The sequence below is a fragment of the Mustela lutreola genome, chromosome X (assembly GCF_030435805.1).
Source record: "Mustela lutreola isolate mMusLut2 chromosome X, mMusLut2.pri, whole genome shotgun sequence".
Classification (NCBI taxonomy): domain Eukaryota; kingdom Metazoa; phylum Chordata; class Mammalia; order Carnivora; family Mustelidae; genus Mustela; species Mustela lutreola.
The window spans coordinates 125,811,018-125,883,106 of NC_081308.1; the positions used below are offsets into that span (position 1 = coordinate 125,811,018).

Genomic DNA, 72,089 nt, shown 5'->3' on the forward strand with positions numbered 1-72,089 from the left:
AGTATAGTCCAAGGAAAGGATGTGGAGAAATTTGCTTTGATAGGGGTCACATCATTGTTCTGTGCTGATTCGACTAATGTCTCTATGTGCCACCTAAGCTTTCCTAAGGTACAAGAAGTCTACTTCCGGTCAAGGAAATGTGTGTAGGTTCTATGCTGTCTGGGCCCACTTTCCAGTTCCATTAGTAAACACAGTTACAATGGCTCCCAAAAAGGAAAGTTAGATAGTTCTGATACCAGAATTGAGGAATGGGCAGGATTTTGATAGACACAGACGCTGACCAAGGTAGAAGGAGATCAATCGGCAGTAATGATGAGCATTAAGAAATGGAGGGTGGCCAGAAATTGAAGAGTGAGAGGAGGGCTCTGGGAAGTGCAAGTGATCTAATTTGGCTGCAGTAGCAGTGAGATGAGCTTTTGTAGTTAGAGAGTTATGTCATCAGTGAAGCTTTAACATGAATTCTGGCAGCAGTATGGAAAGTAGATTAAGAGTGGGGAGAGCCTAGAGGCATGGAGAGCAGGTGAAATAATTGAGAAAACAAATGCGAGGCTGAGTTGTTGAAAGGGCCCTGGGAATGCAGCAAAGGGGCAGATGGTAAAGGGCATGGTGATGGATCCGTGACCATTGATTGAATCCAGGATGCCATTGAAAGAGAATGTAAGAGAATGGTCGAGTTTCATTCTTCTACATATAGCTGTCCAGTTTTCCCAGCACCATTTATTGAAGAGACTGTCTTTTTTCCACTGTATATTTTTTCCTGTTTTGTTGAAGATTATTTGCCCATAGAGTTGGGGGTCCATATCTGGGGTCTCTACTCTGTTCCACTGGTCTATGTTCTGTTTTTATGCCAGTACCATGCTGTCTTGGTGATCACAGCTTTGTAATAAAACTTGAAATTAGGTAACGTGATGCCCCCAGTTTTATTTTTGTTTTTCAACATTTCCTTAGCAATTTGGGGTCTCTTCTGATTCCATACAAATTTTAGGATTATTTGCTCCAGTTCTTTGAAAAATACTGGTGGAATTTTGATTGGAATGGCATTAAAAGTATAGATTGCTCTAGGCAGTATAGACATTTTAACAATGTTTATTCTTCCAATCCAAGAGTCTTACACCGTACACAAAGATAAACTCAAAATGGATAAAAGACCTCAACGTGAGACAGGAATCCATCAGAATCCTAGAGGAGAACATAGGCAGTAATCTCTTTGATATCAGCCACAGCAACTTCTTTCAAGATATGTCTTCAAAGGCAAAGGAAACAAAAGCGAAAATGAACTTTGGGGACTTCCTCAAGATCAAAAGCTTCTGCACAGCAAAGGAAACAGTCAACAAAACAAAGAAGCAACCCATCGAGTGGGAGAAGATATTTGCAAATGACAGTACAGACAAAGGGTTGATATCCAGGATCTATAAAGAACTCCTCAAACTCAACACACACAAAGCAGATAATCATATCAAAAAATGGGCAGAAGATATGAACAGACACTTCTCCAATGAAGACATACAAATGGCTATCAGACACATGAAAAAATGTTCATTATCACAAGCCATCAGGGAGATTCAAATTAAAACCACATTGAGATACCACCTTACACCAGTTAGAATGGCAACATTAGCAAGACAGGAAACAACATGTGTTGGAGGGGATGTGGAGAAAGGGGAACCCTCTTACACGGTTGGTGGGAATGCAAGCTGGTGCAGCCACTTAGGAAAACAGTGTGGAGATTCCTCAAGAAATTAAAAATAGAGCTTCCCTATGACCCTGCAATTGCACTCCTGGGTATTTACCCCAAAGGTACAGATGTTGTGAAAAGAAGGGTCATCTGTACCCCAATGTTTCTAGCAGCAATGGCCATGGCTGCCAAACTGCGGAAAGAACCAAGATGCCCTTCAACGGACGATTGGATAAGGAAGATGTGGTCCATATACACTATGGAGTATTCTGCCTCCATCAGAAAGGATCAATACCCAACTTTTGTAGCAACATGGACGGGACTGGAAGAGATTGTGCTGAGTGAAATAAGTCAAGCAGAGAGAGTCCATTATCATATGGTTTCACTTATTTGTGGAGCATAACAAATAGCATGGAGGATAAGCGGAGATGGAGAGGAGAAGGGAGTTGAGGGAAATTGGAAGGGGAGGTGAACCATGAGTGACTATGGACTCTGAAAAACAATCTGAGGGTTTTGAAGGGGCAGGGGGTGGGAGGTTGGGGGAACCAGGTGGTGGGTATTAGAGAGGGCACGGATTGCATGGAGCACTGGGTGTGGTGAAAAAACAATGAATACTGTTACGCTGAAAAGAAATAAAAAATTAAAAAAAAAAGAAAGAGAATGTAAAAGACAAAGCTGATTTATTTTGGTGAATTTTGTCATGGTCATGATTGTTTTACTTGTTTCCATCAGTTCTCTCACCAATGTATCTTTTCCCATTTTTAAAAATTTCCCATATATTTGGAGGCTATATAATGAATTTATGTATGCTTATTTTATATATATATATATATATATATATATATATATATATATATATATATATATCCCAGCTTTATCATAAAATCTTTAGGATGTATAAATGAAATACTGTTAGTAAAACATAGATTTAAGACGTTTTGGTTAATAAGTAATGGATCTCTTGTCCAACATTTCACTTGACAGCTAGAATCATAGAGGTTTTATAAGGTGGATTATTACAGAGAGCTAAAAACAGGTGGGAGGCTTTGTTCTCATCTTGGTAAATACCAAAATGACTCTCTGTTTTATATTTCCTGAAGATACATATGTAATAGTTAATTAACCGGATCCTATGCTTGTTTGAAAGTCTTTGAAGTTATCTGAGATGCAGTATAAGGGGTACTGTCTCACAACCATCTCTCAATTCAAGACCCAAGTAATGGATGGTTATCAGAGAGCACTTGGAAAATATTACTACAGAGTCTCTAAAACAGGCACTTAGAGAAGTTTCCCAACTGGTATTCTTCACATATTTTTTGTATCTATATTTCTCATTTAGAGTAAATTGTAGCACCATCTATCTAGTACACAAGTCAGAATCAATGAAGTAATTCCACTCCCCTCACAGCCAATGAGTCATCAATTTCTGTTTATTGAACTTTTTTAAAAAAAGATTTTATTTGTCTTATGTGGGGAGGAGGAGAGAGAAAGTACATGCTAACCCAGAGGGAGAGGGAGAAGCAAACTCCCCGATGAGAAAGGAGTCTGATGTGTGGCTCAACTCCGGGACCCTGAGATCATGACCTAAGCCCATGACAGACACTTAACCAACCAAGCCACCCAGGTGCTCCCGTTTGTCAAACTTGAAAACCTCTGGAATCCATCCATGCCTTTCTATAACCAGTGTTCTTCCTTTCTTCTGAATATCATTTTTGCACAACCTTTGTGTCAGTATTTCTCTCATCCTCTTCTTGTCCTCCTCCATATTATATTGATTTCATTTAAAAATGCATGATTTTAAAAGAAAATGCTGATTATTTAAGTAGCTGGTTGTTTTCTGAGAATTTAGAAAATATGGAAATCTTTCTTAATAACTTCAGTGAAGGGATTAAGCCCAACAGAAAATAACTGGAATAACTGTTTTCTTAATTCTCTGAGGAAAGTGCATAGTTACTACAACACTGGGTGAATAGGACAGATGCTTGTAGAATAGGGCTGGGAAGACTGCAGCCCACAGGCTAAACCTGACCTGCTGCCTGGTTTGTAAATAGTTTTATTGGAACAAGCCACACCCATTAATTTCATGGGTGTTTGCCATTGTCTATGGCTGTTTTCACACTACAATGGCATAGTTGAGCAGTTGCTGTGAAAGAGCCATATGGCCTGCAGTATCTAAAATAATTACTATCTGGCACTCCTTTATAGAAAAATGTGGCTAACTCCCACTTAAGAACATTAAGGCATAATGCTCCTTGGTGAGCTGGTTGAGAAGGGTTGCCACCCAGGAAAGTTTAAAGAGAATATGAAAATAACCCATAATCATTATAACCCAAATATAGCTACTAATGTCATTTTAATACATTTCTAGAAAAGTTTTGTGTTTACATACATGATAATGTAACAATATCATTGGGATCACAGTATTGACCACATTTTATGTATTTTGTTATCAGATATTTCTCAGTTATAATTCCTGGATGTTATTACAACATATAGAATTTAGCAATTCTGATAATGTTGGGCAATGTGATCTACATTTTTTGTTTCTGTAAATACACTGTTTAAAAAAAAAAAAAGACTTATCAGGAGGTGCCTGGGTGGCTAAGTTGGTTAAGTGTCCGTTGGTTTCAGCTCAGGTCTTGATCTCAGGGTCAGGAGATCGAGCGCTGCATTGGACTCTGTGCTGGGCATGGAGTCTGCTTGAGATTTTCTCTCTCTCTCTCTCCCTCTACCCCTGCCCTCTCTCCGTCTTTGAAAAAAAAAACAACAACTTATCAGATGTATTAAAGATTACTGAGCCAATGCAACATGATCTCTTAAATTGGATTCTGGAATGGTAAAAGGACATAGTGGAAAAAACTGGTGAACTATGAATAAAGTCTGTAGTTTAGTCTATAATGTTGTCCCAATGTTAATCTCTTAGTTTTGAAAAATGTAATATAGTTACATAAGATGTTAATTATAAGGAAACTGAGTGAAGAGGATACAAGAAGTCTGTACTATCTATGAAACTCACCTGTGAATCTAAAACGATTCCAATATGTAAAATTTAAAATAAAAAACTAAGTCAAAGCTGAAAACTTCTCTGGGATATTTTAATGAGATACAACTCACATACAGGAACGTGTACATGTCATAAATGTAAAGTTTGACTTTAAAAATTACACATTCTCGTAACCACCACCCAGATCAAGAAACAGAACATTAGTCATATCACAAATACAGCACATGCTTCTAGTAACTATCTCCTGCCAAGGCTAATGTTATCCTGATTTCTAACAAGAGTATTCATTTTTCCAGTTTTGCAGTTTATGAAATAGAATCACATAGTGTGTATGCTTTTATGTCTGTCATATTTTGCTGAACATCGAGATTCACCCATGTCATTACATATAGTTGTAGATTGTTCATTCTTATTGTTTAATGTTCCAATGGATAAATATATCACAGTTTATCCATTTGACTGTTAAAAGACATTTAGGTAAGTTGTAGATTTTGGCTATTAGGAAAAATACTGTTATGAACAGTTATGTACAGATATCTTCCACTTAGTATATGTACCTATTTTATAGGGCATATGTCTAGAACTGGTACTGTTAGGTCAGTATACATTTGTTTGGCTTTAGAAGTTCTCTTTAGTAGATAACGAAAAATCGCTTTTTAAAACACTTGTATCAACTATCTGTAATCACAGTGGCATTAGAAGTTTCTATGACAAGGGATGCCTTGGTGGCTCAGTTGGTTAAGCAGCTGCCTTCGGCTCAGGTCGTAATCCTGGGGTCCTGGGATTGAGCCCTGCGTCAGGCTTCTTGCTCAGCGGGGAGCCTGCTTCTCTCTCTGCTCTGTCTGTCTCTCTGCTGCTCCCCCTGCTTGTGCTCTCTCTCTCTCTAACAAATGAATAAATAAAAATTTTTAAAAAACTTTAAAAAGGAAGTTTCTATGATAAAACCATGAAAATCACCCTAATATTCTAAGGGAAAGTATTTATAACCTTGAATTGTATACTAGCCAAATTCTCATACAAGGTAAGGGTAGAATTAGTCCATTTCCATAGGCTCACCTCTCAAAAAATTCACTTTTATAGACTCTGTAAGGAAATATGTGGAAAGTGTGACTCTCTGAAAGAGATTAAGCCAAGAATGAAGACTATACCTGAGCTAGAATGAAAGAGAAGAGATCACACTGAAGGAGATTTCTATGATAAGAATTGTGCATCAGGCTTGGAGAAAACAGTAGCTGAGAGTAGAGCAGGTGGCTGGTACCCTCTGGGAAGGATGGCTCCCCTCCAGAAAAAGTTGAGTTAATGGATTACTTTATGTATGTCCCCTTACTGAGAATGACTTTTATAGCATAGTTAGGAGTAGGAGGGTGGGGGAGATAAGGCACAAAAATAAGGCAATTATAAACTCTAAACAAAAAATTTAAACAATCATTGTACCTAAAGTGAATATGCCATGAACAGTACTCATGTAGTTCTAATATAGATGCTGAACTGATTTAATAAAAACATTATCTATATTTATGTCACAGGAAAATTCTTAATGGATGATCATGGTGAAAGAAAGCAAAAATTTTAATTTTCCTTATAGGACAAAAAATAAAAAGTGTTTACAATGGGGGGAAGAATAGCAGGTATGTGCATATTTAGAAAAATGGAAGAAATAATATAAGAAAAAGTGAAGAGTTGATAAAATGCTGTTGGTGCTGGGTCAGGATGGCAGGTGACTGTTTATATTATAATTAAATACTTTATATAAAACCCTGGTTGTCTTGTAATTATGAATAGTGATATTTCTTGTTTAATAGTTTAGAAATTATATAAAGAATTTATAAGTAAAAATATAAAGAATATTAAAACAGTATTAAGACCAACCCCATTTAAAAAGAATGTAAAACTTGAACAGCTGCTTTTTTTTTTTTTTTAAAGATTTTATTTATTTATTTGACAGACAGAGATCACAAGTAGGCAGAGAGGCAGGCAGAGAGAGAGAGGAAGGTAAGCAGGCTCCTGGCTGAGCAGAGAGCCCGATGTGGGGCTCTATCCCAGCACCCTGGGATCATGACTTGAACTGAAGGAGAGGCTTTAACCCACTGAGCCACCCAGGTGCCCCTTGAACAGGTGCTTGACAAAAGATAGATGGATAACCAATGAGCACATGAAATGGTGTTGGACATTAGTCACCAATGAAGTAGAACTTTAAACCACTCTGAAATGCAATTTCACATGTACTCGAATGTCTAAAATTGGAAAGACTGAAAATACCAGTCTCAGAGAATGCTAAGCAACTGGAACTTTCACAAGTTAGTGATGATTGTATAAAATGGTCTAACTGTTTTAGGAAATGGTTTGATAAGTTTTTATAAAATTAACATACATTTACTTTTGACCCAGGAATTCCCCAGTATTTATGAAGAAGACATGAAAATATATGTCCACATAAAGACTTGGACACAAATATTCAAATGTTCATAATGTTATTGATAATAGTAAAAAAAAAAACCCCAAATGGTCATCAGCAAAATGGATAAACAAATTATGGTAAATTTACAGAAAGGAATGCTACTTGGCAATAAAAAAGAGTGAACTAGTGATACTTGAGATCGTGGTAACACACTTCAGAAATGTCAGTTTGAGCAAGAGAATTCGAACATACCAGTATATGTACTTGATGATTCCATTTATGTGAAGTACAAGAAACCAGAAAATGGTTGCCTGTAGACATGGGAATCAACCTGAAAGGGATACCAGAGAATTTGGGAGTAATTGAAATGTTATTTATCTTGTCTTGGTTGTTGGTAATTTGGGTAGATCTAATTGACAAGCTATTAAACTTAAGATCATGGAATGCTACATTAAAAATTTATCATGTACCGTCTAGTGACTAACATAACACAATAAAAAATAAACTTAAGATCTATGCATTTTTTATATAAATTACATAAAAATTTAAAGTTCATTGTATACCACTTTCCTTGTTTTTGTGCTAACACAAAGATTCTTGGATTTTATTATTGGATATTTAGGTTGTTTTCATTTTTTCTATTTGAAGCAGCACTTGAAGAAAAATCTTCATTTTTACTTGCCCAATAATGTTCTGAGGGCAGAATCCTGCCTAAGAGAAGAATTCCCTGCTTACTCATAGTGTGTATTTTTTTAATTTATTTTCAGCATAACAGTATTCGTTATTTTTTCACCACACCCAGTGTATATTTGAAAGGTTTTAAAAAATCTTATTAGAAACCTACCCTCCAGAAAAATTGAAACAATTTCCTCGAGCACATCTGAGAATATCATCAGTGATACTATTTATTTTTACATTAACTAACTTGAAGAGGGACAGTATTTTATTTTTATATCAAATAATTCTGATCTTAATGTCACTAGGATCTGAATTTGAATCCTAGCTCTGCCACTTATTAACTATGTGTCTGTGGGCAAATTAAACACTCTTAAGTTCGAATTTCCTCATTTATAAAATGGGGCAAATAGTAGTACCTTAATCTTAAGGCTTCTTATCAATATCCTAATGCAGCTAGGTAGATTCATGTATACTAAATTCCCTGACAATCAACTTACTAAATATGCAATTCCCTGCCAACCAGAAGACAAGAGATTGAAATCTGGTTTAGGATGGTTCACTATAGGCTTTATATTGTTAGGAAGGAAGAAGGTTTAAGTCTACAAAAGGACTTTTTTTAGGGAAGTGAGGATAGAGGCAGAAGTGAAGTCAGGCAGGGGAGTGACAGGGGTAGATGTGGTAGGAGAATGAAGAAGGAGCTGCATTTGGCTTGCTACTTTTTTTTTTTTTATTATGTTTTGTTAATCACCATCCAGTATATCATTAGTCTTTGATGTAGTGGCCTACTACTTGAGAGATACAACAGCAAGGGGCAGAGGCAGAAAAAATTAGAACTTAATTTGGAAAACTCATCTTCTGATAGATTGGATTTCAATGAATAGCTTTCTAGCAAATAGGCCGGCTCCCAACAATGAACTATTTTAGCTTAAATTTGTATTTAGTTATATGGACATTGAAACTTTATTTTAAGAGTTTATTTAAATTCCAGCATAGCTAACATACAGTGTTATAGTAGTTTCAGGTGTATGACACAGTGATTCAACACTTCCATAAATCACCCAGTGCTCATCACAAATGTGCTCCTTAACCCCCATTGCCTATTTCACCCATCTCCCCCACTCACCTCCCTTCTGGTAACCACCAGTTTGTTCTCTATAGTTAGGTGTGTTTCTTGGTTTGTCTCTTTTTCCTTTGCTTATTTGTTTTGTTTCTTAAATTCCACGTATGAATGAAATCATGTGGTATTTGTCTTTCTGACTCATTTCACATAGCATAATACTCCCTAATTCCATCCATATTGTTGCAAATGGCAAGATATCATTCTTTTTATGCCTGAGTAATATTCCATTCCATTTGGTACAATTGTAAATGAGATTGATTCCTAATTTCTCTTTTTGCTGCTTCACTATTGGTATATAAAGATGCAGATTTGTGTCATCGACTTTGTATCTTGTGACTTTACTGAATTCATTTATCAGTTCTAGTACTTTTTTTGTGGACTCTTTCGGGTTTAGTATATATAGTATCATATCATCCAGAAATAGTGAAAAGTTGACTTCTACCTTGCTGATTTGGATGCTTTTTATTTCTTTTTGTTGTCTGATTGCTGTGGCTAGGACTTCTAGAACTATGTCAAATGTAGCAGGAGTGGACATCATCATCATGTCTTGTTCCTAGAAAAGCTCTCACTTTTTCCTCATTGAAGATGATATTAGCTGTAGATTTTTCACATATGGGCTTTACTTGTTGAAGTATATTCCTTCTAAACCACCTTTATTGAGGGTTTGTATCTTGAGTGTTATACTTTGTCAAATGCTTTGACTGCATCTATTGAAATGATCATTTGGTTCTTATCCTCTTATTAATGCGGTGTGTCATGTTTCATGAATACAGAACCACTTTGCAACACAGGAATGAACCCCACTTGATTGTGGTGAATGATTTTTTTTAAGTATTGTTGTATTAAGTTTGGTAGTATCTTGTTGAGAATTTTTGCACCCACTTTCATCAGTGATATTGGCCGGTAGCTATCTTTTTTGGTAGCTTCTTTATCTGGTGTTGGTATCTGGGTAATGCTGACTTCATAGAATGAGTTTGGAAGTTTTCCTTTCTTTTCTATTTTTTGGAAGGGTTTGAAAAGAATATGTATTAACTCTTCTTTAAATGGTAGAATTCCCCTGGAAAGCCATCTGCCCTGGACTTTTGTTTGTTGGGAGATTTTTGACTACTATTTCAATTTTGACTATTTCAATTTCTTTGCTGGTTATCAGTTTGTTCAAGTTTTCTTTTCTTTCTTTTTTTTAAGATATTTATTTATTTATTTGAAAGACAGAGATCCAAGTAGGCAGAGAGGTAGGCAGAGAGAGAGCGGGAAGCAGGTTCCCTGCTGAGCAGAGAGCCCCATGAGGGGCTTGATCCCAGGACCCTGGGATCATGACCTGAGCCGAAGACAGAAGCTTTAACCCACCGAGCCACCCAGGCACCCCTTGTTCAAATTTTCTATTCCTGTTTCAGTTTATATGTTTCTGGGAATGTATCCATTTCTTTCAAGTTGTGCAATTTGGTGGTGTATAGTTTTCTGTAATACTCTCTTATAATTGTATTTCTGTGGTGTTGGTTGTTATTTGTCCTCTCTACTTTGTGATTTTTATTTATTTGGGTCCTTTCTCCTTTTGATAAGTCTGGCTAGAGCTTATTCAATTTTATTAATATTTTCAAAGAACCAGCTCCTTGTTTCATTGGTCTGTTTTTTCTTCTGGCTGGTATATCATTTATTTCTGCTTTAATCTTTACTATTTCCTTCCTGCTGGTGTTAGGCTTCATTTGTTCTTTTTCTAGCTCCCTTAGGTATAGGTATATGTTGTTTTGATGTTTTTCTTGCTGCTTGAGATAGGTTTGTATTGCTATATACTTCCCTCTGGGATTGCTTTTCCTGCATTCCAAAGATTTTGTGCACTTGTGTTTTCATTCTCATTTGTTTCCATGTATTTTTTTTTAATTTTTTATTTTTTATAAACATATATTTTTATCCCCAGGGGTACAGGTCTGTGAATCACCAGGTTTACACACTTCACAGCACTCACCAAATCACATACCCTCCCCAATGTCCATAATCCCACCCCCTTCTCCCAAACCCCCTCCCCCCAGCAACCCTCAGTTTGTTTTGTGAGATTAAGAGTCACTTATGGTTTGTCTCCCTCCCAATCCCATCTTGTTTCATTTATTCTTCTTCTACCCACTTAAGCCTCCATGTTGTATCACCACTTCCTCATATCAGGGAGATCATATGATAGTTGTCTTTCTCTGCTTGACTTATTTCGCTAAGCATGATACGCTCTAGTTCCATCCATGTTGTTGCAAATGGCAAGATTTCATTTCTTTTGATGGCTGCATAGTATTCCATTGTGTATATATACCACATCTTCTTGATCCATTCATCTGTTGATGGGCATCTAGGTTCTTTCCATAGTTTGGCTATTGTGGACATTGCTGCTATAAACATTCGGGTGCATGTGCCCCTTTGGATCACTACATTTGTATCTTTAGGGTAAATACCCAATAGTGCAATTGCTGGGTCATAGGGCAGTTCTATTTTCAACATTTTGAGGAACCTCCATGCTGTTTTCCAGAGTGGCTGCACCAGCTTGCATTCCCACCAACAGTGGAGGAGGGTTCCCCTTTCTCCGCATCCTCGCCAGCATCTGTCATTTCCTGACTTGTTGATTTTAGCCATTCTGACTGGTGTGAGGTGATATCTCATTGTGGTTTTGATTTGTATTTCCCTGATGCCGAGTGATATGGAGCACTTTTTCATGTGTCTGTTGGCCATCTGGATGTCTTCTTTGCAGAAATGTCTGTTCATGTCCTCTGCCCATTTCTTGATTGGATTATTTGTTTTTTGGGTGTTGAGTTTGCTAAGTTCTTTATAGATTCTGGACACTAGTCCTTTATCTGATATGTCGTTTGCAAATATCTTCTCCAATTCTGTCAGTTGTCTTTTGATTTTGTTAACTGTTTCCTTTGCTGTGCAAAAGCTTTTGATCTTGATGAAATCCCAGTAGTTCATTTTTGCCCTTGCTTCCCTTGCCTTTGGCGTTGTTCCTAGGAAGATGTTGCTGCGGCAGAGGTCGAAGAGGTTGCTGCCCGTGTTTCCATGTATTTTAAAAATTTCTTCTTTGATTTCCTTGTCGACCCTAAGCAATGCTTAGTAGCATGTTTAACCTCCATGAATTTGTGACCTTCCCAAACTTTTTCTTGAGTTTGACTTCTAGTTTCATAACATTGTGGTCAGAAAAGTTACATGGTATGATTTCAATCTTTTTGTATGAGTTGAGGCCTGGTTTGTGACCTAATGTGAGATCTATTGTGAAGGATGTTTAGTGTGTACTTGTAAAAAATGTGTACTCTGCTATTTTAAGATGGAATGTCCTGAATATGTCTGCTAAGTCCATCTGGTCCAGTATATCATTCAAAGCCATTGTTTCCTTGTTAATATTCTGTTTAGATGATCTGTCCATTGATATAAGTGGGGCATTAAAATCCCTTAATATTATTTTATTATTTATTAGTTCTTTTATGCTCTTGTTTTATATATCTGGGTGCTCACATGTTGGGTACATAAATATTTATAATTGTTATGTCATCTTGTTGGGTTGTCCCTTTTATTATTATATTATGTTCTTCTTCATCTCTTGTTACTATCTTAGTTTTAAAGTCTATTTTGTCTGACACAAGTATTACTACTCCAGCATTCTTTTCATACCCATTTGCATAATATATGTTTCTCTGTCCTCTCTTTTCAATTCAGGTGTCCTTGGGTCTAAAATGAGTCTTGCAGGATATAAATGGATCTTATTACTTTAATTCCTTCTGACACCCTGTGTCTTCTGATTGGAGTGTTTAGTCCATTTACATTCAGAATACTGATATGTATCTATTGCTATTTTATTACTTGTTTTTCATTGCTTCTGTAGATTTTCTCTGATCCTTTCTTGTCTTTGTCATTTTGGCTCTTTCCTTTACATTCAGAGTCTCCTTTAATATTTCTTGCAGGGCTGGGTTAGCAGCCACAGACTTCTTTAGTTTTTGTCTGGAAAACTGTATATCTCTTCTATTCTGAATGGTAGGCTTTCTGCATAGAGCATTCTTGGCTGCAGATTTTTCCCATTGACTACGTTGAATATATCTTGGCACTCCCTCTGGCTTGCCACGTTTCTGTTGAGAAATCTCCAGCTAGCCTTATGGGTCTTACCTTGTAAATTAAGGATTTCTTTTGTCTTGTTGTTTTTAAGATTTTTTCTTATCACTGTGTTTTGCAAATTTAACTATAATATGTCTTGGTATTGGCCTGCTTTTGTAGATTTCTTATGGGAGTTCTCTGTTCCTCTTGGATATAGATGTTTATTTCCTTCCCCAGATTAGGCATGTTTATCCTGTTATTATTTTTTGAAATAAATTTTCTGCCTCCTTTTCTCTCTTCTGGGAATCCTATAATATGAATGTCATTACATTTGATGGAACCACTGAATTCCCGGTCTATTCTCATGTAGCATAATTCTTTCTCTCTTTTGTTCAGCTTCATTATTTTCCATCACTTCATCTTCTAGGTCATTAATTCATTTCTCAGCTTCTTCCAGCCTGCAGTTCATTGCATCAAGCCTGTTTCTAATCTCATTTATTGCACTCTTTACCTCTGACTGCTTCTTTCTTGACTTTTATCTCTGTAGTAAGGGTCACATTGATGTTTTTTATTCTATTCTGAAGCCCAGTGAGTATCCATCCCTATGATTGTTGCCTTAAATTCTCCTTCAGGCATGTTACTTATACCTGTTTCACTTAGATCTCTGGCCTATGCCTTTGTGTTGTGATTTCATTTGGGATAAATTCCTCCATCTTTCCAAGTAGTCTAAGTCTCTGCTTTCTTCTTTGTGCTAGAAAATCCAATTATGTCTCCTGCTCCTGAAAGTAATGGCCTTATGAAGAAGGGGCCATGTAGTTCCCAGAGCCCAGTGCTTCAGGGAGTGTCTCTGGTGTGTGCAGCAGGCACTCTGCTGTTGTGTTCTGGCTGCTCTATCCTTCAGGCCAGTTGTCTGCAGAGGCTCTCCTTGCTTGCTATGCGCAGTTTTTGGTCCCTGGCCTGAATATGGTGAGTATTAGCTAGGTGCGTTCTCGTGTGCTTATGAAATCAGACCTGATACCACCTCCAGCAGAACTGAGGCCCTGCAGAACTGTCTGATTGGAAGACCATAGTGCGGGAAGGGGTTTGTGCTGGTCTTCTTGGGGAGACCTGCTATGCTGGAACTGAGGCAGGCATGACTGAGAAGGCCAGTTCTGCCAGAGTGAAGGGAGTTGGGGCTTTTTAGGTAGGCAGTGTTGGCACTGCACTGTTTCCTGCAGAGGCTCCGCATGTCTGTGAGTGGCAGGGAGGCAAATATTTGCCAGCCGGCTCCTTTGTTCCTGGAGAGGCATTTGAGGTGAACAATGCCTCTCGGGGATGTGTTCTAGGAGGAAATAATTCTCCCCTTGTGTGCCCCAGGCACTCTTCAGATGGCTATTTCCAAAGTCTTCCCCTGTGTTGTTTGCTTGCCTTCTCTCTAGAAGCAACACAGTGTCCTGTGAGCTCTATCTTAAAACTCCAGGCTTTAAGCTCCACTGGTTGCACGAGCTCACAAAATTCAGCCTTTCACGTTTTTTAAGCCAGTGACTTTCGGGAAACATTCTCCTTGTGAGTCCCCCTGTGTGCTCCTCTCTCTCCTTCCCGCTCTCTCACTGCTCCTTCTCTACAACCAAAAATCCCTCCCCCGATAGCACCCATGACCCATTTCTCCCCTAAACCTTGTCTCAAAACTTCCTACCTTCTTCAGTGTGGCCTCTTCTTTCCCTTTAGTTGTGGAGTCTGTTCTGACAGTTTTCAGGTCAATTTCTGGGGGTATTTAGGATGATCTGATTATTACATAGCTCTGTTTCTGGGACTAGACAAGCGTAGGGTCCTTCTATTCTGCTACCATCTTCCTCTCCTGAACTTAAACTTCAGTTTAATTGAAACTTTTCTTCATCAGCTAATTCTCAAATTGCAAATGGAATGTGCTTTTTTCAGTTTGTGAGACAACAAAACGTATCTATATATTCCCACCACAAAACCCACATTAATGCTCTACTTTTCTCTACATTCACAAAAGTATTCATATACATATACTTGTACACACCTTTAACACACACACCTTTGCATCTTTGTTTCTCTTACTCAGAGAAAACCTCAAAACATCCTACTAAGTCAACCAATATTGCTCCAATTCACTGTTTTTAAAAATACTCCATAATACTCTATGGTGTTAGTGCATTCTAAATCATTTAGTTAGCTCCTTTATTTGGAGAGTGGAAAGTCATTCCTAGCTTTGGGATATCAGGAGCAAAACTACAATAAATCATTTTTTTGTGTATTTATCTAGGTATTAAGACTCTTACTTCTGTGGCAGAGGGTGAGTGGCATTTTATATTTTTCAGCAGATGAGAGGATGTATTAATTTTGCATTTTGCAGAACATTTAGACTTGCTTTTCTTTAAAAATGTTATTCAGTAGCACTAATGTGTTATATTGGGTTTCTGAATAATAGATTCTTACAAAGAGGGAAATCTGGATTCAGGAGGTTGGCTGGGATTGTAGTGGGAAACAACACCTGCAAGGGTTAAGGGAAATGTGGGGGTCGGCCGAACAAAGGACGGAGGTGAATTGCAATAAAGTTGCAACAGATTCCTCATCTGATCCCACCAGAAGCTCTGGAGCTGGGATGGCCCTTCAGAATTTTCCAAAACTGAGGCTAGGGGCCTGGGCCTTTGTAATCTTGTACCAATCAGTGGCTGGATGCTGCTACCTTTGGGCAAGATACATAACCTTGAGGGAGGCAACTTTTTAGGCCAAGGGCAATTCTCAGAGAAGATTGCAGCTGTGAGCATTTCAGCAGCCAACAGTACTAGCAGCCGGGAAAATAAGTGCCGTGGTCCTAAAGGGGTATCTAGGCAGTACACCACAGCATTCACCACAACCAGCAATTAAAAATTCAAATGAAAACAATATCTAACATTACTGAATTCTGGAAAGAAGCCAATTAATCAAATCAATTTGCTGGAAGCCAAATTTTAAAATGACAAATTCACCAAATTATTGAGGATTATAGGCTTATAGAGTCTAGATATATTTTTATTTTAAAAATGCTGCTGGATTGGCTTCCCAAGCAGCTGTAAAACTTTCATTTCCATCCGCAGTATGAGAGACCCAGAACCAGTTAATCTTGCTTTGCTGCCAGCATTTCTGCTATTTTTTTTTTTAATAAAATAAATGTGTCAAGAAGTCCAGTATGAGGCGGTAGGGAGGGACCTAAACTCTGTGAGACTGGTGAGTGCTCGCTCAATCTTAAGACCTTGAAATTCAATCCTTTAAAAGACTACTATGTTGGCCAAACAAAATATATCTGCAGGATTTGGCAAAAGAACTGCTAGGTTGAGACTGCCCTAGTTTAAAAGGAATATATATTGAGGAACAGAAAATGGTGTTTTTTTTTTTTTCCTTTGAGTTTTTTAATAAAATAATCTCATGCGGCAGGAAAAGGAGAGGGTCAGGGGTTGGGGCCGCCGCCTCTTTGGTCTGTGGCTGGGGAGGATGGGTTTGGCTCAGACTGTGGGGGCAGAGGTTGGGCTCCAAGGCCAGATCCTAGGCTTGGAGATGAAGGTGCCTCAAGCTTTGGTCTCCGCTTGAGGACAGGGGAGCGCTGTAGCCGCAGGGGCCGTTCAACAGGGGCCTGGAGCTGGTCCTCATGCACAGACACTGCTCGTCGCCCTGCTGAGAGAGGCCGAGGCCTCAGCTGGCCATCTTCATTCCTGGGGCCCAAGCAAGGGTCCTCCAGGAGACCCAGGCTCTCTGGGGAGGGGCTGACTCTTTGCGGGCTGGGGCTGGGACAAGGAGAGGGGGGCCCAGGACCATCCTGTTGGCCCCAACCACGGCCCCTGAGCTCTGCATACAGCTGCTGCCCCAGTGTCTTCCAGCTAGTAGACTCAAGCCCTTGGCCTCCTGGACTAGGTCTGCACGAGGGGTCAGCGGACACAGAGTGGGTGCGGGACTTGATCGAGATGGGAGGGGCCTCGGCGGAGCTGTCCATAATATCACCATCCGAGCCAGCCTTCTAGATCTCTTGGTCCTTGCTTTGCTTCCTCTTGCCTTCGGCACTCCCGCTGCCTCTGCTCATGCCAATCCTCTGGAGCATCACTTGTACCCGCTGTTCAAAGGATGGGGCCAGCTCTGTCTCCCCCCTCTCCAGGGGCCGTCGCTTGTCAGGTCTAGTACCCAGGGTTTCCTCCTCCTCCTCCTCAGCAGGTAGGAGTATCATGGAATAGGCTTTGCTTTCCCGAGTGTAGTGAGGCCAGCTCCTACGGGCAGGGTCAGGGCTGCTGGTGCCCCCCTCAGCCCCACCAGACTCCTTAACATGGCGGGGACGGGCTGGTGGACGCAACAGGTCTCCGAGTGTAGCCTTCCGAGTGTGTGGAGCTGCCCCAGGGCTGGTCTCTCCCTTAGGAATGGAAACTTGACTTGCTTACTAACAAAGGGATAGGAAGACCAAGTAATGTAGTCACCCATGATAGTGGTTTTAATTTGGGGCAGGATTAGAGTTTGCAGAGTGTTGATCTTAGGAACAACCAAACTAAAAATCTGTGGAGCAGATATCTATTATAGAATACCTACTTTAAGTAAAATGTATTCAAATTATGGCTTTAGCACTCTTCAATTATAAAATTCTAGGCAAGAAGCACAACTTTTCTCCTGAACAATTTTTCTTTTCTCTTCTCTTCTCTTTTTTTCCATTCTTTTGATCATGAGCATGGGGGCAGAGGGAGAAGCAGATTTCCCACTGAACAGGAAGCCTGACAGAGGACTCCATCCTGGGACCCTGAGATCATGACCTGAGCCAAAGGCAGACACTTAACAACTGAGCCACCAGGTGCCTTGTTTTATTTTTTTTTAATTTTTTAAAATTTATTTTCAGCATAACAGTATTCATTGTTTTTGCACCACACCCTGCGCTCCATGCAATCCGTGCCCTCTCTAATACCCACCACCTGGTTCCCCCAACCTCCCACCCCCGCCCCTTCAACCCCCTCAGATTGTTTTTCAGAGTCCATAGTCTCTCGTGATTCACCTCCCCTTCCAACTTTCTTTTTAAAATAGAAATCCCTTTACTGTGTTGATTAAATACTTATATTAGGTGGGTGATGGGTATTAAAGAGGGCACTTGTTGTGATGAGCACTGGCTGTTATGTGTAAGTGATAGATCATTGAATTCTACTCCAGAAGCTAATATTACACTGTTTGTTAACAAGAGTTAAAACAGAACAAAACAAGAAAGAGTTTATATTAGGTAACATTGCTAAAACTTGGAGTTCAGTAGTGTACTCCGGACAAGGACCTTATTATATATTAGTGAAGGAGATCTACAGAGCCAACAAGAAAACAGAAAAATAATTGCTATAAAGGAAACTGGCAAAACATTGAGAGACAGACACCATGTAAGAATCATGCCATCTTGTGCTAGGGAGAACAGACAGAGTGAATAATAATACTAGATAGCAGGAGAGAGAATGCTGTGAAAATAAAAATATATTTCTAGAGCCCATCTCAACTCAGTCATTGAGTAGCTCCATGACCATTTAACAGCTTCCTGGCTTGGATTTCTTATTTGTAAAGTGTGTTACTAGTGTCTACCTCAAAAGTGTGAAAATTAAATGAGTTATCAAATGTAAAGTTCTTAGAATGTTGCCTGGCACATAGTAAATACTCAATAAGTTAGCTTTCCTTATTATAACTTAGAGTTGGTGGGTAAATTGATGTCATCAGCTGAGAATGAAATTGTAAAATGAAATGCAAAGTAAGGCAACATTTTAAAGAAATTGCATGTGTTTATTATAAAAGAATGGTGCGTTCTGCAGTCCTATCTACCTTAGCCCTTTCTATACCTTGTGCTATAGAAATAACAAGAATTTCTAGGACACACAATGCTGTTTCAAGCCCATATGGTATTTCCTGAACCTAAAATGCCTTCTTTTTTTTTTTTTAAAGAATATATTTATTTATTTGACAGACAGATCACAAGCAGACAGAGAGGCAAGCAGAGAGAGAGGAAGGGAAGCAGGCTCCCTGCTCAGCAGATGGGACTCGATCCCAGGACCCTGGGATCATGACCTGAGCTGAAGGCAGAGGCTTTAACCCACTGAGCCACCCAGGTGTCCTAGAATGCTTTCTTTATTCCACCTTTCTTACCCCCAACATTGTGGGTCATCTTTCACATTTGAAGTCAGTTATCAGTGTCTTCCAAGAAACCAAATCTGCTTTTTCTTCCTCTAAGATAGTGTACTACTCCTTCCCTATGAGATCTGCACATTGTAAATAATGGACTTTCGTATTCTGATACTCTATTCTGATTTGCTTCCAGTTATTCTCCCTTAGAAGTTGTGAATATTAAGAGTGGGGACTTTGTGTTCACACCCATCTCTATTTTCAAATTTAACACAGTGAGTCATGTATAGATTTTTCAACAAATATTGAATAAAGGAGTGAATAAATGAATATTTTCTTTGGGATCTTTCATAATTGTTGGTTAACTTTCAGCAATTACATAGATAAGTAGATGAATTAATACTGCACTAAAGAGAAAAACAGGCAATCAAATCACCTATGAGAAATAATAGTAGCTGAAAAAAGTAGTAAACATTGATTGCTAACTCTTTGTATGTACATACTTAATCCACTTAACAATTCTGTTAGATAATTCCAGTTATGATTCATGTTTTCAGAAGTAGAAAATGAGACTTGAGGTTAAGCTCCTTGCCCCAGATCATAAGCTAACGAAGTGGGTGGAGCCAAAAAAATCTCCAAAACCATTTCTTGCTTTGTTAGACTACTTGAGCTTTGCATGCTACAGTAACATTGTTTTCAATTCATATTTGACATTTTTAAAAATTTTTAAAATTTCTTTTCAGTGTAACAGTATTCATTGTTTTTGCACCACACCCAGTGCTCCATGCAATCCGTGACATTTTTATGATAATTACAATAGCAGTATTCTTAAAGGATTATGGTCAAATTTGAGAATAGTCCACTTTCCTCTTGACACACAACATATTTTAGCACATTAAAAACTCCAAAGTCCTATAATGAAGGGCTTAATTGCTTAACACAGTTAATTGATAGACTTTTTTTTTTTTTTTTTTTTTAATGAGAACATTAGAGGGTTCTAGTCCCCAGTTCCACCATGGGGAAGAGGATTCCTCACATATTCAACAAGCAATCTGAAACAACTGGTTATCTTACAGTTTAACTCAATTCTGACACTATCTGCCCTGAGATAGCATCCTATTCCACAGGTAAAGGGCTCAGTTCTGTAAGACTTCTCCAACTCTTCAGACACTAATCAAAAAGCCAGGTTATCATTTGTGCTTTTGACCAACCAGCTATAAATCAGAAGTTCCTATAACCCCTTCCTTTCTTGAGTTCAAATTAATTTGCTAGATCAGTTCACAAAACTAAGCTTTTATTTATTAGAACACTAGTTGATCATAAAAGGATAGAACTCAGGAATGGCCAGGTGGAAGAGATGCATGGGCAAGGCATGGGTGTGTAGTACCACTTCCCAGCACCTTTGTATGTCTACCAAACCAACCTAGAAGCATTCTTAATTCTGTCTTTTAGGGTTTGTATGGAGGCTTCATTACATAGGCATGATTGATTAAATAATTGGCCATTGGTGATTGGTTCAACCATCAGCCCCCCTTCCCTCCCTGGAAATTGGGGTGGGACAGTTCCAACTCTCTATTCATTGTTGGTTCTCCTGGCAACCAGCCCCAAACTTTGAAATTTTTTTAGAAGTTCCCTTGTTTAACATAAACCCAGTCATGGTGGAAAGGAGCTTGTTATGAATAACAGAACCTTCATGGCTTTGATGCAGTTTCAGGAACCGAGGACAAGAGACCATTATAACAAGATGCTACAATTGTCCTTACTGTTCAGGAAATTCTAAGGACTTGAGGAACTATGAGCTGGGAACCATGGACAAAGATCAAAATCTTAAAAGAAGTATGTGTTCAGTTATTCACCTGACCAAAACGTATTTCTCATAAATCCCAATATTGCAAATACCCGTTCATATTTTAAAAAGCTAGGATTCTGAGTAATACGCTTTGGGAAGTATTCATTAATCTATGCAAATCACAAAACTTAGTCTCAGATGATGCTGTATAAAATATGCTGAGTCTGTTTAGTTCCTAAACTTTTCCACAGTCAAGAATGTTCCTGCCAAGTGGAATCCTTTAGATAGGAATAAGGCAGGGATAAGTTCAGGCTGTATGCAAAGAGAAGATGACACTTTACATAAACACAATTTTGTATGCCTTGCTGTCAGCAAAATTTTAAGTATACATGAACCTTGAACAACACAGGGGTTAGGAGTGCTGATGCCTGCATAGTTAGAAATCCACTTGTAACTTTTGACCCCCTCAGAGCTTAACTGTTAATAGTTTACTGTTGATGGGAAGCCCTACCAAAAGCAGTCAATGAATACATATTTTGTACATTGTATGTATTATATGGTGTATTCTTATACATAAGCTAGAGAAAAATGTTAAGAAAATCACAAGGAAAATACATTAAGAGTACTGGATTGTATTTATAGAAAAACAGATAAGTAGACTTCCATAGTTCAAACCCATGGTGATAAAGGTCAACTGTGGAGATAAAGAATGCTTACCACATTATGTTTGCTGACACTGCCAATGCAATACTTAAGGTAGAATGTGCCCCTATCAGAAAGCATTCATTGAGGTTTTTAATATTCATTATTCTTTAAATTGAAAAATGTATATATCTCTGCAAGGAACCAATTTATATTTCAGGTTGCACAGACATGAGACAAATGACGGAGTTGACACATAGAAAAAAACTCTACTAATGAAGAGTGTGAATCTGTGAACATTTTGTAATTTACACACTTCTGAATTTCTTGACTAACCAACTTTTATTTTTTTAAAGATTTTATTTATTTATTTGACAGAGAGAGATCACAAGTAGGCAGAGCAGCAGGCAGAGAGAGAGAGAGGGAAGCAGGCTCCCTGCTGAGCAGAGAGCCCGATGCGGGACTTGATCCCAGGACCCTGAGATCATGACCTGAGCCAAAGGCAGCGGCTTAACCCACTGAGCAACCCAGGTGCCCCGACCAATCAACTTTGTTTGAATATTGCCACATAACATTAGTGTCTACATTTAGTTTTATAGTTGTGTTGGCACCAAGCACTACTATTTAGCCTTGAATGAATGAGGACAGACTAGGTGTGGGTTTTATATCTAGGTGATGCATTTGCACTAAAAAAGGCCAAATTTTGCCATGACATGTGGTACAAAGTAAGAGTTGAGAATGGCTTGACAATAGAAAAGTGGTGGGAAAAAAAATGGAGACCTCATACAGTCCTTGGTATCAAAGGTATTATAAAGCCCAGGGATGTGGGCCACAGCAGTCAGCATTGCATACATGTTTCATACAGTGGTCTTTTTTCTACAGGTCTTATGACTTTATTGTCATTTAACTACAAATTTTATTTTGTTTTATAGTACTGTAAGAGCTATCAGAACAAGTTTGTACCTGGCTTTGTTCATACACATTTAAGTAACATTATACATTCAAAGTCCCCAGTAAAAATCTGATGTAATCTAAAATAACTAATTATGGTTTTCTGAATAGAAGATGGTGAAAGATGTAAATCCTATAGTTCAGAGGTCCTCAAAGAGGACAATTTGGAAATGTGTGGAGGCGTTGTGGTTATCACAAAAACTGGAAGCTGCTGTAATCAACTACCGTGGTTTAGAAGACAGTGACTAAAGGTCCTGCAAATGCTCAGAACAAACTTGAAAAACAGAATCGTCTTGCCAAAAATGTCAGTAGTGCCTTGTTAGATGAATTCCTGCATCGTTTTGGTTACAGTATTGTTAAAGAAAAGTTTTAGCCCAGCTCTAGCCAATGCACTGGGCCATATAATCCATACATATCAATAAAGTTAATTTGTATATTGGGGCCCACAAAACAGGGGTTGCCCTAGTCGCCTGGCCTACATCGGAAGTCTAAACCTAAGTCAGCATGCACTTCCAAGAAACACCTGTCAAAGAATCCTAACATGCACCAATCATAATCCTCCAACTCTGCTTCAGCTAGGTGGCCCTAAACTAGAAAACAGGACCTATTAGCTTTTTTTTTTTTTAAATATTTTATTTATTTATTTGACAGAGAGAGATCACAAGGAGGCAGAGAGGCAGGCAGAGAGAGAGAGAGGAGGAAGCAGGCTCCCCGCTGAGCAGAGAGCCCGATGCAGGAATCGATCCCAGGACCCTGAGATCATGACCTGAGCCAAAGGCAGCAGCTTAACCCACTGAGCCACCCAGGTGCCCCAGGAACTATTAGCTTTTTAAGGAAATCCCTGACCTGTAACCCATCATGCCCTGTTTTCACAGGGCCTCTTCTAGCATTCTAAAAAACTTGTACCATATCCTTCTAGAGCAGTCTTTCACTGCATGAGGGCACTGTGTTCCCCCAGTCCATGGATAATTTTTCCTTGAATAAGTGGTATCAAACTCATCGCCAAACTGTATTTTTGTCATTTGACCATTTTTATGCCAATGTGCCTCCTTGCTTTAATATTCTCCCATTCTCTTATCCCCTTCATTTGCAGTTCTTTTCTTTCCAACCTTGTAACATAAAGGATCCAAGTGTGTTGGTGTGTGTGTACACGCACCTGATTAGCTAAGCAATATTTAAATTGGACTGGAATTACTTGGTTTAGATCTCTAGAACTACTTCATTTTTTTATAGCTTTGGTCTTCAGGTCTGTATTTTTTATAAATTCCATAATTAATTCTGTCTAAAAGATTATGACTTTTTTGGTCCTTCACAGTCACAGCATAGGGTTCATTTTTCCTCTGTTTTATTTGCATACAGCATAAAGTTCTTAATATTTGCCTCAATTATATGATCTAGAATGGAGAAAAGGCACAGGCCTTACAGTTTTGCTTTGAGAATTATGAGAAATAAGTGAGTACCTAGTTTAAGTCAATGACTACACATAGCAAGTGGTTAATAAGACTTAGCTATAGAAAGCTATATGTGTTTTTTTTGCAATGAATGCATTTGAATTTTGATAGTCCCATTAGAAAAATGACTGACATTTTAGAGCTGAACAGGAACACAGAGTTATTGTGAAACACAGAGAGTCACCAGCATCCAATATAGGCAGCTCTAGAGTGAATCTTGTCATTTTCACTTAAATGTTTTCCTACTTTACCACCCTTCTACCCTGGAGGTGGATTCAAAAAGGTTAAGGAAATTGATGACTGTGAGCTAATTATCTCTGAGACTATTATTTACATTTATTTAAAATTTAAATAAGAGTTGAGAAAACAGGATAAGGGACCATTTATTTCTAACATTTAGAAATCACACCATATTTTACAAATGTAGAAAGTATGGTATTTTTTCAAAACCAGGATAAAAATTTAGCATCTCTGATGTTTAAATATCCACTGTAAATTTGAAGAGTAGCATGTCAATTGTAAGAACACATTTTTGATAATCTATCTTACTCAGTGGCAGTTTGGACCAAGAAAACATGGTTTATTTAGATCTTGTAAAGACATGTTTCTCCCTCCCCCAGAAATGTTTTGAAGTGAGTTGCCATTAATCTCTAAAGAAACAGAATTATGTTATTCTTAATATACTGCTTAACTCATTAAGCCATAATTTAACTTACTAATTTTTAAAAGGCTTATAGTACTTACACATCAAAGTAGACAGAATCTTTCCTTTATGTTTTATAAATCACATATGGAAAACTATGTTCTTGAAATTGCACTTTTTTGATATACCAATCACCGTGGCCTGATAGCTGGCACATTTTCAGCTCTGTATCACTGAATTTCTTTTGCATCCGGAAAGTTTAAACTACCCCTGAACTTCCCTAGTCATGCTGCCCAACTTATTATCTTTGTTTCACCACTGTCATTAAGAAATATCATCTTGTTAGATTAACCAGAACCTTTCAAAAAGATTTACTGTCACTCCTCCTATGGTTTTTCTCCTTTGATGGGAAAGAAGGTAAGATAAAGGCAAAAGGGAAAAAAAGTAAGATCCCTATACAAAATAAATACCTTAGCTTTTTTCTCATTTCCATTTTTCTCTGAGATGTATTTACAGTTTGTATTTCTAGAAAGCCTTTTTCATTACATAATGCATAAACATGAAGGATGTGTAGTGATATCCATGCTGTTTGTGGTTGGTTTGCTCTTTATGCTTATACTTTCTTGCCCTTGGCAAGAAATAAAAAGTGATTTTGCAGTTTTCTTCACTGCCTTTTTATGAGTGTAAAAAACTACTTGCTCTTAATATTTTTCATAGATCTTCTAGTAAGGCAGTTGTCAAGTAAAACATTTCCTCTCTGGGTTATTGATTTTTATGGTCACAACCAGAAGGTAGGTAATTTCAGTCATTTGACACCATATTAGGATTAAAGCAAAAAGGATCTTTGCATGTTTTCCAATGTGCATTGTATTCCAAATCAGAATGGACACGAGCCTTGATCAATTTCTGGTGTTTCCTTGCACACCAAAGCTTCTCTTGGAGCTGCTTAAGAAGTTTAAAAAAACTTTAGACACAGAGGCTGTCATCTGCTATTGCCTACAGTACAGGCAGCCCAAAGCAAATGCCAAGAGTTTTATTGGGTTCTTTTTCTCAATTTGTTATTGCATCTGGTCTCATTCATTGCACTAGATGTCAGTTGATGCAGACAGATAGAGGAAAGTGATTGAAACAGAGATTCCAAATGGCAAAGTGGGAGGCTATCTGAAAGTATTTTATGTGTTTGTATTTGTTTCCTGAAGTTTAATGAACACACAAGGCAGCAAGGATTGACAGAAAACATGTTCCAACATGGGCTGCCAGGGAGTGCTTATTGGTCTGTTATATTAGGACCAAAAAGCAGGAACACCAGAGTAACAATACCCATCTTCCCAATGAGTTGAATATAATTATCCGAGCACCTTCTGATGCTGTCTATTTCCTTTGCACTATCTTGAATTCTGTTTGGGTCCTCATCTTTGTATATGTGATTAGAATTCACTGTCACCAACAGACACATGAAAAAGTGCTCAACATCACTCAGTATCAGGGAAATACAAATCAAAACCACAATGAGATACCACCTCACACCACTCAGAAGGGCTAAAATTAACCAGTCAGGAAATGACAGGTGTTGGTGAGGATGCAAAGAAAGGGGAGCCCTCCTATAGTGTTGGTGGGAATGCAAGCTGGTGCAGCCACTCTGGAAAACAGCATGGAGGTTCCTCAAAGAGTTGAAAATAGAGCTACCCTACAACCCAACAATTACACTACTGGGTATTTACCCTAAAGATACAAATGTAGTGATCTGAAGGGGCACGTGCACCCCAATATTTGTAGCAGCAATGTCCACGATAGCCAAACTATGCAAAGAGCCTAGATGTTCATCAACAGATGAATAGATAAAGAAAATGTGATATGGGTATGTATATATATATACACATACATATGTGTGAGTGTGTGTGTATGTGTGTGTGTGTATATATATATATATATATATATATATATATATATATATATATAATGTGATATATATATGAATATTATGCAGCCATCAAAACATGAAATCTTACCATTTGCAATGATGTGAATAGGGCTAGAGGGTATTACGCTAAGCAAAATAAGTAAATCAGAGAAAGATAAGCATCATGTGATCTCACTGATATGAGGAATTTGAGAAACAAGACAGAGGATCATAGGCGACGGGAGGGAAAAATGAAACAAGACAAAACCAGGGAGGGAGACAAACTGAAAGAGACTCTTAATCTTAGGAAACAAACTGAGGGCTGCTGGAGGGATGGGGTAGCTAGGTGATGGGCATTGGGGAGGGTATGTGCTATGGTGAGTGTTGTGAATTGTGTAAGACTGATGAATCATAGACCTGTATCCCTGAAACAAATAATATACATCAGTTTTTTAAAAAGTACGAACTGAGATTTTAAAAAAAAAGAATTCACTGTCTCTCATGGTTCTTTAAACCTCATAATTCAGTGGCCACCACCCACCTCAGACATGAGGATGCCCCACAGTATCCAAGAAAAGGATGAGGGGTAATCTTTATAACATAAAGAGCCAAGAATATATCAGAGTCATGCTCTAGATGATAACAATTGTTCATGCATACTGAGAGGGGGATTAGAAGTGATGTGGAAAATCTGAAGCCTAGAAGAAAATGGAAGTAAGGATCCTTTAGCCGCATGGATGAGGCAGACATTAGTGGTTACATTCTTAGTGATTCCAACTGTTGTGTTCTAGATTCTATGTAAAAATTCTACAGGGATATTTGGCATGTGTTTCCAATGTTTAATGCACATTTTACTTGGATACTTCTGTGGTAAGAGGGACTATACTGGGTATATTTCATATAATGTTGGAAACCACGGAGAGTAAAGAATAGGCTAACCACAGTCCTATTCTTGAGGGTTATTATAAAATACACTGAATAATCCAAATAAAGTTGTAGTATAAATAGCAATGGCATGGGACGCCTGGGTGGCTCAGCTGGTTAAGCAGCTGCCTTCGGCTCAGGTCATGACCCCACCGTCCTGGGATCGAGTCCCACATCGGGCTCCTTGCTCAGCAGCGAAGGGAGCCTGCTTCTCCCTCTGCCTCTGCCTGCCATTCTGTCTGCCTGTGCTCGCTCTCCCCCCGCCCTCTGATAAATAAATAAAATATTTAAAAAAAATTAGCAATGGCGGAACAAAGCCATCATGTTTTCTTAGCTCAGTGGGAGAAAGATTCAAATTTCTATTATGTTGTGTATTAATATGAAGTATAAGGCTACAGGCTCAATTCTTACTTTTTATCAACTATTTAGACTCACACAAGGTAAGAAAGATCTGTCTCTATTAAGGATTAAATCTCTAATTTATTTCAGAAATGTGTCCTAGGAGGGTGGGTTATACTGTTGGATGGCCTAGTGAAAAATCTTTCATTGTTGAAAACTACCTGTAATGAATCTGAGAAAAAAATTTGATTAACAAATGGAAGGTTTCACCATTCCATGTCATCAATCTCATAGAAACTATCACAGAGAAGGAGAGTGCAAGTGGTCAGGAAGTACAAAGTTCCCAGGGAAGCTTCAATCCTCTCCCCCCAAAATAGTGATGGACAAGTAAACCATGGTAATCATTTTTATAGTGTATACGTATATCAAATCACCATGTACACCTTTAACATATATAATTTCTGTTTTCTGATTATACCTCAATAAAGGTAGAAAATAATTTTTGCTTTATATTGAGTGATTATCCATCTTCCTTATCCATTCCTCTATTGATGGGCACTTGGGTTGCTTCCATATCTTGGTTATTGTAAATAATGCTGCAGTGAGCATAGAGGACAGTCTCTTCAATAAATGGTGTTGGAAAAACTGAACAGCTACATGCAAAAGAAAGAACCTGGCCCACTTTCTAACACCCTACACAAAAATAAATTCAAAATGGATTAAGGACCTAAATGTGAGACCTTGAAACCATAAAAAAAATCCTAGAAGAGAATACAGGCAGTAATTTCTCTGACATTGGCCATAGCAGTATTTTTCTAGATCTGTCTCCTAAGGCAAGGGAAACAAAAGCAAAAATAAACTATTGGGACTACATCAAAATAAGCTTCTTTTTTTTTTTTTTTTCAAAATAAGCTTCTTCACAGCAAAGGAAACAATCAACAAAACAAAAAGACAACTACTGAATGGGAGAAGATATTTGCAAATGATGTATCTGATAAAAGGTTAATATCCAAAGTATATAAAGAACTTCTAGGACTCAATACCAAAAAAAAAATCATCAATTTAAAAAATGGGCAGAGAACCTGGATAGACATTTTTCTAAAGAAGACATATAGATTGCCAATAGACACATGAAAAGATGCTCAACGTCACTAATCATCTGGGAAATGCAAATCAAAACCACAATGAACTCTCACCCAATACCTGTCAGAATGACTAAAATCAAAGAGGCAAGTAAGTCTTGACAAAGATGTGGAGAAAAAGGAAACTTGGTGCACGTTTGGTGGGAATGCCAACTGGTGCAGCCACTGAGGAAAACAGTATGAAGTTTCCTCAAAAAATTAAAAATAGAAATATCATATGAGATTCAAATCAAAACCACAATGAGATACCACCTTACACAAGTTAGAATGGCCAAAATCAATAAGATAGTAAACAAGTGTTTAGAGAGAATGTGGAGAAAGGAGAACCCTCTTACACTGTTGGTGGGAATGCAAGCTGGTACAGACACTTTGGAAAACAGTGTGGAGATTCCTCAAGAAATTAAAAATAGAGCTTCCCTATGACCCTGCAATTGCAGTACTGGGTAATTTACACCAAAGATACACATGTAGTGAAAAGAAGGGCCATCTGTACCCCATTGTTCATAGAAGCAATGGCCACAGTCGCCAAACGGTGGAAAGAACCAAGATGCCCTTCAACAGATGAATGGATAAAGAAGATATGGTCCATATACACTATGGAGTATTATGCCTCCATCAGAAAGGATGAATACCCAACTTTTGTAGCAACATGGACAGGACTGGAAGAGATTGTGCTGAGTGAAGTAAGTCAAGCAGAGAGAGCCAATTATCATATGGTTTCACTTACTTGTGGAGCATAAGAAATAAAACGGAGAATATGAGGAGATGGAGAGGAGAAGGGAGTTGGGGGAAATGGGAGTCGGAGACGAACCATGAGAGACTATGGAGTCTGAAAAACAATCTGAGGGTTTTGGAGTGGAGGGGTGGGAGGTTGGGTGAGCCTGGTGGTGGGTATTATGGAGGGCACATTTTGCATGGAGCACTGGGTGTGGTGCATAAACGATGAATTCTGGAACACTGAAAGAAATTTTAAAAATAAATAAAAATTATAAAAAAAGAAATATCATATGAGCCAATAATTCCATTACTGGTTATTTACCCAAATAAATGAAACACTAATTGGAAAAAAAAAGATGCACTCCTATATTTATTGTAGCATTATTTATATTAACCAAGATAGGGGTTAAGCTTTTATTGATCATCTTTTTTCTCAGAAATACCAAATACACCAAGAAGAATGAACCATAAGATTAAAGAGGGCCAAACTAGGGACCTGTAAGAGTCAGAACTCAGGGTCCCTTATCTGTGCTTTAATTCAGGCAGTTTTGCTTTTACCTGTTTTAGATATAGGGGTTCTATGTATTACTTTTAAAAAAGCAAAATTGAGCTATTAGTAATTGATTAAAATTCATAAACCAGAAACCTAGCAAGGTGGGATGGAAGGCTGAGCATAGTAGCAAGTATTCTAAGAGACCTAGATGGAATCTGCTTGAATTTTTTATGATCTAGTGTCAGAAGGTACATAGAGGGACATCCATGGTACCCTAATGGTTTAAGCCATCCAACCTAGCCCAGATTCAAATAGAGAGGAAATGGAGCTCACCTCTTGAATAAACAAGTTTCTAATAATTTGTGGTTATATTTATAAACTGCCTCAATTGCACCATGTTCAAAGAACATGTTTCTTTGTGATGGTAAATCTTGTCATTTAGATGTGTATTTTTATAAATATTAGTTTTCATTAGGTTCACATTTTAATCTGCAAAAGCCCCCATTCCCTACCTCTACCCCTCCACAAATAAACCGATGTGCAGACATAACTGTTATTATGACATAATATAAGCTTCCCTATGGTTTTGCACCCTTGTGGCTCACACAGGCACACACACTGCTATCCTTTGGAGGTTTAAATATATCTTTTAAAGGCAGGATGTTGTTGGGATTTTTTAATTTAGTATTAAACTCTCTTTTGATCGTCTCACATTATTATAACCAGTACAGATCCATGTGCCCAGCCTTGTATACTCTTTTAGTTGAGTTTTGCTTATGTACATCATTGCTTTTTCCACACGTATTCTGTTTTCCGAAGGCTCTGAGCGCTCTGAGACCTATGCAGGGACAGTGGGTAGACATATAGGTTTGTAAGTCCAATTCCATGCTTCAATTAGCCCACTTTGATCCACAATGTAGAAAAAATTAATGGGTACTAATAGAATAATCTACCCTAGCTTATTGCCCTGCCTTGGGTCCTTCAATTGATCTGGTTTCAATTAGTCATTTCCCCCATGCTGGGGCCTAAACAATTTTTATGTCTCTGGAAGTATTTATCACAAATTTATTTCAGGTATGGTGTATAAGAATGGGTTCTGTCAATATCTTGACTCTTCCCTTTTTTCCTTTTTTTTCATGGGCTGTCCAAACCCAACCAGTTTGACATCTTGTCTCAAAATCCGCAGTTTCATAAAAGTAAATCCATCTGATCTTTTAAGAACATTTATAAATGCAATGGTATATTTCCCATTTGCCCTTTAGCTTAGAAAATCTAGTTACTATAAATGAGGGCAAATCTCTCTTGTGCACAGCATTTCTTGGATTTTACAGCATCATATTCATTATTTCTCAATGCTCAGAACACTGACATAGTTATAAATGAGTAAACTGAGAATTTAAGTGACTTGTCTATAAGTGCAGCAAATAAGCATAGATGGAGCTCAAATTCAGATCCTCTGATTTCACAAATTCCTTTCTACTATACCATCTCAATGCTAAGTTTAAGAACATTTCTCAAAGCAGAAACAAAAACAAAACAAAACAAAACAAAAAAACCCAAACAAAACAAAACAAAACACCCAAAACAAAACTGAAGATAGGGTGCTTATTGAGTCAAGACATTTTAAAAATGAGTCTAGAAAATATTTAAGCATAGCTATTGTGATTGAATGAAGAGCAGCTTAAAGTAATGTATTGACTGTATAGATTTTGAAAACCAATGACAAAAATAAACATTTATCTGGTATACATGTTTATTTTTTGAATTTAGATTATTTATTTATTTGACAGAGAGATCACAAGTAGGCAGAGAGGCAAGCAGAGAGAGAGAGGGAAACAGGCTCCCTGCTGTGCAGACAGCCTGATGCAGGGCTCGATCCCAGGACCCTGAGACCATGACTCGAGCCGAAGGCAGAGACTTAACCCACTGAGCCACCCAGGCGCCCCTTGAATTTAGATTTTTGATAGCTTTGATGCAATTTCAAATTTATGGGAAGTTGCAAGTATAGTACTAGGAATTCCTTGATTTGCCAGATTCATCAATATTTTAACACATTTTCTCTTCCTCTTTATTCTCTGTATATAAACTATGTACATGTATATGTATATAGGTATGTATGTATATATAAAGTATTACTTACACTGCTCCCTCAATCATTTAAGAGTTAAGTCACACATATGATGAGTCTTTACCCTAAATACCTTAAGAGGTATATCCTAGAATAATAAACCACAGTCAAATTACCTAAACCAGGAGATTTAACAGTGATGCAGTACTCTTCTTTAATTTAAGGATCTGAAAACTATAGCCCTCAGGTCAAATATGGACCACTGCTGCTTGTTGTTGTGAATAAAGTAAAGTTTTACTGTAACACAACCACATATTGTCTGTTTTCGAGCTACAACGACACAGCTGAATAGCTGTACTAGACTATATGACCCCACAAGTTTAAAAATATTTGATCCTTTATGGAAAAAAAGTTTTCTGACCCTTCCTTTATTCAAAGTCTGTATTCAAATTTGACTTTTTCCAAGTAGGAACCCCTTATAGTTGTTTTTCTTCATTTAGAATTCACCTGAGATAACTCATGGCATATAGTTCTCATCTTTCTTTAATCACCTTCAATCTGCAACACTTCCTTAAACTTTCTTTGTATTAAGTGACATTGAAAGTTTTGAAGAATAAAGGCCAGTTATTTTATAGAATGTCTCTTGATATGGGTTTATCTGATATTTCCTTATGATAGATTCAGGTTATGCATTTCTTTTTGTAGAAATAACATTAAAAAGATGCAGTGTTCTTCTCGATGCATCCTCTCATCAGGTGTGTGATGTCCCTTTCTCCCCTCGTTGGTGATACTCATTTTAATCAATTAATTTGGTGTTTGGTTAAGTTCTTCTAATATGAAGTTATTATTTTGCCTTTGATATTAACATGAAACTTTTTGGCAGATAAGTAAGACTGAATAAATACCCTCTTCTAAATAAATTATCACTATGATGGTGAAAAGTATTTTTCTGAAGTATTGTATGCATATTTTAATATCTTGGAAGAATGCTGAAGGACAGGCCTATGTACACAGAGTACAGAAGAAATGTTTTAAGGCCAGCATTCACTAGAAGGTAGGATTCACACAGAATGCTGAGAGCCTTATCTTCAGTGCCGTTTTTGAGTGTGAATAATGGATGTTGTACTGAAAACAGGAAACCTTGTTTGGCTGACAGGGTATTTATGGTGTAAAGTACTACAGAAATACTGAGAATAAGTTCTTAATAATATTCTTTCAGAAAACACAGTATAAAAATTCAAATACAACCCTATAAGATGAATAAGAAACTTCCATCAATTCAAAACATTTCAATATAAGGCATGACTGTCTATATGCCAGAAAGAAACAGACAACACATACAGGTTTGGGGAACAGTGATTTGCAGCAGCTGTCCATGGCCAAATACATCACTTATCATGTGGGGCTCTGAGAAGTAAGTCCATTGTTCTGAGCTGAGACATAGTCTTCCTGCCCTTGGTTAGGGAAAGTCACTTAGACTACCACTTTCAAAATGACGTCTTTAAGTAGTGGGAGCTGACATACCAAATGATTTGACTCAAGATAGTCAAAATGAAGGTCACATCACTGTCCTCAAAGTCTGATTTTGTTCAGGAAGTAATTAGAAGAAGGATGATTAGGGAAGCAAGAAACAGAACATTTTCTTCCAGTGTTATTGACTTAGCATTGATTGATGTTTTAGTTCTGTCCACTCTCTGATATTAAAAAAAGAGGATGAGTTGAAGGACTAATTTTGAGTACACTCACTTTCAAGTTCTGCTCAGTATTGGCTTGGAATAAAGCAAATAGTGAAACGATAACAGTAAAGACAAGAAGGGTAGCAGATGTTTTTTCTAGATGATAGCAGAGGGATTTCCTGATACAGAACTAAGGAAGTAGTAGGAGAGAACTCTCACAATGTACTTTAGTGATTGCAGTGTTAGTCTCCAGTTCTCCCCATTCAGATCATTAGATAAAACATTGTCTTACAGTCTTGTAAATACTGGGTTTTAGGCAATACCATGTGTAGTTTTAATATTATTTATTTTGATAACAAGTGGATAAGGTTGAAGTTTTGGGTAGTAATGGTAGAACAAGTTGGTCTCAGCTGTAGTATCCTAAAAGGGTGCTGAGGAGCCAGATTCTCCATATAATGTATAAATACAAGCTCCCTGAAAGAATAGGGATGACGTGAAAGGAACAAATTATACAGTGTTGAACCTCACCATGTCTTGGCATACACATGTAAAGATTAGTGTTAATGTTTGCTGAGTTGTTATGAGTATTCAACTGAATTGCACGTGAACTGATTACAAATTTGTATATTCCACTGTAGTTTCTTTTCCACTTACAGGAGAAAAATGTTTTAGATGCCATTGGTCACAAAAATCTTCATTTAGCTTCTTTGGAAAGTGGTTAATTTTTGAAGGGTGTAGTATCAATTTAAATCTGGATCATGAGTTTCATAATTATCCAAGATGCAGATTTGATAGGAAATTAATTTGGACATTTTGCCATTTGTAATTATTTGTTTTAATTATTTATTTTCAGCATAACAGTATTCATTATTTTTTCACCACATCCAGTGCTCCATGCAGTCTGTGCCCTCTATAATACCCACCACCCGGTACCCCAACCTCCCACCCCCCCGCCACTTCAAACCCCTCAGATTGTTTTTCAGAGTCCATAGTCCATTTGTAATTATTTTAAGACTGAAAATATCTTCCCATTTCCAATTACTGACAGGCTGCTTTTAGAAATTCAATTATATATTCACTTAAAAGATTTATGAGAGCCCATGGAACAAAAATTTTTCTAGAAGCTGGTAAAGCCACCTAAAGACAGCGTAGGTATTGGGGGTATTCAGGAAAGGTTTCAGAGTTCCTAGTCTGAAGTAAGAAATGAAGAGAAATGAAAATTTTAAAACTGGTTCAACAATTCACTATTTTGCTTTCAATTTAAGATTTCCACAAAATAGTTACTTATGATACTTTAAAAGCAAGTCCTTTAAATAGTTTCCAAATGATTGATGTTAAGTTTGAGGACTTGAGGGTATTGCTATTTATCTTGATTTGTACCAGAATGATACTACTAAGCAACAAGGCCTCATCAGAATTCTCAATGAAACAAATGCAAACACAGGAAATGCTATAGATTACTTTTTTAAAAAATTAATTTATTAAAAAAAATTTTTTTTATAAACATGTATTTTTATCCCCAGGGGTACAGGTCTGTGAATCGCCAGGTTTACACACTTCACAGCACTCACTATAGCACATACCCTCCCCAATGACCATAACGTTCCCCCCACCCTGGCTATAGATTACTTTTAAAATTATGATGGTTTGGAAGACAGGATCTGCAGACAGATTGCCTGAATTCCAATCCTGGCTCTGTCATCTACTACTTGCATAGTTTTAGGTAAATATAAAAAAAAAAAAAAACCCTAATACCTCTGTAAAGTTTCTTACTCAATAATGTTATTAGGAGAATTAAACAAATATATGCAAAATATTTGTAAAAATGGCACAAAGAAAGCACTTAATAAGTATTAGTATTATTATCAAATGCAGAGAAACTATACATGTGAGAAAATCCATAGTCCAAAAAAGTTTCATCACTAAAGAAAAATGAATGAAAACAAATGAGCTGAAAATGCAATTCAAGAAGTTAAAAAACAAAAGGAACCATGAGAAATGAATTATTAAATTTAGCAACATGAATTATTGCATTGAAAATAGAGATTAAAATTAATCCAAGCATTGGCACATCAAAAAGAATGAAAATAGACAACTTGGTAAAATCTAATTATGAATCAGAGAAAACACCAGATAAGCTGTCAAAATTTGAAAGGAAATAAAATTATTTTTAATAATGGTGAATTTTTTGTTATCAATCATCACAGTCTTATAATTTGCCTCTGGAAAAAGTAGGTTCTTCATCTGGAGACTAAAACCAAGTCATGCAGTTGAGACATGGTTTCCTTGTATTTGACTGAATGACAGTGTGAATAGCTGGTTGGTGCTTGGAGAATGGTGAGTGAGATGGCAGGTAGGTGAGGGTAGGGAGCAAAGGTCAGGTGCTGGGAAGTTGTTGCCGTCCTTAGGAATGTGACAGTATTTGGAATAGAAACTTGGACTTTGCAGTCTCGGCAAGGTTTTTCTTTCCGATTTATTCTTATGTATTTCTGAGTCCTCCCTTAATTCTGAATAAATATTTCAGAATGCCAGCCTAACTTGGCTAGGTTATGGAAACAAAAGGAATAGGGTTAAGACAGAGACATAGAGGGGCGGTATTACACTTCTGAAACTGGATATGATGGAGGATTTTTTTTTAAGATTTTGTTTTTAACTAATATCTATACACAACATGGGGCTTGAACCCACAACCCCAAGATCAAGTGTTGCCCATTTAGACAGGTTCCCTTGTATATGATGGCAGTTTTAAAGAATTCTAAGGGTTTTGGTGAAATTCAGGGGGCTGTGAAAGACTTTTCCCTTTTAATTAGGCAATTACTTGGTAGTCATTTTTGTAGTTTCCAGCACCCAGAAGAGTGCATGCCACATGGTAAGTGCTGAATACATGATTGTTAAATGATTGAGGCCATTTTTATATAGGCAGATGAGGTGATTCTTCTATCTTACCCTGTTAATGGTCCTGTAGTGGAGAAACTTATGGGAGAAATGAGAGAAGGTGGTTTCCATGTTTCTGTTGCTTTTTAGCAAGGTTGCTCTACTCAGTCCACCAAATATGCCTGTTCCCTGCATGCACTGGTCTTTTGCCCTTGGTGATATTTTCCAGGCACGTGTGTGCAAACACTCATCTGTAATTGAATAGAACTTTATTTATCAAATACATTCTGTCAGAGAAGACTCTGGCTGTAGCAACTGGAGCCAAGCACCATCCTCCTGGAATGTTCTAGGTAGGAATAACTTTGGCACTAATAACTCAGTTACTAGTGTATCTACAGGATCCAAAACAGCAATTTGAATTTGTGTGTGACTTATAAAGACTTTGCAGGGTGTATTGCTATTTCCACTAGTAGCACACAATTACATGTGCATTCAGGCCTGTAACCTTGCCTACTTGAAAGATTAGTGGCCATTATTTCCTTCCCAAAATAAAAATGTGTATTTCTAGGTGATACAATTATGTGGGAAGCACCTACTGCTGGGAGATGAGGTGGAATCGATCTACCCATGATAGGTAGACCACAGATAGTCTACCTATCATGGGGAATATGGCTAGAAGCACCGAAGAACCCATCCCTGAAGGCCAGCCTCAAGGGGTCTACCTAAGACTGAGGTTGGATTAGAATAGAAACATTCTCTCCATACTGCTAACTTATCAAAGAATAACAACAGCATTTACCACTAGGTAACTGGCAAAATCATGGAAAGAGAGACTCTCTGTATGGAACCAATGTGCAGGGACAGCTGAAAGCTGAGACAGAGCACAATCATAGAGGAAAAACTCTTCAGCAACCTCAAGTACTCAATAATGTGGACTAAAGGGAATCTTTGTGCACTGTTCGTGGCAATGTAAATCGATACAGTCACTATAGGAAAGAATGTGGAGGTTCCTTAAAAAATTAAAAATATAACTGCTATATGATCCAGCAGTTCCACATCTGGGTATTTCTCCAAAACAGTGAAAACACTAATTTGAAAAGGTATATGCACCTCTATGTCCTTTGCAGCATTATTTACAGTAGCCAAGATATGGAAATAAACCAAGTGTCTACCGATAGATGAATGGATAGAGATGTGATGTATATACACAATGGAATATTACTCAGCCATGAAAAAGATAATATCCTGTCATTTGCAACAACATAAATGGATCTAGAGGGTATAATAGGTATAATGCTAAGTCAGAAAAAGATAAATGCCATAGCATTTAACCTATGTGGAATGTAAGAAACAAAACGAAGAAGAAGACAGTACTCTTTTTTTTTTTTTTAACACTCTTAAATATAGAGAACACACTGTGTTTACCAGAGGGGAGATTGGTGGAGGATGGGTGAAATAGAACAAGGGGATTAAGAGTACTATTATCTTGATGAGCACTGAGTAATGTATAGAATTTTTGAATCACTATTTTATACACCTGAAATTACGTAACACTGTAAGTTAACCATAATGGCATTAAAATTTCTAAAAATTAAAAATAGAATTATTGTGTTATCCAGCAATTCTGGATATACACACAAAAGAATTATAAGCAGGGTTGAAGACATATTTGTATACCCATGTATATCGCAGCATTATTCACAATAGGCAAATGGTGGGAGTAATCTAAGTGTCCACTGATGGATGAATGGATAAATAAAATGTGTTTGTGTACAATGGATGTCATTCAACCTTTTAAACAGAAAGGAATTCTGACAGATGCTACAGCATTGTGAATCTTGAGGTCATTATGCTATGTGAAATAAATCAGTTACAAAAAGAAAAATACTGTGTGATTCCATTTATATGAGGTACCTAGATTTGCTAAATTCATAGAGACAAAGTAGAATGGCATTTGTCAGGAGCTGTGGTAGGGAGGGGATGGGAAGTTGTTCTTCAGTGGGTATAGAGTTTGTTTTGCAGTATAGAAAGTTTTCAGATTACTGACATAAATGTGGGTTAATATTGCTTAAATGTATGCTCAGAAATGGCTAAGAAGGAAAATTTCATGTCAGGTATATTTTGCCACAAAAATAAAAAGCAGGAATGACTATATTATTATCAGATAAAGTATATGCCATAGCAAAAAAAAATTACTAAAGGCAAGGATAACCATTACATGATTATAAGAGTATCAAAGATATATCTACTCTGTGTGTCAAACAAGAGAGCTTCCAAATAATGCAAAAACTGGCAGTTGAAAGGAGACCTAGCCTAAGCCATAGTTAGCATTGGACTTCACATAACCAATACTCAGTAACTGATAGAACTACTAGACAAAATCAGCAAGAATAGAATAACTGAACAATACAATGACCAATAGAATCTTATTTATGTGAACATAGAACATTCTACTCAACAACACAATATACACTTGTTTCATGTGTCTACAGAACATATACCAAGAGAGACTATATGCAAGACTGGCAAAGATAAAATTAGAGGAGACAAGGACCAATATCACTACAAATCCTGTAATTACTAAATGGATAATAAGGGAATACTGGTAAGAACTGAATGCTCCTAAATTTGAAAATTTAGAAGAAGCAAATCTGTTCCTTGAGAAACCACCAATTACCGCAGCCCCCCCAACAAAGTTATATAGGCAATATAATAAATCTTTTTTTAAAATTTTTTCAATTTATTTATTTTCAGAAAAACAGTATTCATTATTTTTTCACCACACCCAGTATAATATAATCAATCTTATAACTAATAAAGGGACTGAATTTTAGTTCAAGAAAGTCCTGAAGAAAAGTATCCAGGCCCATGTGATTTCACTGGAAAATTCTACCAAACGTTTAAAGGGGAAATTATAATCTATACCATAATATCCACGAGAATGGGGCATTTTATATCTCATTTTATGAAGGCAGTATTGCCTGATAACAAAACCACAGATTACAAGAATAAAGTGGGTAGAATCATCCTACTTGGTATTAAGGTTTACATTGTAGCCACCATAATGAAGGCAGTTTGCTGAGATATGGACAAAGATCAATGCATAGAAACAGACTATGAAAATGCACTTGAGTGAAGGAAGAAAAACTATTGGCCTTTTTAACAAATGCTCCTGGAGTAATGAGATCTCCATAGTAAAACAACTAAATCTTGGCCTAAATTACATACCTTATACAAAAATTAATTTAAAATGGATCATAGGTTGAAATGTAAAGCTGTAACATTTTAGAGAAGATGTTTAGCACTGAAGGCCAGGTGAAAAGTTCTTAGACCTGACACCAAAACTTGATCCATAAAATTGTCCTCATCAAAATTAACAACTTCTGCTGAATGATCTTATAAGGATGATGAAAGGCAAGCTACAGACTGAGAGAAGATGTAAATCATATATCTGATGAAGGACTTGTGTCTAAGATATATAAAGAACTCTTAACATTCAACAGAATAAAAAAAACTCAGAAAAAGTAGCCATAGGTGTGGCTCTGATCAACAAGTAGGATGTACCTGTACGATTCCTTTATTTCTGGGGTTGTTCTATCATTGTTGAAAAAGACATAGAAACTAAACTGAGGAACTCCTAAAAAAAAAAAAAGTACAAGAACTAGAGAAGGAGATGCAATGACTTAAATAAGAGCAGGTCAACAATGATAAGAACTCAAACATTAGAGAAAATTCTTCAGAAACTGGAAAAACTAACTGTACATTTGATTTTAGTGCCAGTGGTCGAAGCCATGTAGCTCTAAGGATAGTCTATCTGGACTAGAGATACTAGGGCTTTGCCAGTCGGGAAAATGCAAACAATATTACTGAAAAAGAAGCTGTTTGAGGCTCTAAGACTTGACCATGAGAAAGCAGACATTCAGCTCTCTCCAATGAGGGTCAGCGGACAAGGGTGTTAAGTGCCTTTGGACAATTAATTTCTCTTGACCTTTGTTCTCACTTTCCAAGGGGAAAGAAGTCAGACGATTTTAAAAGAAGTCCACAGTGCAGCTAAAAAAAAAAATCCATCATAGCTGCATTTTCCATCTGGTGTTCTCTCCAGACATCCATATATTGGTCTGGGCTTTTGTCAAATCCAGTTTCAGTACTAGGTTCAGCTGTCTTGAGAAGACTTACTGCTATTTTTCCCTTTATGCTGATTTAGATGTTGTAACCATGAATTATGTGGCTCAGAGGTATGTTGGCACATATAATTTCAAAAACTTGTGTAAAATGGATGTAGCCAATGGAATGATTAATTTTCAGTAGACTTTTCCATCTGCCCAAATACAACTAATAGTCCAGAACCTGGGTGAGGAGAGACAGAACTAAATTGCAAGAACTTTTCTAGTTATTTCAGTTTGGAGTGATTGATCAGAGATTCCTTTATCATAAATCCTGTTGTATGACGGTTATCTTCTTTCTGATTGGCCAAGGAATGGAGAAACCAGAGATTATTGATGAACTGAATGAACATGGATGAAAAATCCCTAGAAACCTCAATACAGTGGGGATGTAGAATTTTCTCTAGTCTTATATGACTTGAAGTTTGAAAATATTAAGTGGCTTTATTACTGGGAGGGTCAGGAGTTCAATGTCACCCACCTCTAACAACATAAGCTAAAAGTAGTGTGAAGATTCACATGTCGTATTGTATTCTGCAAGTACTGGACTGTGATGCAGTGCCCTAACGGATATTTTCAAGACCAAAGATGGAAATTAAAAGCATTATTTAACTATAGACAACTTGCCAGGATCTAGGAGACAACAGTAGTAGAAAGGAAATATAAACAAAATATTTACTGTAAGAAGTCCTAGAAATTCAAATGATCAGTTCTTAAAGGAAGTCATAAAGTCCTATTAAGGAAGTTCTTTTTGCTTAAATAAGATTTAAGGATTTTCTTATCCATTTCCAAAAAGATAGAAGAAACAAAAAAAATTGTAAAATGGAGATATATTTATGTACACCTGGAAACTGTGCCTTGTGTTCAAATTCCTGAAAGCTTGATTATGCAGATGTCAAGAAAGAAAGAAAATGGGCTACAGACATGAATAGAAATTTCAATGAGGAATATATACAGATGGCAAATGAACACATAAAAAGATGCTCAACATTAACCATCAGTGAAATGCAAATGAAAACTTCAATGAGGTATCACTATACAGGCACTAGAATGACTTAAAATTTTTTTGTTTAATGATAACACCAAATGCTGGTTAAAATGCAGAGAAACCATCTTCAGAGATTGCTGGTGAATATAAAACGATATAGCCACTCTGGGCCGGGGGGAGAATAGTAGTTTCTTATAAAACTAAGCGTGCCATTGCCACGTGACCTAGCAGTTGCTCTTGGATGTTTATCCCTGAGAAATGAAAACTTTAAGTTCACAGAAAACCCTATCCAGGAATGATTATGTCAGCTTTATTTGTAATTTTGGAAATCAAAACCAAAATGTCCTTCAGTAAATAAGTGGTTTAACAAACTGTGGTACATTAACACTATGCAATATTACTCAGCAATAAAGAAAAAAAAAACATTGGTACAACAATTTGAATGGCTCTCAAGGGATTTATGCTGAATGTAAAAGCCGATCACAAAACGTTACATACTGAATGATTCTATTTATGTAACATTCTTGTAATGACAAAATTATGGAGATGAGCAAATTACTGGCTTCCAGGGGTGAGGGAGGATGTGGCTGTGGTTGTAAATGAGTAGCGAGAGGAATCCTTATGATGGGACTTTTCTGTATCTTGACTACAGTGGTAGACACAGGAAACTACAAAGTTGATAAAATTGCACAGAAATAAACATATACAAACTAGTTCATGTGTAACTAGTGAAATATGAATAATGTAAATAAATCATAGCAATCTTACCTTTCTGATTTTGATATTGTGCTATAGACATGCAAGATGTTACCATGGGGGGGCAAGGTTAAGGGTAAAAGGCATCTTCTTTTTTTTAATTTCAGTGTTCCAAGATTTATTGTTTATGCACCACACCCAGTGCTCCATGCAGTATGTGCCCTCCTTAATACTCACCACCAGGCTCACCCAACCCCTTACCCCACTCCCCTCCAAAACCCTCGGTTTGCTTCTCAGAGTCCACAGTCTCTCATGGTTATGATTGTTTAGTTGAGAATTTAGTAGCATTTAAAGGTGCTCCAAAGGTGCTTTAGTTTCATTTTATTTTTTAATTTTGAGATTATAAATTTACATGCAATTATAAGACATCTTTCTGTTTCTTACAACTACATATAAATTTATAATCTCAAAATTAAAAAATAAAATGAAACTAAAGCAACTTTGGAGGACCTTTAAATGTTACTAAACTCTCAACTAGACAATCGTAACCTAAAAAGACAATATTGATGTACACAAGAACATTGCTGGTTCTCACAATAAGTATATTGAGTGAAAGAAGCTGGATAAAAATGAGTATAGTTTATATTTAGTAGCATTTTATACTACTGGAATCAGCACAATCTGTAGAGTTAGCAAGGATATCAGTAGTTATCTGAGGGTGGGGGTACTATGGCCAAGGGCCAGGAGTAAACTTGGGGGTGATGGATATGTTCCCTCTCAAAGTTGTGATGATGGTTTAACAGTGTATACATAGGACCAACCTCCTCAAACTGTCACTTTAAGCATGTGCAATTATTATATGTCCATTACACTTTAATAAACTAATTTACAGTGATAGTCTCTTCAGAAAAAAAAGAACTTTGAGAGAACAAAAATAAAAGATATTCTCCCCTCCAAATACGTTTAGAATTCTCTGTAGACAATGCTTTCCTCTATTGCCTGCACTGAAGGCAGACTCTTCCCATTCCCTGCCCTTGGAAGGTCACTGCTCCACTCTGTTTCTTAAGAAAGTGGGCTAATCAGGGGCGCCTGTGTGGCTCAGTTGGTTGAGCAACTGCCTTCGGCTCAGGTCATGATCCTGGACTTCCAGGATCAAGTCCCGCATCGGGCTCCCGGCTCCTTGGGCAGTCGGCTTCTCCCTCTGACTTTCTCCTCTCTCATGCTCTCTCTCACTCATTCTCCCTCAAATAAATATATAAAATCTTAAAAAAAAAAAAAAAAAAAGAAAGTGGGCTAATCAGTGTTGGGTTTGTGGCTTCCAATCACCATTATTTTCATCTTTAGGGTGCTTTTAGTAGCTTTTATTAAAGCTACTAAAGGTTTCTGGCCCTTCTGAGGACTTTTAGGTGTTGACCATTATAGGGTAAAATATAGCAAACACCACTGTGAGGTCAGTGGCCTGGAAGTTATTTCCTTGTTCATAACGCAGAGTACTAACCACTATACGATCACGGCCTATTTCCTTGTTCAGCTTTGGGGATGGTACTGCCACCCAAACACCTCACCCCATATAGGCTCTGGTAATTTATACTTTGACGTCATTCCCCCTTCCTGCGCCCCCCACCTCCCATAGACAGAAACACCAAGCCCCTTTTCTTCTTGCCCACTAGGTCAAGTGTTCAGGAGGAAATTTGTCTTCAGTGCTCAGTACTGACCCAGTCTTTATCCCCACAATCTGGTTAACTGTAATTCTGCCAGTCTTGCCCCCAACCCTTCAGTACCCTGTGTTTCTTCCTTTTTGGACTACTGCCTCTTCCTTTCCCTCCCTGATCCCACCATGAGAGAACTCATAGAAACACACATGAACTTCCACAACAGGTTGGCTTTATTTCAGGTATCATCAGAATACCCTGATGCTGTAAAATTCAATGTCTACACTATGGGCCATTTCTCAGCCACCAGACCACTGAAGACTTAGCAGGTATTACTGAAGTCTCTGGCCTCACTCTGGAGTTACTGGCTGTGCGGGTCATCATTTGATGTGGCAGACACCTCCACCTTCTCTTGGGCTTGCTCTGGCTCATTTTGGTTCAGTCTCTCATTCAGGCTGTGATAGTGACCGAAGACTGGTGTTCCAGCTTTTTTAGGCTTTCTTGTAGGGTTGGTAGTTTTTACTGAGACTTTTTTACTCAAACTCCTTTGAACAGGTCTTTTTACCTTCAGAGTTGTCTTCAGCACCTGGAACAACAAGAGGCCAAAAGGGCATTGGCTTAGGGGAAGAAGATAGGATATTGATAGAAAAGGGGGCATCATGAGCAGATGTCAGGGCTGAGGAAGGAGTTTGTGCCAGGTGAGCAAATGGTAAGATTCTTAGGGAGGGGAATCAGTGAAGAAAAGAGTATCTTGGGTAGGGTCATCTTACCTTGCCACCACCTTTGGACCTGGGTTGATAGGGACTCTTTGTCTTTTTCCTCTGTTCAGAACTTGAGGTTGGTTGCTCCATATCCTTGTTAGGCTGTGGTAGTTTCCTGGGTACCTTAGACATATTGAAGCTTCCCAGTAGTCTACCCCAGGCCTCCTAACTGTTCTACTGCGTATAACTCTTCCCAGGACAACAAAAGACCATACCCTTCAGCTGTGATTGGTCAGCTAGACTCTTGCCAGCCTATAGTGGTTAAGGTGGGGCTCAGGCATCACAAAGCCCTCCTTATGACACTACTCTGTTTTGGGGAAGGTTGCTGGAGAGGCCAAAATATGGCTTTGGGAAGGTTGCTAGGGAGTTCAAAATGTGGCTCTGACATTTCAAAGTGCCATTCCTGACCCTTCTAGATGGGAGGAGAAATGATTAGAAGGTGAAAATGGTTTGGTTAGAGAAAGGGGGCTTTTCTTTAACATTCCCCCCAAAGTTTTCCCAAACTGAACTACCACTGTTCCTCATATCCCCACGTTCAACCGTGGTAGTACACATGGTAAAGAAAGCACCTTTCCTGCCATCTGTTCCCTAAGGCCACCCCTATTCAGTGGTTTATTTTGCTGTATCCCACCTTTAGTTGTTAGCTAGTGTTTGGGACATTTTACCTAAAATCTCTCCAAGAGCAATATGACTGAATTTAAATATCAGTGGAACTATGGCTCATCTTATAAACTAACAAAAAACTCCCATGAATAAGCTCTCTACCTATAGCATTTGGTGTTGAAGGCTACTGATTTGATTAGATTGTTTTCTGCCAGCTCTGTGTCTTACAGGCAGGGATTAGAATTAACTGACCACTCATGAAGGTTGCTTTTATCTTTTATTATATTTTTGGACTCTGACCATGTTAGTGTCATTGAGTTTTGCAAGGTTCTCTCTCTTATATTTTATTAATATTTTATCTTTATATTTTATCTGTTTTTCTTCTTCCTAGATCCCAACACTCATTTCTTTCCCACCATTAGGCATCTACTCTGATGTGTTTCAATTATGTCCTTGCATATGTTTGTACTCTTGTGAAACATGTGACCTTCTTAAATAAGCAGTGTTTGAATGCATATTATCATGCTGTAGATCTTGTTTCTTAACTTATGCACTCAAACCTATGCTTTTAAGTTTAATTTATATGGCTCTATGCATCTAGTTCACTGTGTCTAATGCTTCATCATAGTCCATTAGCATCATGCACCAAGTTTTGCTTGTCCATTATTTCCCCTTTTGAGGAACACCTGTGTTGGCTCTCCATTCCATTCCTACGAACAATGCTGTGATGAACATCCTCAATCATGTTCCCTTACAGACTTCTGCATATATTTCTCTGGGATATACACTCAAGGATAGAATTTCTAAGTCCCACATACACATAATTCTTAGTCGATTTGAGCTACTATAACAGAATACCATAGACTGGCTGGCTTAAACAACAAACATTTATTTCTCATAGTTTTGGAGGCTGGAAGTCCAAGATTAAGATGCCAGCATGGTCGGGTTCTTGATAAAGACCATCTTCTTATTTCCTTACATGGCCTTCCTTGATGGGTGAGAAAGAGAGTTCTATCTCCTCTTTTTTTTAAAATAGGGCATTAGTGCTATGAGTTGTATAAGACTGATGGAATCACAGATCTGTACCCCTGAAACAAGTAATATATTATATGTTATTAAAAATAAATAGGACATTAATTGCATTATTAGGCCCCATTCTCATGACCCATTCTAACCCTAATAACCTCCCAAAAGCCACACCTCCAAATACTGTCACATTGGGGATTAGAGCTTCAACATAAGAATTTTAGAGGGACACAGACATTCAGTATATAAGGAATAATTTTGCTAATTATTGCCAGATTGCTTTCCAAAATCTACCAATAGAATTATATTGTTACCTGTTTCCCTACACACTAACTAATACTTGGTATTATGGAAGGCAACTTCTGATATGGCTCCCAGTTCACACTTTTGTGAAATCCACTACCCTTGAGTGTAAGATATATACAGTGACTTGCTTCTAATGAATGGAATCCATAGAAACTGGCAAAAGTAGTGGGGTGTTATTGATCATTAATTAACATAATGAGGTTTCCTCTTACAATAACTCTTTTGCTGACAGTCTCTCTTGCCTTCTTATTTTCTCATTCTGATGAAAACATATTGTGAGATAATCAGTGAAAAGTCTCTTAAGGAACATCCCATGAGGAACTGAGCCCTCTGCGCAACAAACCACAAGGAACTGAATCCTATCAACAAGCACACTAGCGGACTGGGAAGTTGGTGCTTTCTAAATGAGACTTGAGATGATGTAGCCTTGCAAGAGACCCAGGGCCAGAGGACCCAGCTAAGCTACTCCCAGGTTCTTGATCCACAGAAACCCTGAGATAATAGATTTTGGCGTTTTAAGCCACTAAATTTTGGGGTAATATTTTTACATAGCAAATGATAACTTAAGATTTTTATTTATTAATTTGACAGACAGAGGGAGAGAGGGAAGCAGGCTCCCTGCTGAGCAGAGAACCCGATGGTGGGCTTGATCCCAGGACCCTGAGATCATGACTTGAGCAAAGGCTTTAACCCACTGAGCCACCCAGGTGCCCCCAACTTTTAATTTTTAAAGAAATTTGATAACACAATCTCTTTTTTACTTCTGTGATTACCAGTGATGAAGCTATTCAGATTTTCTATCTTTAAAATTTTTTTGGTTATTAATATTTTTCATTATTGGATTTCTTATCTTATTCATGTTGATTCCATCATTACTTTGTAATTTTTGGATATTAATTCCTTGTTAGTGAGCTTTATCTTTGATTTATACTTTAAATATAATTCTTTGATATTTATCTGATTTTGTTATTCTCAACATACTTTTCCTGCACCATCTGATATGTGGTGATATCTTTATCATATACCTTTTATTTTTAGGGAGTATTCATCGATCATGGCCTCCAGTGCTAGGCTGAATGTAGAGGCAACATCAGATATTTATATCCTGAAGGTCATGTGCCTAAGGTGTTAATAGTAAGTAGGAGAGGTTTTATTTGTTTTTGCTATGAAGACTTAATCATGTTAAAGAAGTTTCTAACTGTTCTCATTTTTTGGTAAAAGCTTTTTAAAAAAACAAACAAGAGATTCTTAACTCTAGGAAACAAACTAAGGGTTGCTGGAGGGGAGGTCGGTGAGGGGATGGGTAATTGGGTGATGGGATTTAAGGAGGGCCCTTGATGGAACAGCACTGGGTATTATATGCAACTGATGAATTACTAAATTCTACCCCTGAAACTACTAATATGGTATATGTTAACTAAACTGAATTTATTTATTTATTTTTAAAGATTTTTATTTACTTGACAGAGAGAAAGCGAACACAAGCAGGGGGAGCAGCAGAGGGAGAGGGAGAAGCAGGCTTTCCACTGAGCAGGGAGCTTGATGCAGGACTTGATGCCAGGACCCTGGGATCATGACCTGAGCTGAAGGCAGACACTTAACTGACTGAGCCACCCAAGTACCCCAGATAAATTGAATTTAAAATAATTATAATTATTTTATATATAATGTATATAATACATATAATAATTATATATATAAAATAAATATAATATATAAAAATAAAATAAAATAACTATATATTATAATAACTATAATATATATAATAATAATTTAAAATAATCATGTGTCTGAAAAGATGTTCATCATCACTAACCATAAGGGAAATGCAAATCAAGAATACAATGAAATAACCACTCATACCTGTAGGAATCAACAAGAAACAACATGTTTGGGTGAAGATGTTGAGAAAAAGAAACCCTCATGCACTGTTGGTGGGAATGCAAACTGATGCAGTCACTGTGGAAAACCACAGGAGATTCCTCAAAAAGTTAAAAATAGAACTATCATATGATCCAGCAATCACACTACTGTGTATATCCAAAGAATCTTCAAAAACAGTAATTCAAAGGGATACGTGCATCCCTGTGTTTTTAGCAACTTTATTTACAATAGCCAAATAATGGAAGCAACTCAAGTGCCTATCTATTGATAAGTGGATAAAAAAGATGTGGTATATGTATGCAATGGAATATTATTTAGTCATAAAAGGAATGATATTTTGCTATTTGCAGTGACATGGATGGAGCTAGAGGGTATTATGCTAAGCAAAAGAAATCAGAGAAAGACAAATACCATATGATTTCACTCATGTGGGATTTAAGAAACAAAACAAAGGAGCAAAAGGGAAAAAAGAAAGAGGGACAACCCAAGAAACAGACTTTTAAGTATAGAGAACAAACCAATGGTTACTATAGGGGAGGTGGGTGGGGGATGGGTGAAATAGGTGATAGGGAGAAGGAACATACTTGTCCTGATGAGCATAAGGTGATGTATGGAAATGTTGTACACTTGAAATATACAAGTTGTACACTGTATTACACTGTACACCTGAAACTAATGAATACTTAAAAAATAACTCTTTATAAAGTGGTTTTGCTATACCTATCGAGATAATTATTAAATGAAATATTTTCCTTATTTTATTAGGGTAGAGAATCATGAAGACATTTTCCTACCTTAAAACAGTCTCACATTCCTAAGGCAACTATTCAATTATGATGCATTATTATTGTCACCTTATTTTATAATTTAATATCTGTTTATAAGGGAAATTGTCCTTTTTAAATTATTGTATTGATTTCTTCATTATATTCAGTTAGCCAACATATCATAAATTTTTATTGTAATGTTCAGCAATTCATTAGTTGCATATACCCCAGTGCTCACACCAACACGTGCTCTCCTTGATACCCACCACCTGGCAACTCCGTCCTTCTACCCTCCACCCTTCTGTAACCCTCAGTTTGTTTCCTGGCGTCCAGAGTCTTATGGTTCATCTGCCTCTCGGATTTCTTCCCATTCAGTTTTCCCTCCCTTCCCCTATGATCCCAATTATCCTTTAAATTTCATTTCATGATTTTTTTTTTCTCAGTTTCGAAATTGAAATTATGCTAGTCTTTAAAATGGCTTGGTAAACTTTCTCTCATTTTCAGTTTTCTGATACACATATATGAGAGAGAATTGTCTGTTCCTTGAACATTTTGTAAAATTTATAAAGCCATCTAGATCTAGGGCTTCACTGTATGTGGGGCAGTGGATGAAGAGAGTCTGATTACCATTTTTATTTAATAGCTGTCTGCATTTGAATTTGTGACAGGGACTACTTAATAATACCAATTCATTCCCTTTCAGAATTTAGAACCTATTGATGCATACATTTGTGTCCGAGAGAGATCCAGAAAAGGTGACTGCAAGTTGTGACTTTAGATCTCTAGCCAAGTGGACTTAACTAATAGTTCACCCTTGAATTCACCAAATCCCTTACCACATGGAATATCAGAATTCACCTTTCAGCTGGTAGGGCTGATCCTGTGAAAAGAAAGTGGATGAGAAGGGGCTGAGTGAAGCATGCCCCACTGCTTCTTAGAAATTTACCAATGAATTTCTCCCCATTCCTGGGGAGAAATGACTGAGGTGGTGCAGAGAGGCTAAATGTATAAAAAAGGACACCAGAACAAATAAGTCTCCCAAACAGCTGGCCTTATGGGTTTCCTCTGCAAAATTTAGCCATTTGTACTGTTTACCCCAATAATATGTTCGTTTCTTCTTAAGCTTCCAGTATATTGGCAAGTACTTACTCATGCTATTTCATTCCTTTTTAAGATGCTACATTATTTTTCCTTGTTCATATTTTGAGTCTTATTTTTTTTTCTTCATGTCTCACTTATGGTTTATCTTATTAATCTTTTTAAGTAATCATTTCTTTTTTTAAAAAAAATATTTTATTTATTTATTTGTCAGACAGAGATCACAAGTAGGCAGAGGCAGGCAGAGAGAGAGAGGAGAAAGCAGGCTCCCCACTGAGCAGAGAGCCCGATGCGGGGCTCCATCCCAGGACCCTGGGATCATGACCTGAGCCGAAGGCAGAGGCTTTAACCCACTGAGCCACCCAGGTGGCCCTTAAGTAATCATTTCTTGATGTTGTAATTGTTCTTTTTGTCGATATTTCTATTTCCTCCTTTCTGGTTTCTTTTGCATTTACTCTGTTGCCCCTTCTTCCAGCTTGTTGAGCTGTACTCATAGTTTGTCTGTCCTCAGTATTTTTTGATTTCTGATAAACGTATTTAAGCAGTAAATTTCTCCTAACACACTATGATACTTATATATCACAAATCTTTTAGTGTTAAGTAGTGTTAGGAATATCTCACAGGTTTTTAAAATTATTACCTCTTTAATCTAATCATGTAGTATGATTTTAATTTCTAAGCATATTGGATATTAAGCTATCCTTTAAAAATTTATTTTTAATTTTATTATAATTAAAGGACATAGTCTGTAGGATAATGATTCATTAAAGTTTGTTAAGACCTTTTTTTAAAAAAAGCTTTTATTTATTTATTTGACAAACAGAGATCTCAAGTAGGTGGAGAGGCAGAAAGAGAGAGAGAGAGGAGGAATCAGGGTCCACACTGAGCAAGAGCCTGATGCAGGGTTCGATCCCAGGATCCTGGGATCATGACCCGAGCCAAAGGCAGAGGCTTTAGTCCACTGAGCCACCCAGGTGCCCCTTGTTAAGGCTTTTTTTGTGAACTTGTATTGTCAATTTTGAGACTATTCCTTGATTATTTGAAAATAATGTGTATTTCTATTTGTTGAAAGTAAATTTTCTATATACTATATAGAGTATATATAGTATATATACTCTATATACTATATGTACTATATATATACTATATATACTCTATATAGTATATATATCTATACCAGTTTGTGCTTATTGATTCTTTTTTGTTTAAATTCAATTAACCAACATATAGTACATCATTAGTTTCAGATGTAGTGTTCAGTAATTCATCAGCTGTGTATAACACATACTGTTCATTGCATTGTGTACCCTCCTTAATGCTCATCACCCAATTACCCCATCCCCCCAACCTCCCCTCCAGCAACCCTCAGTTTGTTTCCTGAGATTAAGAGTCTCTTATGCTTTGTCCCCCTCTCTGGTTTCATCTTGTTTCATTTTTCCCTCCCTTCCCCTATGTTCTTCTGTCTTGTTTCTCAAATTCCTCGTATCAGTGAGATCATAGGATAATTGTCTTTCCCTGATTGACTTATTTCACTCAGCATAATACCCTCTAGTTCCATCCATGTCATTGCAAAAGGCAAGATTTCAGGTTTTTCGATGGCTGCATAATATTCCATTGTAGATATATACCATCTCTTCTTATCCATTCATCTGTCGATAGACATCTGTGCTCTTTCCATAATTTGGCTCTTGTGCACATTGCTGCTATAAACGTTGTGGGTGAGCCAGGTGGTGGGTATTAAGGAGGGCATGCATTGCATGGAGCACTGGGTGTTATATGCCAACATGAATCATGGAACACTACATCAAAAACTAATGACATATGGTGACTAACATAACACAATTTAAAAAATAACCAAAAAACCCCATTGTGCTTATTCATTGTATTATTCAGATCCTCTTTCTCTGCTTCACCCCCTCCCCGACCTTGGCCCTTCTTCTTTTGATTTCTAGTTGCCTAACATAACTATTTCCATACTTTCATTTTCATCCACTATACTTCCGATGGGGGCCTCCTTTGTTAGCATTCAGCACCTTACCGACTGATTATTTAGTGGGACACATGTCTGAGCCTAAAGACTTTGCCATATCTCCATCTGAACCTTCTATGCAAAGACCTGGAATGTCTATAACCATTACGAAAGGATGTAGGTCCCTGGAGACTTATTAGGTGCAAAAGTCTCCCTACATTTTTATTTTTGGGGAATGGAAATGAAACGCCCGAGACTTCCTCTAGCTGGGAGATTTTTAACCACAGTTCCTTTAAATCTTTCAGATCTTTATTATTATTATGGGCGTTTTTAATGAACAGAAAGTACAGGGCTTCGCTCTTTAGTCAAGCAGTGGACATATAACAGGAGCTCAGTAAATGCTTGAATGAATAAATGAATGACTACATAGATGCATGAATTAATGTATAGGCAGCTTATAGTCAGTGACAGTACCTTTATTCTGAAGCACTTTCACTTAGTCATCTGTAATTATTGAGAATTATCTTCTCATTTTCTTTAAACATTTATTTAATTAACAGTAATACTCACATATTTATGCATGTCAGTAAGCCATTGGAGTTTCTTTAAAGTGCTAATCATGTCCTTTGGCATTTTGCTCTTAATTGCTTTATTTGTATAAAGATATTATCTCTAACTGCATAAAGTTCATACTATATTACACAAAACTGCCTTTTATCTAGTCAACTATATTTGTTTTTTTCTTTATGACTTATGACATGGTTTTTAAATTATTATATTGTTGGGAGTAAGTATTGATGATTTAGAAACACTGAGACTTATTGTTCCTTCTTATGAAACTTTTAGCAATCTCGTCTGGTATTTCCAATCTTTTAAGCACGTTTTGACTTATGTACATATGTCTCTTATGCTTTTTTCACAAATTTTAATGTTTTATTGTTACTGTTTTTCACATTAAAAATAGGTAGGTAGGTGACATTTCTACAATCACCCCAATGCATAGCTAATTGGTCATGCCATACTTTCCTGCTGCAGCCCAGAATCCAGTTAAATGCAACATTCAGGCAGTCCTGACAAATGCACAAGCATTGACTAATGTGTGTATGTGTGTCTCTCTCTGTGTGTGTATATACCTGTCCTTTTTTTCCTGATGTATAATGTATTATTTGTTTCAGGGGTATAGGTCTGGGAACCGTCAGTCTTATGCAATTCACAGCACTCACCATAGCACATATGCTCCCCAATGTCCATCATCTAGCCATCCTATCCCTATCCTCCAGCAACCTTCAGTTTATTTCCTGAGATAAAGAGTCTCTTATGGTTTATCTCCGTCCCCAGTTCCATCTTATTTCATTTTTCCTTCCCTTCCCCCCATAACCTCACACCCTGCCTCTCGAATTCCTCATATCAGAGAGATCATATAATTGTCTTTCTCTGATTGACTTATCTTACTTAGCACAATACTCTCTAGTTCCATTTACGCTATTGCAAAAGTGAAGATATCATCTTTTTGATGGCTGTATAATATTCCATTATCTATCTATCTATCTATCTATCTATCTATCATCTATCTACCTATCTATCTATCTCTCTACATATATATCTCACATATTCTTTATCCATTCATCTGTTGATGGACATCTAGGCTCTTTCCATAGTTTGGGTATTATGAACATTGCTGCTATAAACATTTGGGTACATGTGCCCCTTCAAATCACTACATTTGTATCTTTAGGGTACATACCCAGTAGTGCCATTGCTGGGTCTTAAGGTAGCTCTATTTTCAACTTATTGAGGAACTTCCATACTATCTTCCAGAGTGGCTGCACCAGCCTGCATTCCCACCAACAATGTAGGAAGGTGCCCCTTTCTCCACATACTCACCAACACCTGTCATTTCCTGACTGGTTAATTTTAGCCATTATGACTGGTGTGAGGTGGTATCTAACTGTGGTTTTGATTTATATTTCCCTGATGGTGAGTGATGTTGAGCACTCTGTGTCTGGTGGCCATTTGAATGTCTTCTTTGCCGAAATGTCTCTTCATGTCTTCTGCCTATTTCTTGATGGGGTTATTTGTTGTTTGGATGTTGAGTTTCAGAAGTTCTTTATAGATTTTGGATACTAGCCCTTTATCTGATTTGTCATTTGCAAATAAGTTCTCCCATTCTGTCAGTTGTCTTTTGGTTTTGTTGACTGTTTCCTTTGCTGTGCAAAAGATTTTGATCTTGATGAAGTCCCAATAGTTCATTTTGCCCTTATTTCCCTTACCTTCGGTGGTGTTTCTAGGAAGAAGTTGATGTGACTGAGGTCGAAGAAGTTGCTGCCCATGTTCTCCTCAATGATTTTGATGGATTCCTGTCTCACATTGAGGTCTTTCATCCATTTTGAGTCCATTTTTGTAAGTGGTATAAGGAAATGGTCCATTTTCATTCTTCTGCATGTGGCTGTCCAATTTTTGTAACACCATTTGTTGAAGAGACGGTCTTTTTTCCACTGGACATTCTTTCCTGCTTTGTCGAAGATTAGTTGGTCATAGAGTTGAGGGTCCATTTCTGGGCTCTCTCTTCTGTTCCATTGATCTATGTGTCTGTTTTTGTGTCAGTACCATACTGTCTTGATGATGACAGCTTTGTAATAGAGTCTGGAATTGTGACGACGCCAACTTTGGTTTTTGTTTTCAACATTCCTCTGGCTATTCAGGGTCTTTACTGGTTCCATATAAATTTTAAGATTATTTGTTCCATTTCTTTGAAAAGAGTTGATATTTTGATAAGGAATTGCATTAAATGTGTATATTGTTCTAGGTAGTGTAGACATTTTCACAATATATTTTCTTCCAATCCATGAGCAGAGAACGTTTTTCCATTTCTTTGTGTCTTCCTCAGTCACTTTCATGTGTACTCTGTAGTTTTCTGAGTACAGATTCTTTGCCTCTTTGGTTAGGTTTATTCCTAGGTATCTTATGATTGTGGGTGCAGTTGTAAATGGGATTGAGTCCTTAATTTCTCTTTCTTCTGTCTTGCTGTTGGTGTATAGAAATGCAACTGATTTCTGTGCATTGATTTTATATCCTGACACTTGACTGAATTCCTTTATGAGTTCTAGCAGTTTTGAAGTGGAGTCTTTTGGGTTTTCCACATAACGTATCATATCATCTGCCAAAAGTGAGAATTTGACTTCTTCTTTGCTGATTCAGATGCCTTTTCTTTTTGTTGTTTGATTGCTGAGGCTAGGACTTCTAGTACTTTGTTGAATAGCAGTGGTGATGGTGGACATCCCTGTTGTGTTCCTGACCTTTGTGGAAAAGCTGTCAGTTTTTCCCCTTTGAGAATGATATTCACTGTGGGTTTTTCATAGATGGCTTTTGTGATATTGAGGTATGTACACTCTATCCCTACACTGTGGAGAGTTTTGATCAGGAAGAGATGCTGTACTTTGTCAAACGCTTTTCCTGCATCTTTTGAGAGTACCATATGGTTCTTGTTCTTTCTTTCATTAATGTATTGTGTCACAATTATTTTTGGATGTTGAAGCAGCCTTGCAGCCCCGGAATAAATCCCGCTTGGTCATGGTGAATAATCCTTGTAATGTACTGATGGATCCTATTGGCTAGTATTTTGGTGAGAATTTTTGCATCCATTTTCCTCAGGGATATTGGTCTGTAATTCTCCTTTTTGATGGGGTCTTTGTCTGGTTTGGGGATCAAGGTAATGTTGGCCTCATCAAAGGAGTTTGGAAGTTTTCCTTCCATTTCTATTTTTTGGAACAGCTTCATGAGTTTAGGTATTAATTCTTCATTAAATGTTTGGTAGAATTTCCTTGGGAAGCCATCTGGCCCTGGGCGGCTGTTTGTTGAAAGATTTTAAAGGACTGCTTCAATCTCATTACTGGTTTTGGGTCTGTTTAGGTTTTCTATTTCTTCCTGGTTCAGTTTTGGTAGTTTATATGTCTCTAGGAATGCATTCATTTCTTCCAGATTGTTACCTGTCTGTTCTGATGCTAGATCAGTAGTCAGTAAATTATGGCCTGTGGACCAAATTCAGCTTGGCTGTCTGATTAGGCAAAAACAAACAAAAGAAAAACCATATACACATTCTGGATCTATTTTCTATGGCTAATTTCATGCTTCATAGGCAGAGTTGAGTAGTTGTGATAAAGACCATCTGGCACACAAAACCAAAATTACTTACTATCTAGTTCTTTAATAGAGATAATATTGCCCAGCCATGAGCTTTTTGAGGGCAGAGTTTGGGTTTCATTTATCTGTGTATTCCTACCTGTTACAGCATACAGTTAAACGTCATTATAATTAGAGGCAATAAGTAAGTTAAAAATTAAGAAAATAAAGTCACTTCCAATGAATGCATCACTGTTGAGCACTATATAATAACTATACCATTCTCTGAAATGACATCTTTAGTCAAACATTTCCAGTATTTTTAACGTAGAATTCCATCACTCTTGACTTCCTGTCCCAGCTGTCACTTTGGGTCATGAAATTGAAGTTCATTTAAGTCATCTTTGTGTTTTATTTTTAGGAGGGTCAGTTACTTATTTTCACAGTGCATAAGACTTATTTATGAGTGTAAATTCCATCTATATTATAAAGCATTAACATGGATTTTAAATGTTAATTCATAGGAAGTAAAATAAAGCATAGAAAAGTTTTATAGAAGAATTAACATCATTATTTTACATATAAACTACAAAGATCTTGCTATATTTCTGTGTGTTCTGCTTAAAATATTTTCCTAATATTTCCTACCAAAAACTTGTGTCAAATTATGCTGTTTTATAATTTTTCATTCCTCATTCAAAACTAAGCACAGAGTAGGTACTCAATAAATATTTGCATACAGAAATCTGTGACATGAGTTACTCCCCAGAGATTTTAAGATAAAGTAGCCTAGTGAATAATGTGTTCTGGAAACCAGTATGAAATGGGATTGCTACAAAGAAGGAGTATTTAGAAATGTTGATGTTATCTAACCCAATATTTGCAATTAGGTCTTTTTGGAACCTGAACTAACTTTTCAGATCTCATAAGAGTTTCTTTTTTTTTTTAATATAATTTTTTATTTTTTATAAACATATATTTTTATCGCCAGGGGTACAGGTCTGTGAATCACCAGGTTTACACACTTCACAGCACTCACCAAAACACATACCCTCCCCAATGTCCATAATACCACCCCCTTCCCCCAACCCCCCTCCCCCCAGCAACCCTCAGTTTGTTTTGTGAGATTAAGAGTCACTTATGGTTTGTCTCCCTCCCAATCCCATCTTCTTTCATTTATTCTTCTCGTACCCACTTAAGCCCCCATGTTGCAACACCACCTCCTCATATCAGGGAGATCATATGATAGTTGTCTTTCTCCGCTTGACTTATTTCGCTAAGCATGATACGCTCTAGTTCCATCCATGTTGTCGCAAATGGCAAGATTTCATTTCTTTTGATGGCTGCATAGTATTCCATTGTGTATATATACCACATCTTCTTGATCCATTCATCTGTTGATGGACATCTAGGTTCTTTCCATAGTTTGGCTATTGTGGACATTGCTGCTATAAACATTCGAGTACACGTGCCCCTTTGGATCACTACGTTTGTATCTTTAGGGTAAATACCCAATAGTGCAATTGCTGGGTCATAGGGCAGTTCTATTTTCAACATTTTGAGGAACCTCCATGCTGTTTTCCAGAGAGGTTGCACCAGCTTGCATTCCCACCAACAGTGTAGGAGGGTTCCCCTTTCTCCGCATCCTCGCCAGCATCTGTCATTTCCTGACTTGTTGATTTTAGCCATTCTGACTGGTGTGAGGTGATATCTCATTGTGGTTTTGATTTGTATTTCCCTGATGCCGAGTGATATGGAGCACTTTTTCATGTGTCTGTTGGCCATCTGGATGTCTTCTTTGCAGAAATGTCTGTTTATGTCCTCTGCCCATTTCTTGATTGGATTATTTGTTCTTTGGGTGTTGAGTTTGCTAAGTTCTTTATAGATTCTGGACACTAGTCCTTTATCTGATATGTCGTTTGCAAATATCTTCTCCCATTCTGTCAGTTGTCTTTTGATTTTGTTAACTGTTTCCTTCGCTGTGCAAAAGCTTTTGATCTTGAGGAAATCCCAATAGTTCATTTTTGCCCTTGCTTCCCTTGCCTTTTGCGTTGTTCCTAGGAAGATGTTCCTGCGGCTGAGGTCGAAGAGGTTGCTGCCTGTGTTCTCCTCAAGGATTTTGATGGATTCCTTTCGCACATTGAGGTCCTTCATCCATTTTGAGTCTATTTTCGTGTGTAGTGTAAGGAAATGGTCCAATTTCATTTTTCTGCATGTGGCTGTCCAATTTTCCCAGCACCATTTATTGAAGAGGCTGTCTTTTTTCCATTGGACATTCTTTCCTGCTTTGTCGAAGATTAGTTGACCATAGAGTTGAGAGTCTATTTCTGGGCTCTCTATTCTGTTCCATTGATCTATGTGTCTGTTTTTGTGCCAGTACCATGCTGTCTTGATGATGACAGCTTTGTAATAGAGCTTGAAGGCCGGGATTGTGATGCCACCAACGTTGGCTTTCTTTTTCAATATCCCTTTAGCTATTCGAGGTCTTTTCTGGTTCCATATAAATTTTAGAATTATTTGTTCCATTTCTTTGAAAAAGATGGATGGTACTTTGATAGGAATTGCATTAAATGTGTAGATTGCTTTAGGTAGCATAGACATTTTCACAATATTTATTCTTCCAATCCCGGAGCATGGAACATTTTTCCATTTCTTTGTGTCTTCCTCAATTTCTTTCATGAGTACTTTATAGTTTTCTGAGTATAGATTCTGTGTCTCTTTGGTTAGGTTTATTCCTAGGTATCTTATGGTTTTGGGTGCAATTGTAAATGGGATTGACTCCTTAATTTCCCTTTCTTCTGTCTTGCTGTTGGTGTAGAGAAATGCAACTGATTTCTGTGCATTGATTTTATATCCTGACACTTTACTGAATTCCTGTATAAGTTCTAGCAGTTTTGGAGTGGAGTCTTTTGGGTTTTCCACATAGAGTATCATATCATCTGCGAAGAGTGATAATTTGACTTCTTCTTTGCTGATTTGGATGCCTTTAATTTCCTTTTTTTGTCTGATTGCTGAGGCTAGGACCTCTAGTACTATGTTGAATAGCAGTGGTGATAATGGACATCCCTGCCGTGTTCCTGACCTTAGCGGAAAAGCTTTCAGTTTTTCTCCATTGAGAATGATATTTGCGGTGAGTTTTTCATAGATGGCTTTGATGATATTGAGGTATGTGCCCTCTATCCCTACACTTTGAAGAGTTTTGATCAGGAAGGGATGTTGTACTTTGTCAAATGCTTTTTCAGCATCTATTGAGAGTATCATATGGTTCTTGTTCTTTCTTTTATTGATGTGTTGTATCACATTGACTGATTTGCGGATGTTGAACCAACCTTGCAGCCCTGGAATAAATCCCACTTGGTCGTGGTGAATAATCTTTTTAATGTACTGTTGAATCCTATTGGCTAGTATTTTGTTGAGTATTTTCGCATCTGTGTTCATCAAGGATATCGATCTATAGCTCTCTTTTTTGGTGGGATCCTTGTCTGGTTTTGGGATCAAGGTGATGCTGGCCTCATAAAATGAGTTTAGAAGTTTTCCTTCCATTTCTATTTTTTGGAACAGTTTTAGGAGAATAGGAATTAGTTCTTCTTTAAATGTTTGGTAGAATTCCCCCAGGAAGCCATCTGGCCCTGAGCTTTTGCTTGTTTGGAGATTTTTAATGACTGTTTCAATCTCCTTACTGGTTATGGGTCTGTTCAGGCTTTCTATTTCTTCCTGGTTCAGTTGTGGTAGTTTATATGTTTCTAGGAATGCATCCATTTCTTCCAGATTGTCATAAGAGTTTCTAATAGCGAAATATTAATAAGTGAAATATCCTCTTTGCAGATAGTGCCAAGAAATAGAGTCAATATGCAACTTCAGAAATGACACAATGGAATGATTAATATTTCTTATTACTGGTGAAAAAAAATATGTACTCTTTCCCTGGTAAAGCAATTTTAGGATATGAGAGATTTGTCTTACTAAATATAAACCTAAGCCTGGCAAAAATAATTTTAAATAATGTATTTAAAGAAATCAATGAAATCAGTTTCCTTTACAGTCAGTGTTAATGTACTATCATATTTGATTTTCTTATTGTTTATATCATAATTGAATTCCTTTCAGGTTGTGTTACTGAAGTAAATTGTCAGGGTTTTGCCCCTCATTTGTAAACAACTGTTAGAATGACCTCCGTTTTATTATATATTATAATAGGGACCAAATGAGATTTATAGAATATAGTTATTAATTTTATATTTATTTGGGTCAATTATTCTGGTTTTCCTTCCTTTTTTGCAGTTTTGTGTGTGAAAGCTGTTATTGTATAATTCTGAAGAAATTGTCCATTAGACTGTATTTTCCAAACTTAGTTCACAGTAATCCTTTATTTTAAATCTCTTTTATATGTGTTTTAGATGTTGGTATTTTACATTCTTGCTTGAATTCTTTTTTTCTTGATGACAATCACTAAAGTGTGTGCATGCACATATTTGTTGTATATATTATTATCAATACATATGTTGTTAATATATTATGTAACATGTTACATATATATTATACACACACACACACACACACATTTATGTATATAACAAACCACTGTGATTTACAGGCTAGCAAACCATGTGGGATCAAATATAGATCACAGTTGTTTATTTTTACAAATACAATTTTAGTGGAACATAGTCATATCCATTCATTTATATAGTGTCTGTGGTTGCTTTTGTGCTAAAAAACAGAGACCTATATGGTCTGGAAAGCCTAAAATATTTACTACCTGATTTTTACAGAAAATGTTTACTGACCCATTATGTTAAAGATTAGAACACTGAATTTCAGAGAAGTTCAGTAACCTGCCCAGGTTCGCACTACTATGTAAGTGACTGAGTTGAGATTTAGATGCAGTCTCCCAGACTCTAGCACTCCTGCTTATAACTTATATATCATAATACTTCATTATCTGGTAAAACTATTATTACCCTCCTACCCTTACCACTGGTCACAGATTTTGTTCTTTTTCCAAAATACTGAGTATTTCATTTTATTTTCACTTTTTATAAGTCAAATCTCAAGTCAGTGCAACTGATATTTGCCTACTTGGTAATTTTTAGTTAGTTACTACATGAAGACTTAACAAAAACCCTCTAGGTTTGCCATAAAAAAGGATATTTTTAAGAGGACTGGCAATAGCAGGAACCAAAGTATATAATGGACTGGTTATACATACATTTTTAAAGCATGGGATTACCTAGAGTTTTAATGAAGCGCACAGTGGGAAAAAAATGAATACACAAAATGCTGTTAGATAAATATGAATCTTACATTGAAAAACGGAGATTCCATTTTGCAAAAAATTAATTCTCCCTACAGCATTTCTTGTGGTGTCCAGAGGTAAGTTTTAAAATTGCCTGCCTATGGGGCGCCTGGGTGGCTCAGTGGGTTAAAGCCTCTGCCTTCGGCTCAGGTCATGATCCCAGGGTCCTGGGATGGAGCCCCACATCGGGCTCTCTGCTCGGCAGCCTGCTTCCTCCTTCTCTCTCTCTGCCTGCCTCTCAGCCTACTTGTAATCTCTGCCTGTCAAATAAATAAATAAAATCTTAAAAAAAATAAATAAAATTGCCTGCCTAATCTATAGATTTAGATATTTAGATATAGATTTAGATATCTATAGATTTAGATACCTGGAGGTGATGGGGGAGTAAACCAGCTGCATAGCATGTGCACAGTATTGTTCCAGTATTTATAGAAAAATAAACAACTACATTCCAGAAGATTCCAAGAAATCTTTCATTCTTGTTCCATTTTCTTCTTTCCTCTCTCCCTCTCTGTTTCTTCATCCACCATCCCCAACCTGTATGTCTTTTCACATGACAAATGTATTTGAATAAAACCCATGAAGTAAATACTGGAGGTTAAAATAGGATGTGAACAAAAGCTATGTGATGGGAAATTATTACATGTTGTATTATAAATCACTATTACATTTCAATGCTTAAGATATGAAATATTTTTATATAAAAACATAAAAAATACGTTTTCATAAATCACTTTCTGTGGTATATTGATAAGGCATTTGGCCTTCGCAAATCCAAAATTCCCCACCCATGGAAATGTGATATAGGTAGTACCCTAGTCTTCTTTCTCTGATTATGGTAATGCTAAGAGTGTTTTCAAGTTTTCTTTCCCTACTGTAGTCTCTGTTTTTTTCCAATGTATGTTTTGCTTCTGTTATTCTTCATTTTCCTTGCTTGAAGTTTTCCTCAGATGTCTGATAACCCTTGATTATATCTGCTCACAATTAAGGATAAAGGAATAAAATGATGTTTGGAGGTTCTGAGTGTGTGAATCTAGTTGACATTGAATTTTATTGTAAAATGATCAAAATGCTGCTTTTGTTACTAAAGAATAGCACATTTTTATATCTTTATATCATTCTTCTTTGATCAAATTTCATTGAGAAGAGTTTTATTATCTCCTTTCTGGATTGGTAAGGATTTGGCTGGCTGCTGGAGATGGAGCAACCCTCAGTGAGAATTAAGGAAGGAGAGCCAGGAATTTTCAGCATTTGCTGTCCACATGGTTCATGGTCATTTAACATCCTTGTTTTTTAGTTCACATATCCTCAACTGTGCTTTGTATTTCCAGAGAGTAAACCTGCAGGTATCTGCTGGAGTGGGACAGAGACCATTCCATAGGGACAGAGACTGGATAAGGGATCTAGAAATCTGAATATTTTTCAACACTTTTTACCTTTCTCTTTATTTTAGCATCTCTCTTTCATATACAATAAGTACCTAGTGTGAATATTTCCTGAATCTGTAAGGATTATGTAATATAAATCTGGTTCTCACTTTTCCTAAGTCCTGCTTGAGATTTGGCTTTCTTAGTTCTAAGCCAATTATCACTGGTTCATTTGCTTTCTAACTTCTAAAATGTTGTTGCTCTTTAAGTCACTCCTGTTCTCTCTGTCCTTGTGGATCCTGGTGGAGTTTTCTGAGGAAGTGAAATTAGATGTGTAAATTCAATCTACCATCTTATTATCTTATGCCTCTGGAGTAAAGCACCTAGGGTTTTATATGTTTAGGAAACCCAGAGTAGTCTTCATGGCAGGGATTCAAATACATAAACTATATTCAATTTGGAAGTAGGAAACATCTGAATTCTTTAAGGAATTAAATCAAAATATATATAAAATGAAAGAAAATAGTTTTGTTTAATTGCACTCAGATTGTCATTTAGCCTTTAATGAAATTGTGAAGGCTAAAGACAGTTATATTATATAGACTGTGGTCTTCAGATATTCAAGTAAGGAACTTTGCTTCCAATTCATTAGGCTTCTAAAATGATTAAAAAACCTTTAGTCTCCCTTCTGGCAATAGGCTTGTCACTTCAAACAATTCCAAGTGAGGCAGGTATGATGATTACTTGGTACTAATAGCATATTTTGGAATAATTTGAGATTGTTGGCATTGTTGCAAACCAAGAGAAGAAGTTAAAGGATCCTGGCTATACAGTATCACTGAACAGGACAGCAAACACAAATGAACAGTATAAAAAGGCCACTGTGTTTTTTTGGAATGAAATGCCATGGAAAATATGTTATGAACTCTAAAGAAGTAATGACAATGTTTTCTACCAGTGTGCTTGTTTTCTCCAGTAACTCACCGCTGTTTGAATGTTGCTAGTATTTAGGTATCAGCATGATTTTTTATTTAGGTATCAATGTGATTTTTGATACCTATGTATCAAAATTTCAACCTGTCACATGCTCTTACTGAATTACATTTAAAACACAGCAGAAACACATAAAATTACTGGCAGAATGGCCAGTCTATCCAAAGTTTCCATTATGTGAGAAGGAATGAATTTATTTAAAAATAGGAGCTAAAATTATAGTTCCTAATAGAAAGAACTTAAAATATAGGTTGGGTGCTGGAGATATACCAAAAGAGATCTGTATTATTTGAATGTAAAGAAAACCATGAGGAATAATATAGGAAAATTGAAGTGGAATGATAGTAGATCCAATTTGAAAATGAGGTCTAAATTTGCCACCTTCTTCTTCTTCTTTTACAATTGTATTTGTCCATATAACCAACATTTTTAAAAAGATTTTATTTATTTATTTGAGAGAGATCACAAGTAGGCAGAGAGGCAGGCAGAGAGAGAGATGAGGAAGCAGGCTCCCTGCTGAGCAGAGAGCCTGATGCGGGACTCGATCCCAGGACCCTGAGATCATGACCCGAGCCGAAGGCAGTGGCTTAACCCACTGAGCCACCCAGGCGCCCTATACTGAAAGGCCCCCACCCCCCATCGTTAACTAATTAACTGCTCTTTTGTTGTATAAAAGTACCCCTCCTCCCCTTGCAATGGAAAGACCCTTCCCCCAGGGTTGAATTCAATGTAACTGCTCTTTTGCCTTTCTGTAACCCCTTGGCTTTTAGGGCATGACACTTGACTCCTGTTTGAACAAGATACCCTCTCCTAATAGCCGGGGCATGGTCACGTAGGCAAGGGGGCTGCAAGGTCTCGTAGGTCACGTAGACAGGGGGCTGCATAGTCACGTAGACAGGATGTCTTTCTGCTGAGTAATAAGGTCAAACTTCCCCTCTTTGTTTCCCCTTCCCGCCTTTCTCTTCCGCGAGGGGGTCTTCCAAAGCCAATCTGCTAACACCAAGTATGCCTTTTTTCAAATGTTCAAATTGTCAGCCAATCGGCCCTGTCCCATCCGGGACTTGTATGTACCTGTCTATAAAAATCCTGCACCACCCCAGCCTGGTGTGCTCAGCTAGCAGGAGCTGCTGACCACCCGCAGGCGCACGCTGACCACCCGCAGGCGCCTGTGCTACAATAAAGAACCTCTTGCTGTTTGCATCCTGTGGCAGTGTTGAATTCTTGGGTAAGGGGATCCGCGGGTCTTTCAATACCACATATTCTTTATCCATTCATCTGTTGATGGACATCTAGGTTCTTTCCATAGTTTGGCTATTGTGGACATTGCTGCTATAAACATTCAGGTGCATGTGCCCCTTTGGATCACTACATTTGTATCTTTAGGGTAAATACCCGGTAGTGCAATTGCTGGGTCGTAAGGTAGCTCTATTTTCAACTTTTTTGAGGAACCTCCATGCTGTTTTCCAGAATGGCTGCACCAGCTTGCATTCCCACCAACAGTGTAGGAGGGTTCCCCTTTCTCCACATCCTCGCCAGCATCTGTCATTTCCCGACTTGTTAATTTTAGCCATTCTGACTGGTGTGAGGTGGTATCTCACTGTGGTTTTGATTTGTATTTCCCTGATGCTGAGTTATCACTACTTTCTACTGAATGCAGATTATATAACAGGATTTGTGGTAGGCAGACTATTAATATGCTCTTTTTTAGTTATTCCTCCCAAGAACTTTGAGTGGCTGTCACTATGATTGTTAATGACTTTTCTAATATTTATCACTTAGGGTCTCTATAAGAAACAGAGAATCTGTTCAAATTAGGATAATTTGTGTAGTGGGGTAGGTTTTTAATAAAAGAACTAATTATAGAGGCTTGGGTAGGATAGAGAAGAACCTTGAAGAATACTGTAAGAACCTTGATTAATAGTGGGAAAATTGTCACCACCTCTAGTGTGAAAGGACCTGAAGGAGGGGTAGAATTACGCAAAGCTGGACTTCTTGAGATCACCAGTGACAGCCTGTCTAGGGATACAATGAGTCTAGCATTACTCACATAACAGATCTCACTTTCCTTCCTTCAAATCTCTTCCTTGGGGTTTTCCATTAACCAAACTCATCCCCAGACCAAATGAGTCTGTTTATGTATTTCAAAACAGTCAGCCCACCAGGCAGAGAGCAGGATGGAGGAAGATAGAGAGTGGATATTGAGAGAGCTACATATCCAGCATGCAGCCCACACTGCAAGTGACAGTTGCACGATCTTAACCAGGCATAAATTGTTCCAGTGTTCATGGGTTTCTCATAAAGCATTTCAATCTTTAACAGTTCTACCTAGATAGGATAATAATTTGGTGGGGAGACATTCTTGTCAAAAATTACACTGCTTTTACAAATGAAGCGAGTGAGTTTAAGAAGATAAACTGGTGATTTTGAGACATGCTTACTTCTCACTTATAAATTTCCAAAGGCTGAGGTCTTGCTCTGGCTTGAGGCTTTACCAGGATCCTGGAGTCTAGTTTGAAGCCTCTAGGGGCACTATAATGAATTAGACATCTCAAGGAGTTCAATATCAGGCATGAGATTATATAAAATATAAACACACACACACACCCCTAACTAAAATACAAGTGTCCAGATTCCTAGAAATTGCAAAAACAATGTCCTATGGTATTACAGACAAGGAAACTACTAATATATGACTGAAGGTTGGAGGCATAAAGAAAGATTTTAAAGTGGCATTAAAATAGGAATAAGAGATTCAGGAAGTACTCAAGGCTAACTCGATCTGAAACTGTAGAAACTATTATGGAAATGTCAAATCCCAAGCATTCTTAACCTTGTACTTTGCAAATCTGGGACCAAAGTCCGATATTCAAGAACTTGGTCTCTAGGGGGTCACAGACAGAAGAATTCAGAGAATTAACTACATTAGTCCTCCTAAGGTAAAACAAAATTGTAGTGGGGGCTTTTATTGCTTTTGCCAACATTTTCTCATCTTTAATCGAAAGCTTTAATGTGTTTTTCATACAGCAAAGGTGATGTGTCATGAAGATGAAGTTTTTGTTCCCCAAAACACATTTTAGTGAACTTTGTGGAAGTAAAATGAAAGTAGGAGTAGAAATGTAATCCTCATTCAAGCAGAGTACAATCTTTATTACAAAACCTCTCCTTAGCTGTTCCTCAATTTGCTTTTGGAACTAAGTTGGAAGGCAAGATTTTAATACAGATACTAACATTACTATTTATTTTATCTTACTTTTTAAGAGAAAGAATCCTAAGCAGGCTCCACACCCAGGGTGGAGCCTGATGCAGGGCTCCATCTCACAACCCTGAGATCATGCCTTGAACCAAAATCAATAGTCAGACACTGAACACACTGAGCCACCCAGGTGCCCCAACATCACTGCTTATTAATCAAAAGGAAAAGGAATTCTACTTTTGACTCACTTCTGAGACTTTGGCAAACTTTTAAGTATCTCTCAATTATAGTGGAGCAAATATGAAAACATCTAAGCACAATGCATGCTAAAAATTCTAAGATCTGTCACTTAGTGAATATTTTTAGAGAACACTAAAAGATTTAGTGAATATCTTTAATTGTTCTCTGGGAATAAGTTTTTCACCAATGAGAATATTTCTCTCCCATTCCTTTCTAATGATTGCTATAGTCAACAGTAGCAGAAACCAATCTGCAGTCTTGCTAATAACATTTAAGGAAATATGAAAATTGAAAACATTTAAAAAATAAAATCAAATCATTTTCCATATACCTTTAGATTTGGGCATGATTTTTAAGATGACTAACTTAATACTGAACTTAGCATAACACCCTTTTGGTTCATACAAGTTGTTCTAAATGGCAAAGTATCATTTTTCATGGTTCAGTAATATTTTTACGTGTGTGTGTTTATATATATATATATATATATATATATATATATATATCCACCCCACATCTTAGTTTTTAAAGGTTTTATTTATTTATTTGAGAGAGAGAGAGGAGAGAGCACAAGAAGGGAGAGTGGCAGAGGGATACTCAGCAGGAAGCAGGGTTCCCCCTAAGAAGGGAACCTGATGTGGTGCTCAGTCCCAGGACACTGGGATCATGTTCTGAGCTGAAGGCAGGTGCTTAACCAACTGAGCAACCCAGGTATCCACAGTGAACATCATTATCCATTCATCTATGGATGGATAATTGGATTGCTTCCATATCTGGGCTATGGTAGCTGCAATAAACACAGGGATGCATCTATCTTTTTGAATTAGTACTTTCACTTCCTTTGGATAAATAGTAGTGGAATTACTGAATCATATGGTATCTCTTCCTCAAAGGATTACCTTTGAGGAACCTCCATGATGTTTTCCACAGTGGCTGTACCGATTTACATTACCACCAACAGTGCACAAGGATTCCTTTTTCTTTACATTCTTGTCTACTTTTGTTATTTCTTGTCTTTTTGATTCTAGCCAGGTGTAAGGTGATATCTCATTGTGGATTTGATCTGCATTTTGCTGATGATTAGTGATGCTGAGCATCTTTTCATGTGTCCTTTGGCCATATGCGTGTCTCCTAGGCAAGGGAAACAAAAACAAAAATAAGTTTGTGCACAGCAAGTAAACTATCAACAAAATGGAAAGGCAGCCTGCTGAATCGAAGAAGATATTGGCAATTGATATATCTGATATGAGGTTAATATCCAAAATATATAAAGAACTTATACAATTCAACACCAAAAAAACAAACAAACAAACAAAAAAAAAAACAAAAACAAAAAAAAACAACCCTCCACAAATAATCTAAAACATGGGGTTGAAGACCTAAATATACATTTTTTTCCCAAAGAATACATACAGATGTCTTTTAAAATGCAGTTTTGATGGATTCCTTTCAGTTACCAGGAAGAGTCAAAATTTTTAAAAATAAAATACAAAGGTCTTATTAACTATCCAAGCTTCTTTAGCCACTCACCACCCAGTATGACCACCCAATCCAACTAAACACCCAACTGTCTAAAAATATGTGATTTTCTTTTCTCCAAAATACCAATTGTACACACTCTGAGAATGTATTATTCCCCCTACCTAGAAGGCCTTTACTCTTGTTTGCCTACTGAATAGTTCTTTCTTTTGAGATGCTGCTCAAATGTGATTTCTTCTGCAAACTCTTCTCTACCACCCAGGACAGTGAAGCCCTGCTTCCTCTGTGCTTTCACAGCATTGTACACAAGATTGTACCAAAAGACTTGTGTACAATGCTGTAGCAATATCCTTGAAGGCAGGGGCACATATTGCTCAACTTTGTATTTTTCATGTCTAGAGCTATGACTAGAACATAATAGAAGCTTTCATTTTATAGAGAATAAGTTATTTAATGAATTAATAATAAATAATTTCTAGTTATAAAGGTCAAACTGTATGGATATATTGATAAGTAGTAGATAGTTCCACAGAAAGATAGCTTTGTATTGTCATTTCCATTGGTATTATAAGGTCTGACACAAAGGGATTAGTAGGGACCAGGGGAGTTTGGTCTTTAGGTTGTGACTTTAGAGAACATCCTTGAATTTAACACCATTTTTCATTAAGAGTTGTTAACTGACACTAGCCAATGCAACGGTAGAATAAATATCTTTCCAGCAAGATGAGTTTTGGTGTGCCAAAATTGTAACTTCACTATGTTATTCTATACTTTACCTTTGGCTAATGTAAGAAAGATTGAGGGAATCTTCTCTGATATCACCTGAGGCTGGTTGTCCCAGTCTTTATACCATAGGGCTGTTAAAGGTGAACAATCGTATTGTCAAGGTGTGCTCTCTGACCTTTTAAGTATTTCCCTGTTATAATATGCTGGGTGTTGGGGAAGGGCAATATTGGAGAATCAAGATTAGCTGTAGATCTTGTTATCTGTACATAATGATTCTTGAATAAATTTTTCTGTGAACTGATTCCATTTCAGATTGAGGTTTCGTAGATCTATTAAACCAGGCTGAGAATTTCCACTTTCAGGTTTCTTCTGCAAATGTGTCTGAACAGAAAGGGCTAAATAAATGTAGTTTTCTTCATAATTGCACATTCAGTTATTGCTGGAGCATGGTGAGGTCATTCATTCACTAACTCACTGATTTTTAAATAAATACTTTGAAACCCTAAAATATATCAGACATTGGATCTGTACTGGATATACAGTGTGATGTATAGGATTGATAAGGTTTGGCTCTGCCACTGTAGAGTTTATAGTCTATTGGGAAAACCACTACATATTTATCAGGTATCCTTTATGAGCCCGGACTCTTCTTAACAATCAGAGGGATTAAAAAAAAAAAAAAAAACTACACATGAAGATTTAGAAAGCATCTATAATGTCTACAAAGAACTTACAATTTTGAAGGAAAAGTGAATTAATACACTGATCCTTACTGGTCAAATAAGAAACCCCTGTATACATGTTATGCTTCTTGGAATAGCCTCAGCCATGCATTAGCCTTTCATGTCTCCCCCAAATTCCTCGTACATACAAAACTCCACTTCTGTGCACTAAATAGTATGTTTCTTTGAAGTCCTATTCCTTACAGAATCTTGTATCTGTTATCTATTAAAGCCTGTTTTCAACATTTCAAAGAGTACTATGAAACATTATGTCTGAGTCATGATGACAATATAGGAAATTTAGAGATGTCTTAAAATATTATTTATAATTGTATAATCTTAATTAGAACAAGGAAAGATGAAGCAGTTATCCTCCTGCGAATTAAACATTTTCTTATTCTGAATATTGGTATTTTCTCCCTTTTAAAAAAGAGAAATACAGGTTATCTGTTTAATGTTCTAAACTTGGAGAATGATACTTTTTTATTTTAAATGTATTGGATATCATTTTGTTTAAGTAAGCCCTAACTGGAAAGATAAATGTTTGACATCTGATCTTGTCACGTCTTGTTTTCCTAAGCAAAGTAGACTAGACAGTGAAACATTAGTTTCCCATTTCTGTTGCAACTGAACTTTTGAGAAGTACCTGTGAGAAGATAGCCTTACTTATGGGTTGGAACAATGAAGAAGACGAATTTTAGAGAGTCTTAATCAGATTCACATGGTAGTACGTGTTTTACTTCTCCAGATGATACTTTGAGTTTTAATTTGACTTCATCTTGAATTCTCCCATAAAACAAGCAAACCACAATGGGAGCATAGCAGTGAAATGTTAACCTAGGGGAGGTGAACAATGTAATATCTATCCACTTCTTAATACATGAATCCTTAGGAAATATACCCAGCCTACAAAAATCTTTTTTGATATCAGAGTAGGAAGTAAGGGGATAGAAATTTGGTACAATTTTCCCTTTCTTCCTTCTCTCTTTCTTTTTCTCCCTTTCTCTGTCCCCCCTTTTGTGTTGTTGTTATTCTTGCAAGAACCTGTAAATACATTTTCCCACTTTAATTTTCAAGTGGTTGAGGCTAAAAAGTGCTAAGTTTGAACTGTGAGTAGACCTTGGACAGTTGAAATAGATGGCCTGTAAATTAGCCAAGGTTGATAACAGAAAGGTAATCCAAATAGGGTAGCTATCAGTAACCTTACTCAGTTTTCTTCTGGAATATTTTATTGAGAAAGGTATCTGTAAAATTTGTAGCATTTCTGAATTACAGGGCAGGCCCACTTCAGTCTCATAGCTTGTGCCTGGAAAATACCACTCTAGAGACAATAACCAGATCTTTTTTTGTGTGAGGAGTCCTCTGTCAATACATTTTTTTTCTCCTGATAGTGCCA

At 37.2% G+C, this 72,089-nt stretch overlaps 2 protein-coding genes and 1 pseudogene across 2 annotated transcripts; 1 reads left to right on the plus strand and 2 right to left on the minus strand.

Moving 5' to 3' along the window:
• Nucleotides 1-16,367: 16,367 nt before the first annotated feature.
• Nucleotides 16,368-17,236, minus strand: LOC131821094 (capping protein, Arp2/3 and myosin-I linker protein 2-like). The gene has a single exon (XM_059156854.1). It carries the CDS (start codon nt 16,905-16,907, stop codon nt 16,368-16,370), a length of 540 nt encoding a protein of 179 aa, XP_059012837.1. The 5' UTR covers nt 16,908-17,236.
• A 5,296-nt stretch (nt 17,237-22,532) lies between these two features.
• On the plus strand, nt 22,533-41,375 carry LOC131821095 (tRNA pseudouridine(38/39) synthase-like; annotated as a pseudogene).
• A 2,990-nt stretch (nt 41,376-44,365) lies between these two features.
• On the minus strand, nt 44,366-45,126 carry LOC131822233 (uncharacterized protein CXorf51A-like). Its single transcript, XM_059158738.1, has 2 exons — nt 44,915-45,126; nt 44,366-44,730 (listed from the first exon to the last, which is right to left on the minus strand). Exons 1-2 carry the CDS (start codon nt 45,035-45,037, stop codon nt 44,506-44,508), a joined length of 348 nt encoding a protein of 115 aa, XP_059014721.1. The 5' UTR covers nt 45,038-45,126; the 3' UTR covers nt 44,366-44,505.
• Nucleotides 45,127-72,089: the final 26,963 nt, after the last annotated feature.

Coding starts and splice junctions, on each gene's coding strand:
- LOC131821094 (XM_059156854.1), bottom strand. CDS start 16,907: ATGGACAGCTCCGCCGAGGCCCCTCCCATCTCGATCAAGTCCCGCACC.
- LOC131822233 (XM_059158738.1), bottom strand. CDS start 45,037: ATGTCTAAGGTACCCAGGAAACTACCACAGCCTAACAAGGATATGGAG. Junction 44,731..44,914: donor GGTCCAAAGGTGGTGGCAAG/GTAAGATGACCC, acceptor TTGTTGTTCCAG/GTGCTGAAGACAACTCTGAA.